At 42.8% G+C, this 72,089-nt stretch overlaps 1 protein-coding gene, 1 long non-coding RNA gene and 1 pseudogene across 18 annotated transcripts; 2 read left to right on the top strand and 1 right to left on the bottom strand.

Annotated features, from left to right (window-relative positions):
- The first annotated feature begins 19,905 nt into the window (after nt 1–19,905).
- Nucleotides 19,906–35,539, top strand: LOC118363872 (glycogenin-1-like; annotated as a pseudogene).
- Nucleotides 35,540–45,443: 9,904 nt separating this feature from the next.
- On the top strand, nt 45,444–66,122 carry LOC118363874 (serine/threonine-protein kinase PAK 2-like). Of its 3 annotated transcripts, none has more exons than XM_052499412.1 (15): nt 45,444–45,823; nt 50,728–50,923; nt 51,207–51,313; nt 53,370–53,511; nt 56,141–56,157; nt 56,415–56,534; nt 56,648–56,768; nt 61,633–61,696; nt 61,901–61,949; nt 62,076–62,188; nt 62,408–62,525; nt 62,638–62,737; nt 65,174–65,370; nt 65,482–65,619; nt 65,750–66,122. In XM_052499412.1, the coding sequence occupies exons 2-15, from the start codon at nt 50,746–50,748 to the stop codon at nt 65,834–65,836; spliced, it is 1,551 nt and encodes a 516-aa protein (XP_052355372.1). In that variant the 5' UTR covers nt 45,444–45,823; nt 50,728–50,745; the 3' UTR covers nt 65,837–66,122. The 3 variants fall into 3 exon arrangements, with proteins under 3 accessions (XP_052355372.1, XP_052355370.1, XP_052355371.1); XM_052499410.1 differs by having other exon boundaries at nt 51,204–51,313; nt 65,750–66,121; XM_052499411.1 differs by lacking the exon at nt 45,444–45,823 and adding an exon at nt 49,798–50,044 and having other exon boundaries at nt 51,204–51,313; nt 65,750–66,121.
- LOC127916717 (uncharacterized) lies at nt 66,017–67,360 on the bottom strand. Of its 15 annotated transcripts, XR_008095658.1 has the most exons (5): nt 67,086–67,353; nt 66,953–67,000; nt 66,723–66,869; nt 66,347–66,641; nt 66,017–66,155 (listed from the first exon to the last, which is right to left on the bottom strand). It is a non-coding gene; the product is annotated as an uncharacterized LOC127916717 (long non-coding RNA). The 15 variants fall into 15 exon arrangements; XR_008095667.1 differs by lacking the exon at nt 66,723–66,869 and having other exon boundaries at nt 66,347–66,373; nt 66,891–67,000; XR_008095666.1 differs by lacking the exons at nt 66,017–66,155; nt 66,723–66,869 and adding an exon at nt 66,174–66,263 and having other exon boundaries at nt 66,372–66,506; nt 66,889–67,000.
- Between the last annotated feature and the right edge of the window lie 4,729 nt (nt 67,361–72,089).

Here is a 72,089-nt window from a genome sequence, read left to right as displayed (position 1 = left end):
GTTTCGATCCATTAACCTCTGGGTTATGGGCTCAGCACGCTTCCACTGCGCCACTCTGCTCTCAGCCACTTAAGACAAGACTAGAACTCACAATCCATGGCTTAGGAGGCCAGTGTCTTAGGCCACTGGGGTACTGTGTAAATAGTATGACCAATACGAACTGTTGGAAGAGGTAAAAAAAATGTATAATGGAACTGAGACATGACCATGAAACGACACGTTTATTAAATTTTTTGTTTGCACTTAAAATCTAAAAAGAAACTTTTTAGCAGAGGATGATTTCGATCCATTGACCTCTGGGTTATGGGCCCAGCACGCTTCCGCTGCGCCACTCTGCTTCCTTCCAACCCAGATGGAACTTGAACCCACAATCCCTGGCATAGGAGGCCAGTGTCTTAGGCCACTGGGGTACTGTGTAAACTGTATGACCAATACGAACTGTTGGAAGAGGTCAAAAAAATGTATAATGGAACTGAGACATGCCCATGAAACGACACATTTTTTACAATTTTTTGTTTGCGTTTCATTTTTAAAAACAAACTGTTTAGCAGAGGATGGTTTCGATCGATCGACCTCTGGGTTATGGGCCCAGCACGCTTCCGCTGCGCCACTCTGCTCTCAGCCACTTAAGAAAAGACTAGAACTCACAATTCTTGGCTTAGGAGGCCAGTGTCTTAGGCCACTGGGGTACTGTGTAAACAGTATGACAAATACGAACTGTTGGAAGAAGTCAAAAAAATGTATAATGGAACTGAGACATGCCCATGAAACGACACATTTTTTTATTTTTTTGTTTGCACTTAAAATCTAAAAAGAAACTGTTTAGCAGAGGATGGTTTCGATCCATTGACCTCTGGGTTATGGGCTCAGCACGCTTCCACTGCGCCACTCTGCTCTCAGCCACTTAAGACAAGACTAGAACTCACAATCCATGGCTTAGGAGGCCAGTGACTTTGACGTCATCTCCCCCTCCCTTCCCAACAAGTTATGGATCTGGAAACACTTCCTACGCCTTCCACTAGACGTCCTCATTCAGTAGAAAGTGTAATGGAGCATTTGCTGTGAACTTTGACCTAATGGGAGGGAAAATAGTCGGTGTCGCAAGAGAATGCCATTTTGCTGTGGCGCATTTCTCTGTGAGTGCGACGGCTGTTCCAATCAGCCCCAGATGAAAAATGTTTTTTTTTATTTTTTTTTTATTTCACCTTTATTTAACCAGGTAGGCTCGTTGAGAACAAGTTCTCATTTGCAACTGCGACCTGGCCAAGATAAAGCATAGCAGTGTGAACAGACAACACAGAGTTACAAATGGAGTAAACAATTAACAAGTCAATAACACAGTAGGAAAAAAAGGGGAGTCTATATACAATGTGTGCAAAAGGCATGAGGAGGTAGGCGAATAATTACAATTTTGCAGATTAACACTGGAGTGATAAATGATCAGATGGTCATGTACAGGTAGAGATATTGGTGTGCAAAAGAGCAGAAAAGTAAATAAATAAAAACAGTGTGGGGATGAGGTAGGTGAAAATGGGTGGGCTATTTACCAATAGACTATGTACAGCTGCAGCGATCGGTTAGCTGCTCAGATAGCTGATGTTTGAAGTTGGTGAGGGAGATAAGTCTCCAACTTCAGCGATTTTTGCAATTCGTTCCAGTCACAGGCAGCAGAGTACTGGAATGAAAGGCGGCCGAATGAGGTGTTGGCTTTAGGGGTGATCAGTGAGATACACCTGCTGGAGCGCGTGCTACGGATGGGTGTTGCCATTGTGACCAGTGAACTGAGATAAGGCGGAGCTTTACCTAGCATGGACTTGTAGATGACCTGGAGCCAGTGGGTCTGGCGACGAATATGTAGCGAGGGCCAGCCGACTAGAGCATACAAGTTGCAGTGGTGGGTGGTAGAAGGTGCTTTAGTGACAAAACAGATGGCACTGTGATAAACTGCATCCAGTTTGCTGAGTAGAGTGTTGGAAGCAATTTTGTAGATGACATCGCCGAAGTCAAGAATCGGTAGGATAGTCAGTTTTACTAGGGTAAGCTTGGCGGCGTGAGTGAAGGAGGCTTTGTTGCGGAATAGAAAGCCGACTCTTGATTTGATTTTCGATTGGAGATGTTTGATATGAGTCTGGAAGGAGAGTTTGCAGTCTAGCCAGACACCTAGGTACTTATAGATGTCCACATATTCAAGGTCGGAACCATCCAGGGTGGTGATGCTAGTCGGGCATGCGGGTGCAGGCAGCGATCGGTTGAAAAGCATGCATTTGGTTTTACTAGCGTTTAAGAGCAGTTGGAGGCCACGGAAGGAGTGATGTATGGCATTGAAGCTCGTTTGAGGTTAGATAGCACAGTGTCCAATGACGGGCCGAAAGTATATAGAATGGTGTCGTCTGCGTAGAGGTGGATCAGGGAATCGCCCGCAGCAAGAGCAACATCATTGATATATACAGAGAAAAGAGTCGGCCCGAGAATTGAACCCTGTGGCACCCCCATAGAGACTGCCAGAGGACCGGACAGCATGCCCTCCGATTTGACACACTGAACTCTGTCTGCAAAGTAATTGGTGAACCAGGCAAGGCAGTCATCCGAAAAACCGAGGCTACTGAGTCTGCCGATAAGAATATGGTGTTTGACAGAGTCGAAAGCCTTGGCAAGGTGGATGAAGACGGCTGCACAGTACTGTCTTTTATCGATGGCGGTTATGATATCGTTTAGTACCTTGAGTGTGGCTGAGGTGCACCCGTGACCGGCTCGGAAACCAGATTGCACAGCGGAGAAGGTACGGTGGGATTCGAGATGGTCAGTGACCTGTTTGTTGACTTGGCTTTCGAAGACCTTAGATAGGCAAGGGCAGGATGGATATAGGTCAGTAACAGTTTGGGTCCAGGGTGTCTCCCCCTTTGAAGAGGGGGATGACTGCGGCAGCTTTCCAATCCTTGGGGATCTCAGACGATATGAAAGAGAGGTTGAACAGGCTGGTAATAGGGGTTGCGACAATGGCGGCGGATAGTTTCAGAAATAGTGGGTCCAGATTGTCAAGCCCAGCTGATTTATACGGGTCCAGGTTTTGCAGCTCTTTCAGAACATCTGCTATCTGGATTTGGGTAAAGGAGAACCTGGAGAGGCTTGGGCGAGGAGCTGCGGGGGGGGCGGAGCTGTTGGCCGAGGTTGGAGTAGCCAGGCGGAAGGCATGGCCAGCCGTTGAGAAATGCTTGTTGAAGTTTTCGATAATCATGGATTTATCGGTGGTGACCGTGTTACCTAGCCTCAGTGCAGTGGGCAGCTGGGAGGAGGTGCTCTTGTTCTCCATGGACTTCACAGTGTCCCATAACTTTTTGGAGTTGGAGCTACAGGATGCAAACTTCTGCCTGAAGAAGCTGGCCTTAGCTTTCCTGACTGACTGCGTGTATTGGTTCCTGACTTCCCTGAACAGTTGCATATCGCGGGGACTATTCAATGCTATTGCAGTCCGCCACAGGATGTTTTTGTGCTGGTCGAGGGCAGTCAGGTCTGGAGTGAACCAAGGGCTGTATCTGTTCTTAGTTCTGCATTTTTTGAACGGAGCATGCTTATCTAAAATGGTGAGGAAGTTACTTTTAAAGAATGACCAGGCATCCTCAACTGACGGGATGAGGTAATAATATATGCCATTTAGCAGACGCTTTTATCCAAAGCGACTTACAGTCATGTGTGCATACATTCTACGTATGGGTGGTCCCGAGGTCAATGTCCTTCCAGGATACCCGGGCCAGGTCGATTAGAAAGGCCTGCTCACAGAAGTGTTTTAGGGAGCGTTTGACAGTGATGAGGGGTGGTCGTTTGACTGCGGCTCCGTAGCGGATACAGGCAATGAGGCAGTGATCGCTGAGATCCTGGTTGAAGACAGCGGAGGTGTATTTGGAGGGCCAGTTGGTCAGGATGACGTCTATGAGGGTGCCCTTGCTTACAGAGTTAGGGTTGTACCTGGTGGGTTCCTTGATGATTTGTGTGAGATTGAGGGCATCTAGCTTAGATTGTAGGACTGCCGGGGTGTTAAGCATATCCCAGTTTAGGTCACCTAACAGAACAAACTCTGAAGCTAGATGGGGGCGATCAATTCACAAATGGTGTCCAGGGCACAGCTGGGAGCTGAGGGGGGTCGGTAGCAGGCGGCAACAGTGAGAGACTTATTTCTGGAGAGAGTAATTTTCAAAATTAGTAGTTCGAACTGTTTGGGTATGGACCTGGAAAGTATGACATTACTTTGCAGGCTATCTCTGCAGTAGACTGCAACTCCTCCCCCTTTGGCAGTTCTATCTTGACGGAAGATGTTATAGTTGGGTATGGAAATCTCTGAATTTTTGGTGGCCTTCCTGAGCCAGGATTCAGACACGGCAAGGACATCAGGGTTAGCAGAGTGTGCTAAAGCAGTGAGTAAAACAAACTTAGGGATCCGGTTGGAACTTTATTGGATATATATGATTATAACATCCTGAAGATTGATTCTGTACTTAGTTTGACCAGTTCTTTCGACCTGGAATATATCTTTTGGAAGTTTTCATGCAAGTTATCCTGGACCAGAAGTCAGTTTTTGGGCACGTGAGCTGAAAGTGATAGCAAATGCAGCTACTTGGACACTAGTATTGGACATTTTGGAACAAAACGATTTATTGTGGAACTTGGGCTCCTTGCACTACATTCTGATGAAAGATCATCAAAGGTAAGGGAATATTTATGTTGTAATTTTGTATTTCTGTTGACTCCAACATGGCGGAGAAATATTGTTACGTCTGAGCGCCGTCTCAGATTATTGCAATGTTAGGCTTTTTCCATAACATTTTTAAAAAATCTGACACAGCGGTTGCATTAAGAACCAGTGTATCTTTAATTATATGTAGAACATGTATCTTTAGTCAAAGTTTATGATGAGTATTTCTGTTATCTGGCGTAGCTTTCTATAATTCCTCCGGATATTTTGGAGGAATTTCTGAACATGACGTCAATGTAAACCGAGATTTGTGGATATAAAATGCATATTATCGAACAAAACATAAATGTACTGTGTAACATGTCATTTGACTGTCATCTGATGAATATTTTCAAGAGGTTAGTGATTGATTTTATTTCTAATCCTGCTTTTGTGATTTTATCTTTGGCTGGAAAAAATGGCTATGTTTTTTCTTTGGTTTGGTGGTTGTTGAAGGAATTCTAAATTCCTCTGTATTATTTCCCAATCAGAATTAAATACTCTGTCAATGCAATCGAAGGGGTTTTAAGACCCTAATATTTTATAAGAATGGACAGAGCCCCGGTCTTAAAAGTCAGGTAACAGCGTTTAATTCAAGAGAGTACTGGGTACATACACATTTTTCCACAGGTTATAAACAGAAAATGACGTCAGCGTTTTCTAAATCTCTTCATGATACGGGTAGAGAGGCCCTATAGTTCTCGAGCCTTCCATCCTCGCCTGATGCCAAGGTCAGTCAGTGTAAATCAGCATTATAGACAGTCTGGAGATAGTCCGTCCCTGCCATCTGGAGATAGTTCATTCATTTGTACAAAGGAACAGGCCGTCATTGTTACTAAACTCCTGACTATATTATATACAATTGGGAATGGAAGCAAGAGAGAAAATTCATTATGTACAGTACATAATAGCATTTGGACTAGTCAGTCCTGATTGAAATGTATACATAATTAGTCATCATTGATAAAAATTCCCTTAACAGTGGTGGTCTAACATAAATATATGTTGTGTTTTCGCTGTAAAACATTTTAATAATCTGACATGATGGGTAGATGAACAAGATGTTTATCTTTCATTTGAGGTATTGGACTTGTTAATGTGTGGAAGTTAAATATTTCAAAGGATTTTTTTGCATTCCCTGCGCCACCTTTTCAGCTGGAGGGGGGGTGGAGTTCCCTGAGGGGAACACCTCGCCTCAACAGGTTTTAATCACAGTGGGTTTCCTGCTCTCTTGTAAAACAATTTGGTCTGAGGGATTTTTTAAAATTATAATAAAGAATTTAAGATAAAAACAAAATACATAAACTTCATTAACTTTATGAAAACTTGTAATGTAATTATTGTTTTAATTACAGTGTACCAACTTCTGAGGGAACACACTCTTATGTTTAAAAACAGTAAACTTTGTTAACATATGATTCATGTTTTCAGTACAGTGTAACAGGTATTGTAAATAGCCATGTGTTCATGGGTGGGATAAAACCATGTCTCAAGAAACGTCAGAAAATGTTGTTTCTGGTGTCCTTTGACAGCTCTTTGGTCTTGGCCATAGTGGAGTTTGGAGTGTGACTGTTTGAGGTTGTGGACAGGTGTCTTTTATACTGATAACAAGTTCAAACAGGTGCCATTAATACAGGTAACGAGTGGAGGACAGAGGAGCCTCTTAAAGAAGAAGTTACAGGTCTGTGAGAGCCAGAAATCTTGCTTTTTTGTAGGTGACCAAATACTTATTTTCCACCATAATTTGCATAATTTGCAAATTAATTAATTAAAAATCCTACAATGTGATTTTCTGGATTTTTTTTTCTCATTTTGTCTGTCATAGTTGAAGTGTACCTATGATGAAAATTACAGGCCTCTCATATTTTTAAGTGGGAGAACTTGCACAATTGGTGGCTGACTAAATACTTTTTTGCCCCACTGTATGTTGTGGCAAACAGAATATAGCCCTATTTGGTCAAAGACCAAGTCCATATTATGACAAGAACAACTCCAATTAGCAAAGAGAAATGACAGTCCATCATTACTTTGAGACATGAAGGTCAGTCAATCTGGAACATTTCAAGAACTTTGAAAGTTTCATGAAGTGCAGTCGCAAAAACCATCAAGCTCAATGATGAAACTGGCTCTCATGAGGACCGCCACAGGATTGGTAGACCCAGAGTTACCTCTGCTGCAGAGGATAAGTTCATTAGTTACCAGCCTCAGAAATTACAGCCCAAATAAATGTTTCACAGAGTTCAAGTAACAGACACATCTCAACATCAACTATCCAGAGGAGTCAGGCCTTCATGGTCGAATAACTGCAACGAAACCACTACTAAAGGACACCAATAAGAAGGAGAGACTTGCTTGGGCCAAGAATCATGAGCAAGGGACATTAGACAGGTGGAAGTCTGTCCTTTGGTCTGACGAGTCCAAATTTGAGATGTTTGGTTCCAACCACTGTGTCTTTGTGTGACGCAGAGTAGGTGAATGGATTATCTCTACATGTGTGGTTCCCACCGTGAAGCATGGAGGAGGAGGTGTGATGATGTAGGTGTGCTTTGCTGGTGATACAGTCAGTGATTTATTTTAGAATTCAAGGCACACTTAACCAGCATGGCTACCATAGCATTCTGCAGCGATACGCCATCTCATCTGGTTTGCGCTTAGTGGGATTATCATTTGTTTTTCAACAGGACAATAACCCAACACACCTCCAGGCTGTGTGAAGGCTATTTGAACAGGAAGGAGAGTGATGGAGTGCTGCATCAGATGACCTGGCCTCCACAATCACCCGAACTCAACCCAATTGAGATGGTTTGGGATGAGTTGGAGTGCAGAGTCAAGGAAATACAGCCAACAAGTGCTCAGCATATGTGGGAACTCCTTCAAGACTGTTGGAAAAGCATTCAAGGTGAAGCTGATTCAGAGAATGCCAAGAGTGTGCAAAGATGTCATCAAGGAAAAGGGTGGCTAATTTGAAGAATCTCAAATATAATATATATATATATATATATATCTGTTTAACACTTTTTTGGTTACTACATGGTTCCATATGTGTTATTTCATAGTTTTGAGGTCTTCACCATTATACAATGTAGAAAATAGTAACAATAAAGAAAAACCCTTGAATGAGTAAGTGTGTCCAAACTTTTGACTGGTACTATACTGTATATACAGTACACTACCGTTCAAAAGTTTGGGGTCACTTAGAAAAATCCTTGTTTTGAAAGAAAAGCATTTTTTTTGTCCTTTAAAAGAACATCGAATTGATCATAAATACAGTGTAGACATTGTTAATGTTGTAAATTAATTTTGTAGCTGGAAACAATAGATTGTCAGACTGGGTGCGCAACTGGTCAACTGGAGTCAGGTGCAGGAGAGCAGAGATGAGTGAACAGGCACACTTTAATTGGCAGAAGCAAATTAGTCGGACTCAAGTGTCACAAAACTCCAGCCAAATGCAAAAGTAAAAAGCACACTAGTCACACAAATAATGTACAACAATACAATACTACGAGTTCAAACAATACCTGGAAAAAAACAGCCTGCCACTTCACACAATAAACGTAGCGAACAAGTACACACACAGACATGGGGGGATCAGAGGATAATATACACGTAGAATGATGAGGGGATGTAAACCAGGTGTGCGGGAAAACAAGACAAAACGAATGGAAAATCAAAGGTGGAGCAGCGATGGTTAGAAAACCGGTGACGTCGACCGCCGAGTGCCTCCCAAACAAGGAGAGGAGCCGACTTCGGCGGGAGTCGTGACACAGATTTTGAATGGTATATCTACATAGGCGTACAGAGGCCCATTATGAGCAACCATCACTCCTGTGTTCCAATAGCACGTTGTGTTATAATTTTAAAAGGCAAATTGATCATTAGAAAACCCTTTTGCATTTATGTTAGCGCAGCTGAAAACTGTTGTTCTGATGAAAGAGGAAATAACTGGCCTTTAGACTAGTTGAGTATCTAGAGAATCAGCATTTGTGGGTTTGATTACAGGCTCAAAATGGCCAGAAACAAAGTACTTTCTTCTGAAATTCTTCAGTCTTGTTCTGAAATATGAAAGCTATTCCATGTGAGAAATTGCCCAGAAACTGAAGATCTCGAACAACGCTGTGTACTACTCCCTTCACAGAACAGTGCAAACTGGCTCTAACCAGAATAGAAAGACGAGTGGGAGGCCCTGGTGGACAACTGAGCAAGAGGACAAGTACATTAGAGTGTCTAGTTTGAGAAACAGACGCCTCACAAGTTCTCAACCGGCAGCTTCATTAAATATTACCCGCAAAACACCAGTCTCAACGTCAACAGTGAAGAGGCAACTCCGGGATGCTGAGTTGCAAAGAAGTAGCCATATCTCAGACTGGCCAATAAAAAGAAAAGATTAAGATGGGCAAAAGAACACAGACACTGGACAGAGGAACTCTGCCTCGAAGGCCAGCATCCCAGAGTCGCCTCTTCACTATTAACTTTGAGACTGGTGTTTTGCGGGTACAATTTAATGAAGCTGCCAGTTGAGGACTTGTGAGAAAAGTCCCAAGTGGGCTAACGATATGACGGCTTAATAGACAAAGGAAAGGGGTGGGGCCAGGCCAAGAGTGGGAAACTCAGAGTGGCCCCACTGTAGTACAGTTCATAACTACACTTCATGGAAATGATAATACTTTGAACATGAACAGCCGCTCGTTAGAAAAGAAAAAGCAATTTGCATATTTACGATGCCTTTGTTGTCCCTCTCTTTCATCACCGGTCCGTCTGCTAGATAATAGCTCACCAGAGAGTCTCTGGTTGCGTTCCCCAGAAATCAAAGTCTTCCGTAGTTGTAGGTTGTTATAATGGATACGTCATAGTACCATTCGGAAATGGTCTTAGATCGGATGTGTTTACCAGACTAAAGTAATTAAACAGCTGCAGCCTGAATAATTGGTCTTTAGTTTGTAAATTTCTTCACCATTTCAGCGTGGTGATGAACCCCACGTCCTTTTGTAGAGTTGTAGTTGAAACCACTTCACACACCAGCATCATACAGTATGTTTTGGACAAAAGTCAATTTTGTCGGAAGTGGGTTTTATACTTTTAATAGAAAAGGGGGCGTTCCATGAAGCCGATGTAAATGTCTGTGCTCACGGGGTGTGGTCACTGACTAGTTAAAACTTTATGTGAAAACCCAAACTCTCATTCAGAAGGCTAACATCACATTTCATCTTTTCAAAAGTATTCCTATACTCAATCATTTATTTTTTTACAACATTCAGATGCAAACCCCATAATTGAGAAGTGTATACAAACAAAGAAACAGTCATGTGTGTCTCCAGTTCTTCATGAGGTCACCAAATGAAACAAACTTGACACGACTGTTCCTTAAGTGTCCACGGACCACTCCAACTGCTTGGAATACAGAAATACTGCTCAATTATTCAACCTTTTGATGTTACTCTACTGCAAAGTCTTTCTCCATGGTAACAAAGGGATTCTCAACCTTCATTTTGGCCGAGTGGGGTAAATAGTTTTAGGTATTCATGACTGTGGTGGGGGGAGAACGGGAGAGAGGGCTATGATCCTCACCCAAAAAGGGCAAGTCATGACATACCGTATATAACTTGCATATTTTCTCATCGGGTCACAGAGGAATTCTAGCACCAGTCTGAAAGTTCCCTCCAGATTGGTCTTCAATCTGTTACTCTGCAGTCTGGAAGCGACTGCTGGTGGGGGACCATCGATGGAGGATGCTGTTCTTCCTCTCCATCGTCTTGAGGTTTCTGTAATCAGAAAGGCTCTAAATACTTTGTCAAGAGAGATCAAATACATGAATTGATCTAACAATTCCACTGTTAAAAACTAACTGAGGAAGTACCTCGAGATCTGCACAAGCTGACAAACAGCTGTTCCATCTCCACTTTCCTGCTGTGTACTGAAAAAAATGAGGAGGGCACACAATTTACAACATTAATAATGCATGCCAAAAATAACAACTTTGTTTAGTAATTTCAAATGAATTACATACATTGCAATTGTATGTTGCTGGAGCATTGCAACATATTTCTCCTCCCAGCACAGAGCAGTTTTTTGCCTCTCAAGGATGACACTGACATTCCTGCCCCAATCCCTAATGGTGTCCAGTGTTGTTCCTAAACCATAACAACAGTGACAGATGTGACAACATTTCTAATCAATACTGAAATTCTATGATGAGATTATTGATACAATGGTTTACCTGGAAGAGACTGTGCCATTTCTTCCATTTCCCTTTCTGCCTCTGTTGCAACTTCCGTTGCTGGGGAAAGCCTCTGTAGCAGTCCACTAAAACAAAAAAACAGGTATTGTTGAGAACATCACTTAATGTGATCAATTAATACATTACATTTTTTACATTTAAGTCATTTAGCAGACGCTCTTATCCAGAGCGACTTACAAATTGGTGCATACACCTTGTGACATCCAGTGGAACAGCCACTTGCATCTAAATCTTTTTTGTGGGGGGGAGAAGGGGGGAGAAGGATTACTTACCCTTACTTACCCTATCCTAGGTATTCCTTGAAGAGGTGGGGTTTCAGGTGTCTCCGGAAGGTGGTGATTGACTCCGCTGTCCTGGCGTCGTGAGGGAGTTTGTTCCACCATTGGGGGCCAGAGCAGCGAACAGTTTTGACTGGGCTGAGCGGGAACTGTACTTCCTCAGTGGTAGGGAGGCGAGCAGGCCAGAGGTGGATGAACGCAGTGCCCTTGTTTGGGTGTAGGGCCTGATCAGAGCCTGGAGGTACTGAGGTGCCGTTCCCCTCACAGCTCCGTAGGCAAGCACCATGGTCTTGTAGCGGATGCGAGCTTCAACTGGAAGCCAGTGGAGAGAGCGGAGGAGCGGGGTGACGTGAGAGAACTTGGGAAGGTTGAACACCAGACGGGCTGCGGCGTTCTGGATGAGTTGTAGGGGTTTAATGGCACAGGCAGGGAGCCCAGCCAACAGCGAGTTGCAGTAATCAAGACGGGAGATGACAAGTGCCTGGATTAGGACCTGCGCCGCTTCCTGTGTGAGGCAGGGTCGTACTCTGCGGATGTTGTAGAGCATGAACCTACAGGAACGGGACACCGCCTTGATGTTAGTTGAGAACATCAGGGTGTTGTCCAGGATCACGCCAAGGTTCTTAGCGCTCTGGGAGGAGGACACAATGGAGTTGTCAACCGTGATGGCGAGATCATGGAATGGGCAGTCCTTCCCGGGAGGAAGAGGAGCTCCGTCTTGCTGAGGTTCAGCTTGAGGTGGTGATCCGTCATCCACACTGATATGTCTGCCAGACATGCAGAGATGCGATTCGCCACCTGGTCATCAGAAGGGGGAAAGGAGAAGATTAATTGTGTGTCGTCTGCATAGCAATGATAGGAGAGACCATGTGAGGTTATGACAGAGCCAAGTGACTTGGTGTATAGCGAGAATAAGAGAGGGCCTAGAACAGAGCCCTGGGGGACACCAGTGGTGAGAGCGCGTGGTGAGGAGACAGATTCTCGCCACGCCACCTGGTAGGAGCGACCTGTCAGGTAGGACGCAATCAATTAATAACAATTCCAAGTGTACTAATGTTGCCTCTGGCGTATCTTTTTCCCATGGTGGAGAAGTGCATCAGTTAGGAGGTCAGATCCCAATAAACAAATCAAATGAAAGACCATAAGTCTGTTAGTCTGTATGATTGTTTGACAAAAATAGAGAAAACAGAGATGTTTCTAATAGATCATTTGTGTTTGTAAAAGAGGGAGACATCACAATTGATATCTTGCTTTGATGTGTTATTTAGGGCTGATAAAAAAATACAATAAACCTTGGGACAGAGTGGGCACTGGGTTCCATCGGCACTTGCTGGGGCCAGACGGCGCATAGCATGTTGGAACTCCTCACAGGCCTCATTTGTCAGGGCGGTATACAAGTCTCCTTCCTGACACCTACGACAACATCCGGTGAAATTCCAGAGCGCGAAATTCAAAATACAAAAATCATACTATTAAACATTTATGAACATACAAGTGTCCTACATCATTTAAAATCTTAACTTCTTGTTAATCCAACCGCGTTGTCAGATTTCAAAAAGGCTTTACAGCGGAAGCTGCGATTATCTGAGGACAGCGGCCCACATCAAAATACTTTTTCAACCAGCACAGGCGTCACAAAATCACAAATAGCGATGAAATAAATCACATAACTTTGAAGATCTTCCTCTGTTTGCAATCCCAAGGGTCCCAGCTACACAATGAATGGTCGTTTTGTTCGATAAAGTCCTTCTTTATATCTAAAAAATTATGTTTAGTTGGCGCCAATGATCTCAGTAATCCACTCGTTCAACATGCATACAAACGAATCAAAAGAGTTACCGGTAAAGTTCGTCCAAACAAGTCAAACAATGTTTCTAATTAATCCTCAGGTACACTAATATCTAAATAAACGATAATATTTAAGACAGAGAATCGTATGTTCAATAAGGAAGATAAATAACAAAGAGCACGCACCTCATTCACGTGCCAACAAGACTACTTTTCTAATGAGAGACACCCTGGAAAAACTACAACTACTTGTTCATTTTTCAAGCAACAAGCTTGAAACTCTGTCTAAAGACTGTTCACATCTAGTGGAAGCCATAGGAACTACAATCTGGGTCCTTTCTATTTGTATAACCCATGGGCTAGCATTGAAATGGCCTGTAACCGTAAAAAAAAGATTCAGGATAGATTTCCATTGGGTTTTCCCCTGCTATAATAGTTATATTATACTCACAGACATTATGTTAACAGTTTTAGGAATTTCAGAGTGTTTTCTATCCTATGCTACCAATTAAATGCATATCCTAGCATCTGAGCCTGAGTAACAGGCAGTTTACTTTGGGCATGTCAATCATCTGGAAATTCAGAAAAAAGGACGCTATCCCTAAGAAGTTTTAATGTTAATGGATAAGCCATAATCAAGGTGTATACACTGAGTTAACCAAACATTCGGAAACACCATCCTAAGGTGATTCGGGGGCAATTGTGTCTGTAATGATGCCTCAAGCACTGAGATGCAGTGCCTTAGACCACTGAGCCACTCGGGAGCCCAGCATGACTAAATTTCCACCTAGAGAGAGGTCAACATAATGCTTACTCGTAGTCCTCAGGATTCAAACCTGAGTGGGAAGATGCCAATGGTTTCCTAGTCGATCTCCCTAACGACTTGGCCAAGACAACTATGACTAAAGATAGAGACTGGCTAGGAGTGAAGGTCCCGGCAGGCATAGCCTACTGCAAATGATAATGTAATAACTGACAGATAGTGTAGTAACTCATTATAATGCAATACCTTCATGAAATGTTCCCCTCGGTCATAAAAATGTGGTCAGATGAAGCAGATGCTAAACTTCAGGACTGTTTTGCTATCACAGACTGGAACATGTCCCGGGATTCTTCCGATGGCATCGAGGAATACACCACATCAATCACTGGCTTTATCAATAAGTGCATCAAGGACGTCGTTCCCAGAGAAACTGTACGTACATACCCCAACCAGAAGCCATGGATTACAGGCAACATTCACACTGAGCTAAAGGGTAGAGCTGCCGCTTTCAAGGTGTGAGACTCTAACCCGGAAGCTTACAAGAAGTCCTGCTATGCCCAGCAACGAACCGTCAAACAGGCAATGCGTCAATACAGGGCTAAGATTGAATCATACTACACCGGCTCTGACTCTCGTCTTATGTGGCAAGGCTTTCAAACTATTACAGACTACAAAGGGAAACACAACTGCGAGCTGCCCAGTGATACGAACCTACCAGACAAGCTAAATGCCTTCTATGCTCGCTTCGAGGCAAGCAACACTGAGGCATGCATGAGAGCATCAGCTGTTCTGGACGACTGTGTGATCACGCTCTCCGTAGCCGATGTGAGTAAGACCTTTAAACAGATCAACATACACAAGGCTTCGGGGCCAGACGGATTACCAGGACGTGTGCTTCGGACATGTGCTCACCAACTGGCAGGTGTCTTCAATTACATTTTCAACCTGTCCCTGATTGAGTCTGTAATACCAACATGTCTCAAGCAGACCACCATAGTCCTTGTGCCCAAGAACACAAAGGCAACCTGCCTAAATGACTACAGACCCGTAGCACTCACGTCCATAGCCATGAAGTGCTTTGAAAGGTTGGTAATGGCTCACATCAACACCATTATCCCAGAAACCCTAGACCTACTCCAATTTGCATGTCGCCCAAACTGATCCACAGATGATCCCATGTCTATTGCACTCCACACTGCCCTTTCCCACCTGGACAAAAGGAAGACTTATGTGAGAATGCTATTCAATGACTACAGCTCAGCGTTCAACACCATAGTACCCTCAAAGCTCATCACTAAGCTAAGGATCCTGGGACTAAACAACTCCCTCTGCAACTGGATCCTGGACTTCCTGATGGGCCGCCCCCAGGTGATGAGGGTAGGTAGCAACACATCTGCCACGCTGATCCTCAACACTGGAGCTCCACAGGGGGTGTGTGCTCAGTCCCCTCCTGTACTCCATGTTCACCCACGACTGCATGGACAGGCACGACTCCAACACCATCATTAAGTTTGCAGACGACACAACAGTGGTAGGCCTGAGCATAGACAACGATGAGACAGCCTATAGGGAGGAGGTCAGAGACCTGGCCGTGTGGTGCCAGAATAAAAACCTATGCCTCAACGTAACCAAGACTACGGAGATGATTGTGGACGACAGGAAAAGTACTTCACTGGGGCTAAGCTGCCTGCCATCCAGGACCTCTACACCAGGCAGTGTCAGAGGAAGGCCCTAAAAATTATCAAAGACCCCAGCCACCCCAGTCATAGACTGTTCTCTCTACTACCGCCTGGCAAGCGGTACCGGAGTGCCAAGTCTAGGACAAAAAGGCTTCTCAACAGTTTTTACCACCAAGTCATAAGACTCCTGAACAGGTAGTCAAATGGCTACCCGGACTATTTGCATTGTGTGCTCCCCCCAACCCAAAACCTATTTTTACGCTGATGCTACTCTCTGTTTATCATATACGCATAGTCAATTTAACTATACATTCATGTACATACTACCTTAATTGGGCCGACCAACCAGTGCTCCCGCACATTGGCTAACCGGGCTATCTGCATTGTGTCCCGCCACCCGCCAACCCCACTTCTACGCTTCTGCAACTCTTTGTTCATCATATATGCATAGTCACTTTAACCATATCTACATGTACATACTACCTCAATCAGCCTGACTAACCGGGGTCTGTATGTAGCCTCGCTACTTTAATAGCCCCGCTTTTTACTGTTGTTTAATTTCTTTACTTACCTATTGTTCACATAAAACATTTTTTGCACTAGTGGTTAGAGCCTGTAAGTAAGCATTTCACTGTAATACCTGTTGTATTCGGCGGACGTGACTAATCTTAATCTTTGATTTGATTCATTTGTTATTAAGTTCGGCTTTTTACTTATTTTCTTTGATCATGTAATAGATAATGTATAGATAAAGATAATGTAGTCAATTATTATAATGCAATAACGTTATTTCATTGTGTGAAGTTGTTATTTAAGCATCTTATTATTACTGCCGAGCAGCATGACAGGCGCTAAATAAGTGTCAGAAGTGGGCTTTGAACCCACGCCTCCAGGGGAGGCTTTGACCTGAACGCAGCACCTTAGACCGCTCTGCCATCCTGACTACAGGACATTAACTGGGTGTCGTGTCTTTGGCTATGCTGGATTAAGTGATATGACATGCTATTATATCAAATCCTTTCGCTGTAATTAATATTACCTGATTGAGCTAATCATGTAAATGTAATTAACTAGAGAATCGGGGCACCACGAAAAAATATTTATAGAGCTGTTATCTTCCGAATAAACTCTTAAAGACCTTGTAATATTTTACATCAATAGCAGTCAATACTGATCGTCACCTTAATTCAGTCTCAACCAAAAATGTACAACTTTCAGATATCTTCATGAACAAGTTGAATCAGCAATACAAAATTGGGTTTAATTATTTATTTACTAAAACCGAACTAATCACACATAATTACATATACACAGAATTAATCATACCTTGATTACAAATTACGTCATAAAGGAAAACATCCCTAGCGGGCGGAACAGATATGACAGCTGTTTACACAAAGAAAAGGGGGATTAGTTTGAGTGAAAGAGCGGGAAGACCGAAGAACAAAGGGAGAAGCGATGTCTCTATCGTAAATACAGTATCTTATGCATTCTAAATTACCGCCCATTCGGAAAAGGAAAATGCAATAAATATTTACTATGAGCTGCGCTTCGGTAGGTTGGTGGTAGATGGAAGGCCGTGTTGCCCAACCGAGTCCTTTGTCCTTTGAAGAATGTATCTGGTAGTAAATTGGATACGTTGTAGTAACGTCATTGTGTGGTAGACGGGATAGTCTGTCTGTTCTTTCCTAGCCCACATGTAGTGAATAACAGTTCAAAGTTCATACCATTCGCAACCAAAGCTCATGCTGAGGTTGGCTTAGTTCTGTAGTTGACATGTTAGTCCTTTTAACGCAGAGGCTGCAGACCTCACGTACTTGGAAAAAGAGGTTACATTTTCGTCGTTTTCGTTTATATAGTGGAGCGAGAAGGGTGTGTTTGAAAAGTTTTATAACCCATGTCTCTTCACAGGGGTGGGCCACTGATTGAGCAGAGCCCTAACCTTATGAAAACCCAAATCTCTCATTTGGAAGCTAAAATCACATTTCATCTCTTCACCAATAATTTTATATTCAAACATTTAAATTGAACAACAATTCCATGTGAATCCGATAACTACAATGTGCAGACGTTCCACTGTAGAGTTTATGTCATCCTATCATTGATGAGAATGTCTCAGATGACATCATATTCATTAAGTACCACCGCATATGTTCAATTGGTCGGATTACCAGAATACAGTTCATTTCCCCCCACCTTCTGATGTTCCCTGACTCTCTATGTTCACCAAAGGATTTTCAAATCTCATATCAGTAGGGTCGAGAGAGGAAAGGGGTGGGGGGAGAGGTATTTATGACTGTCATAAACCTACCCCAAGGCCAACGTCATGACATAGGTATCGGGTTAAAGAGTATGGGGTAAATGTAGAAATAGGCACAGCCTCCTAAAATCACCACAGAGACCAGTAAATGCACGATACTGACTTGCACTTTCAATAGTCATTTGTTTTTATCAATTAAAAACTCCAGTCATTGATTTAACCTCAATATGGCCTTCAATGGGAAAAGCGTAGTAAATCGTCATTGAATGAACGCTAAAGTGGCCTCAGAATAGGGCCATTCTGATATAAATGATATAATTCCTCAGATAAGACCGAAAAACTGTCCAGAAGTATCAGCAACCATCAGGGTAAGAGTGACAGGTCCACATGGGGGAAATCTTAACAAATGGCTTAATGGTTATTTTCAACGTAATCGTGTTTTTGTTTTTTTAGGGATAGATGAGATCAAGGGATCTCACCTATGACCTGTGGCTTGACTTTAGATACGGCGAGTTCGATTACCCTGCCAATACTCTTCCCGCCAATACAATCCGCTGACAACGACCGACGAGTTGTGCGTTCCGAGATGCTTTTTGTTATTTGCCTGTTTGCGGCCCACCTGTGAAATTGCGCGATTCTTGCAAATCTCTTTCAGCCTCTCATCAACTAGCTGTTTTTGCAGAATGTTAAAAATACGATAGTTATTCACTTCTCATATTGACTAAACTTCCACCTCCGGAGGGGTCGAAAAATGCATTTTCATTGTCTGCAGAATTCAAACCTGCGCAGGAAGATCCCAAAGAATTTCCAGCCCATCACCTTAACCACTCGGCCACGACAAACATGACAGAAGGCCCGGTAGGCATAGCAAATCATCATTTAATAACTGAAAGATAATGTAGTAACTCATTATAATGCAATAACATGAAATGTTCCCCTAATTCATTCGTTATTAAGTACAGCTTTTTTCTTAGACCTTTGTCCAGCTCCGGAAGGTTTGCATTTGAGAGGGCTTATTATTAATTGTTATTCCACTGTGTGAAGTTGTTATTTCGTCATCTTATTATTACTGCCAAGCAGCATGACTCCTGTGTGAGAGGTGCTAAACAACTGTCAGAAGTGGGATTTGAACACACACCTCCAGGGGAGACTGCGACCTGCACCTTATAATGCTCGGACATCCTAACTTCCTGATAACATGATGTGTTCCATCTGCTTCATTCATTTTTATGTCACCTTGTAATTGGACATATGCGTTTGAAAATATATAAATTACAGTGTATCGGGTAAAAGTAGAAATTGACATAGGCTAGGTTACTAATAATTTCCCCTCGCTCAGCCAGCACCAAAGAAAGATAAATATATAATATTTCCTCGTTTAGTTAGCCCAGGGTGCTGATACACCATCTCACCACTAGGAGTCGCTAAAGGAACATGGAAACTGGTCTTATAAACCATTTGCAAGCACTTAACATAAATATATATATATATTTTGTCTTTTTTTTTATTTCACCTTTATGTGTCCAGGTAGGCCAGTTTAGAACAAGTTCTCATTTGCAACTGCGACCTGGCCAAGATAAAGCAAAGCAGTGCGACAAAAACAACAACACATTGTTACACATGGAATAAACAAACGTACAGTCAGTAACACAATAGAAAAGTCTATGTAGAGTGTGTGCAAACGTAGTACGATTAGGGAGGTAAGGCAATAAATAGGCCATAGAGGCAAAATAATCACAATTGAGTATTAACACTGGAGTGATAGATGTGCAGATGATGATGTGCAAGTCGAGATACAGGGGAGCAAAAGAGCAAAAATGAATAAATAACATTATGGAGATGAGGTAGTTGGGTGTGCTATTTACAGATGGACTCTGTACAGGTAAAATGATCGGTAAACTGCTCTGACAGCTGATGCTTAAAGTTAGAGAGGGAGCAAAAAGTCTCCAGCTTCAGTGATTTTTGCAATTCGTTCCAGTCATTGGCATCAGAGAACTGGTTGATAAATAACACTGATTGATGTTGATATAGTCGTATTATGTACCGCTATTTTACCTTTCCGTTCTTGTGAACAAGTATGATCATTAGGCCTATCCTTAAGATCAAAGATCTATTTAAAAAACTGTAATAAAACTGAAATAATCACTAAGACTGGCAAACATTTAGATTCTAAATTGCGTGCGTGTGTTTGTGTGTGTATTGTGGCGGGTGTGTGCGCTGTCACGGATCACATGACGCAGAATATGGCCTCCTGACTTGACTCCTTCGTCTTGACAGTCGACAGCTGTGTCTTCTAGCTCTGTATCCACCGAAAAAAACGTTAATTAAACACCGAATCTAGCACTCCAGACCCTCCCGAGCTACGGCCACACCGAATAACGGACCATGGCGGGTAAGACAGCGTACAGTCGGTTAATAAGGACGACAGGAATTGTCTATAACCATTAAGCAGTGTTATATTACTTTAGTTTGTTTTATATGATTATGGTTTGATAATATATTAGGCTATGCTTTGGAGCTATAGCCGAATCACACGAAAATTCCAGTAACTTTGTGTTGCCATCTTTCAGCAACGCTGTTTATATATGGTTTGGTGCATGCGCATATTCCACGCAGTTACACAGTCTTCCTATTTATATGAAGATTCTCGTTTTATGCCGCGATGTAGTTAAAGTAACGTTATCCGCGTTGGCAACAAATATGATGACTTCAACTGAAAGTACACCGTATGCTTGTTGTGTTTACCGTCCTGCAGTGTCTGTGCCTACGTGCGGCTCGGCCATTGCTGAATTCCCTCTCTCCTCCATCCCGAGGTGTGCACTTGTTTACTCTCTGCGTAGGGATGTATCAAACACGCACTTTCGCTATATGCCCATGTAATTCTACAATATTTACCCGAGAGATAACACGGAGTGGTTTTTAATCCTTGAAAAATAAATCATCACTGGTTTTAAACACGACGCGTTTCTGTATGGTCAATCTCACAAGTGGAAACGGCTCGTGTAGAACTGCCTTTGACATTACCACCACAAGTTGACATATGACAGTTATAGTACAGTGTGTAAACTATAGGGCTATTCTATGGTAGGGACTGGTAGAGGGTCAGCTATAGGGCTATTCTATGGTAGGGACGGGTAGAGGGTCAGCTATAGAGCTATTCTATGGTAGGAACAGGTCTATGGTTACCTTAGCTGTTGTCCCTATAGGCCATTTGATATGAAGTACCGATATAAGCCATGTAGAGAGGGTTCAGGTGCCAGACGGAAGCTGCTCTCTCTTTCTGTTTCAGTGTTATTTACAAATAACTAGTCAGATACGTGTGTGTGATTAGACCAAGCATATGTGACGCTGGCCACAAATGACAACTATGCCAAAGGAGCGATGGTTCTGGGGAGGTCGCTACGCAACCATAACACAACCAAACAACTGGTGGTTCTGATTGGACCTCACGTAGCAGAGCCCTGCAGGTAACACATACACATGCTTGCACTCATATATATATATATATACACACACACCATGATCTATGTTCAGTGTTTGACACACCCATGGCCTTGTCTCTGTTAGTTTTGTATTGGTCAAGCCTGAGTACACCTGAGCAGGTAACACAACTCAAACCGTGTGTGTGTGTTGCAGGGCCATGCTGAGTAGCATCTATGACGAGGTGTGTGTGGTGGATATCTTGGACTCTGGGGACACGGCCCACCTGGCCCTGATGAAGAGACCAGACCTCGGAGTGACCTTCACCAAGCTGCACTGCTGGACACTCACACACTACACCAAGTGTGTGTTTATGGACGCAGACACACTGGTGAGCACACACACACTCGCACTCCTTACTCAGTACAAATTACAGCAAGTCTGTATTCGGGGCTAAATACTGTGCGTGTGTGTGTACGCAGGTGTTGTCCAACATTGATGAGCTGTTTGAGAGGGAGGAGTTATCTGCTGCGCCTGATCCTGGTTGGCCAGACTGTTTCAACTCAGGCGTGTTCGTCTTTAAACCGTCCAATGAAACATACCGCAGCCTTATGACACACTGCACTGAGAACGGCAGCTTTGACGGTGAGTTCTTTATTATTATTATTATTATTATTATTATTATTATTATTATTATTATTATCCCATTGAGATGTGAATGTGTTTTATCCATGTGAGTCCCATTGAGATGTGAATGTGTTTTATCCATGTGAGTCCCATTGAGATGTGAATGTGTTTTATCCATGTGAGTCCCATTGAGATGTGAATGTGTTTTATCCATGTGAGTCCCATTGAGATGTGAATGTGTTTTATCCATGTGAGTCCCATTGAGATGTGAATGTGTTTTATCCATGTGAGTCCCATTGAGATGTGAATGATTTATCCATGTGAGTCTCATTGAGATGTGAATGTGTTTTATTCATGTGAGTCCCATTGAGATGTGAATGTGTTTTATCCATGTGAGTCCCATTGAGATGTGAATGTGTTTTATCCATGTGAGTCCCATTGAGATGTGAATGTGATTTATCCATGTGAGTCTCATTGAGATGTGAATGTGTTTATCCACGTGAGTCTCATTGAGATGTGAATGTGATTTATCCACGTGAGTCTCATTGAGATGTGAATGTGATTTATCCATGTGAGTCCCATTGAGATGTGAATGTGTTTTATCCATGTGAGTCCCATTGAGATGTGAATGTGATTTATCCATGTGAGTCCCATTGAGATGTGAATGTGATTTATCCATGTGAGTCCCATTGAGATGTGAATGTGTTTTATCCATGTGAGTCCCATTGAGATGTGAATGTGATTTATCCATGTGAGTCCCATTGAGATGTGAATGTGTTTTATCCATGTGAGTCCCATTGAGATGTGAATGTGATTTATCCATGTGAGTCTCATTGAGATGTGAATGTGATTTATCCACGTGAGTCTCATTGAGATGTGAATGTCCATGTGAGTCCCATTGAGATGTGAATGTGATTTATCCACGTGAGTCCCATTGAGATGTGAATGTGATTTATCCATGTGAGTCCCATTGAGATGTGAATGTGATTTAGCCATGTGAGTCCCATTGAGATGTGAATGTGTTTTATCCATGTGAGTCCCATTGAGATGTGAATGTGTTTTATTCATGTGAGTCCCATTGAGATGTGAATGTGATTTATCCATGTGAGTCCCATTGAGATGTGAATGTGATTTATCCATGTGAGTCCCATTGAGATGTGAATGTGATTTATCCATGTGAGTCCCATTGAGATGTGAATGTGATTTATCCATGTGAGTCCCATTGAGATGTGAATGTGATTTATCCATGTGAGTCCCATTGAGATGTGAATGTGTTTTATCCATGTGAGTCCCATTGAGATGTGAATGTGTTTTATTCATGTGAGTCCCATTGAGATGTGAATGTGATTTATCCATGTGAGTCTCATTGAGATGTGAATGTGTTTTATCCATGTGAGTCCCATTGAGATGTGATTTATCCATGTGAGTCCCATTGAGATGTGATTTATCCATGTGAGTCCCATTGAGATGTGAATGTGTTTTATCCATGTGAGTCCCATTGAGATGTGATTTATCCATGTGAGTCCCATTGAGATGTGATTTATCCATGTGAGTCCCATTGAGATGTGAATGTTTTATCCATGTGAGTCCCATTGAGATGTGATTTATCCATGTGAGTCCCATTGAGATGTGAATGTGTTTTATCCATGTGAGTCCCATTGAGATGTGATTTATCCATGTGAGTCTCATTGAGATGTGAATGTGTTTTATCCATGTGAGTCCCATTGAGATGTGATTTATCCATGTGAGTCCCATTGAGATGTGATTTATCCATGTGAGTCCCATTGAGATGTGAATGTGTTTTATCCATGTGAGTCCCATTGAGATGTGAATGTGATTTATCCATGTGAGTCCCATTGCGGTGTGAATGTGATTTATCCATGTGAGTCTCATTGAGATGTGAATGTGTTTTATCCATGTGAGTCCCATTGAGATGTGAATGTGTTTTATCCATGTGAGTCCCATTGAGATGTGAATGTGATTTATCCATGTGAGTCCCATTGAGATGTGTGATTTTGCCATGTGAGTCCCATTGAGATGTGAATGTGTTTTATCCATGTGAGTCCCATTGAGATGTGAATGTGATTTATCCATGTGAGTCCCATTGAGATGTGAATGTGTTTTATCCATGTGAGTCCCATTGAGATGTGATTTATCCATGTGAGTCCCATTGAGATGTGATTTATCCATGTGAGTCCCATTGAGATGTGAATGTGATTTATCCACGTGAGTCCCATTGAGATGTGAATGTGATTTATCCACGTGAGTCTCATTGAGATGTGAATGTGTTTTATCCACGTGAGTCTCATTGAGATGTGAATGTGATTTATCCATGTGAGTCCCATTGAGATGTGAATGTGTTTTATCCATGTGAGTCCCATTGAGATGTGAATGTGATTTATCCACGTGAGTCCCATTGAGATGTGAATGTGATTTATCCACGTGAGTCTCATTGAGATGTGAATGTGTTTTATCCACGTGAGTCTCATTGAGATGTGAATGTGATTTATCCACGTGAGTCCCATTGAGATGTGAATGTGATTTATCCATGTGAGTCCCATTGAGATGTGAATGTGATTTATCCACGTGAGTCCCATTGAGATGTGAATGTGATTTATCCACGTGAGTCTCATTGAGATGTGAATGTGATTTATCCATGTGAGTCCCATTGAGATGTGAATGTGATTTATCCACGTGAGTCCCATTGAGATGTGAATGTGATTTATCCACGTGAGTCTCATTGAGATGTGAATGTGTTTTATCCATGTGAGTCCCATTGAGATGTGATTTATCCATGTGAGTCCCATTGAGATGTGATTTATCCATGTGAGTCCCATTGAGATGTGAATGTGATTTATCCATGTGAGTCCCATTGAGATGTGAATGTGTTTTATCCATGTGAGTCCCATTGAGATGTGAATGTGTTTTATCCATGTGAGTCCCATTGAGATGTGATTTATCCATGTGAGTCCCATTGAGATGTGATTTATCCATGTGAGTCCCATTGAGATGTGATTTATCCATGTGAGTCCCATTGAGATGTGATTTATCCATGTGAGTCCCATTGAGATGTGATTTATCCATGTGAGTCCCATTGAGATGTGATTTATCCATGTGAGTCCCATTGAGATGTGAATGTGATTTATCCATGTGAGTCCCATTGAGATGTGAATGTGATTTATCCATGTGAGTCTCATTGAGATGTGAATGTGATTTATCCATGTGAGTCCCATTGAGATGTGAATGTGATTTATCCATGTGAGTCCCATTGAGATGTGAATGTGATTTATCCATGTGAGTCCCATTGAGATGTGAATGTGTTTTATCCATGTGAGTCCCATTGAGATGTGATTTATCCATGTGAGTCCCATTGAGATGTGATTTATCCATGTGAGTCCCATTGAGATGTGATTTATCCATGTGAGTCCCATTGAGATGTGATTTATCCATGTGAGTCCCATTGAGATGTGATTTATCCATGTGAGTCCCATTGAGATGTGAATGTGATTTATCCATGTGAGTCCCATTGAGATGTGAATGTGTTTTATCCATGTGAGTCCCATTGAGATGTGATTTATCCATGTGAGTCCCATTGAGATGTGATTTATCCATGTGAGTCCCATTGAGATGTGAATGTGTTTTATCCATGTGAGTCCCATTGAGATGTGAATGTTTATCCAATGAGTCTCATTGAGATGTGAATGTGATTTATCCATGTGAGTCCCATTGAGATGTGAATGTGATTTATCCACGTGAGTCCCATTGAGATGTGAATGTGATTTATCCACGTGAGTCTCATTGAGATGTGAATGTGTTTTATCCACGTGAGTCTCATTGAGATGTGAATGTGATTTATCCACGTGAGTCTCATTGAGATGTGAATGTGATTTATCCACGTGAGTCCCATTGAGATGTGAATGTGATTTATCCATGTGAGTCCCATTGAGATGTGAATGTGATTTATCCACGTGAGTCCCATTGAGATGTGAATGTGATTTATCCACGTGAGTCTCATTGAGATGTGAATGTGATTTATCCATGTGAGTCCCATTGAGATGTGAATGTGATTTATCCACGTGAGTCCCATTGAGATGTGAATGTGATTTATCCACGTGAGTCTCATTGAGATGTGAATGTGTTTTATCCACGTGAGTCTCATTGAGATGTGAATGTGATTTATCCACGTGAGTCCCATTGAGATGTGAATGTGATTTATCCACGTGAGTCCCATTGAGGTGTGAATGTGTTTTATCCACGTGAGTCTCATTGAGATGTGAATGTGTTTTATCCATGTGAGTCCCATTGAGATGTGAATGTGTTTTATCCATGTGAGTCTCATTGAGATGTGAATGTGTTTTATCCATGTGAGTCTCATTGAGATGTGAATGTGATTTATCCATGTGAGTCCCATTGCGGTGTGAATGTGTTTTATCCATGTGAGTCCCATTGAGATGTGAATGTGTTTTATCCACATGAGTCCCATTGAGATGTGAATGTGATTTATCCACATGAGTCTCATTGAGATGTGAATGTATTTTATCCATGTGAGTCTCATTGAGATGTGAATGTGTTTTATCCATGTGAGTCCCATTGCGGTGTGAATGTGTTTTATCCATGTGAGTCCCATTGAGATGTGAATGTGATTTATCCACATGAGTCTCATTGAGATGTGAATGTGTTTTATCCATGTGAATCCCATTGAGATGTGAATGTGTTTTATCCATGTGAGTCTCATTGAGATGTGAATGTGTTTTATCCATGTGAGTCCCATTGAGATGTGAATGTGTTTTATCCATGTGAGTCCCATTGAGATGTGAATGTGTTTTATCCATGTGAGTCCCATTGAGATGTGAATGTGTTTTATCCATGTGAGTCCCATTGAGGTGTGAATGTGTTTTATCCACGTGAGTCTCATTGAGATGTGAATGTGTTTTATCCATGTGAGTCCCATTGAGATGTGAATGTGTTTTATCCATGTGAGTCTCATTGAGATGTGAATGTGTTTTATCCATGTGAGTCCCATTGAGATGTGAATGTGTTTTATCCATGTGAGTCTCATTGAGATGTGAATGTGTTTTATCCATGTGAGTCCCATTGAGATGTGAATGTGATTTATCCATGTGAGTCCCATTGAGATGTGAATGTGATTTATCCATGTGAGTCCCATTGAGGTGTGAATGTGTTTTATCCATGTGAGTCTCATTGAGGTGTGAATGTGTTTTATCCATGTGAGTCTCATTGAGATGTGAATGTGATTTATCCACGTGAGTCCCATTGCGGTGTGAATGTGTTTTTGAAAGGAACCCTGGCCAAGAGCAAGCAGCTGCAGTACAGAATGAAATACATGGTACAAAGAGTGTGTATCTGGGGTGGTGCAATAAATGCTTTATCTCCTATGGACTTTCCTTAAATTCTGCTGCCAACAAGATCCTATAGATCCTAAAATACCTGTCATGTTCTCGTCTAACCTCTTCCCCTCCCCACTCTCATTTTCCCTCTCTCACTCTCCCCTTCTCTCTCCCTCTTCCCCTTCTCTCTCCCCTTCTCCCTCCCTCTCTCACTCTCTCTAGGTGGGGACCAAGGAGTTCTGAACAGTTTCTTCAATACCTGGTCAACAGCAGACATTTCCAAACACCTGCCTTTTTATCTACAACCTCAGCAGCATCGCTATATACACCTATCTACCAGCCTTCAAACAGTAGGTACACACACACACACATTCCAGTGTTATCACAGAAGAAGTTATTTCATAAATCCCACTTTAGCTCCAAATCCCTGGCTTCCTACCCTCAAATGTGTGTGTGTGTGTGTGTGTGTGTGTGTGTGTGTGTGTGTGTGTGTGTGTGTGTGTGTCAGGGAGAGAGAGTGTCAGGGAGCGATCATGAGGAAGAAAAGTGAGTGAGAGAGAGCGAGCATGAGGGAGAAGAGTGCATGTTTTGGCATTAATAAGCCACGCAAGGTCAGTTGAAAGGGTGTGTGGTGTTGAGTTTCAAGAGAGGAGTGACTCAGGCCTGTCCTGAAATAACACACACTGGTACTGCCGGCAACCCCAAAATACAGTATAGCTTTGTCACATACATTACATAGACAAACACGCTCTCCTAGTTAAGCCTAATTTATTCTATAAGTACGCAATTCAAGAACGCACACCACACACTAAGACTTAGGATGTTTGAGAGAATGGCTTCCATTTTATGGGCTCTTAACCAACCGTGCTATTTTGTGTGTTTTTTCACTGTTTGTATTTTGAACATAATGTTGCTGCAACTGTCTCTTATGACCAAAAATAGCTTCTGGATATCAGAAAAGTGATTATGAATTAGACAAATACATTTAATATAATGAGTCGGAAGGATATACTCCAAACACCCGAACAGGCCCTCATCCCCATCATTCGCAGGAGAAAGAAACAGAGATTTCACGGAACGAGATCGGGGTGCCTTGTGACGATCAGGCGACGAGTGGCTAATCTGCCCTTGCCATTCGTACTGTTAGCCAACGTTCAATCGCTGGAAAATAAATGGGACAAACTGAAAGCACGTATACCCTATGAACGGGACATTAACTGTAATATCTAATGTTTCAGTGAGTCGTGGCTGAACGACGATATTAATAACATACAACATACACTCTATCGGCAGTATAGAACAGCAGCCTCTGGTAAGACAAGGGGCGGCGGCCACCTATGTATATTTGTAAACAACAGCTGGTGCACGATATCTAAGGAAGTATCAAGGTTTTGCTCGACTGAGGTAGAATATCTCATTATAAGCTGTAGACTACACTATCTACCTAGATAGTGTTCATCTGTATTTTTCGTAGCTGTCTACATACCACCACGGACCGATGCTGTCACTAAGACTGCACTCAATGAGCTGTATAAGGCCATAAGCACACAGGAAAATGCTCATCCAGAAGCGGCGCTCCTAGTGACCAGGGACCTTAATGCAGGAAACTTAAATCCTTTTTACCTCATTTCTACCAGCATCTTAAATGTGCAACCAGAGGGGAAAAAAACTGTAGACCACCTTTGCTCCACACACAGAGACGCGTACCAAGCTCTCCCTCACCCTCCATTTGGCAAATCTGACCATAATTCTAGCCCCCTGATTCCTGCTTACAAGCAAAAATGTATGCAGGAAGCACCAGTGACAAGCTCAATAAAAAAGTGGTCAGATGAAGCAGATGCTTAACTACAGGACTGTTTTGCTAGCACAGACTGGAATATGTTCCGGGATTCTTGAAGAGCACACCACATCAGTCACTGGCTTCATCAATAAGTGCGTCGATGACATCATCCCCACAGTGACTTCGCACATACCCCAACCAGAAGCCATGGATTAGAGGCAACATTCGTACTGAGATAAAGGGTAGAGCTGCCACTTTCAAGGAGCGAGAAGCTTATAAGAAATCCTGCTATGCCCCCCGACAGGCAAATTGTCAGTACAGGACTAGGATTGAATCGTACTACATCGGCTCCGACACTCGTCGGATGTGGCAGGGCTTGCAAATTATTACAGACTACAAAGGGAAGCACAGCCGATAGCTGCCCAGTGACACGAGCCTACCAGACAAGCTAAATAACTTCTATGCTCGCTTCGAGGCAAGGAACACCGAAAAATGCATTAGAGCATCAGCTGTTCCAGACAACTCTGTGATCACGCTCTCCGCAGCCGATGTGAGTAAGACCTTTAAACAGGTCAACATTCACAATGCCACGGCGTCAGACAGATTACCAGGACATGTACTCCGAGCATGTGCTGACCAACTGGCAAGTGTCTTCACTGACATTTTCAACCTCTCCCTGTCTGTAATACTAACATGTTTCAAGCAGACCACCTTAGTCCCTGTGCCAATGAACACTAAGGTAACCTGCCTAAATGACTACAGACCCGTAGCACTCACGTCTGTAGCCATGAAATTCTTTAAAAGGCTGGTCATGGCTCACATCAACGCCATTATCCCAGAAACCCTAGACTCATCCAATTTGCATACCGCCCCAACAGATCCACAGATGATGCACTCTATTGATCTCTATTGCACTCCACACTGCCCTTTCACACCTGGACAAAAGGAACACCTACGTGAGAATGCTATTTATTGACTTCAGCTCGCTCAGCGATCAAAACCATAGTGCCCTCAAAGCTCATCACTAAGACAAGGACCCTGGGACTAAACACCTCCCTCTGCAAATGGTTCCTGGACTTCCTGACAGGCCGCCCCCAGGTGAGAAGGGCAGGTAACAACACATCTACCATGCTGATCCTCAACACAGGAGCCCCTCAGGTGTGCGTGCTCAGTCCCCTCCTGTACTCCCTGTTCACTCATGACTGCACGACTACAACACCATCTTTAACACCATCTTGCCGATGACACAACAACGATCAACGATGAGAGCCTATAGGGTGGAGGTCAGAGACCTGGCCGTGTGGTGCCAGGACAACAACCTCTCCCTCAACGTGATCGAGACAAAGGAGATGATTGTGGACCACAGGAAAAGCAGCACCAAGCACGCTCCCATTCGCATAGACGGAGCTGTAGTGGAGCAGGTTGAGAGTTCCGAGTTCCTTGGCGTCCACATCACCAACAAACTAACATGGTCCAAGCACACCAAGACAGTTGTGAAGAGGGCATGACAAAACCTATTCCCCTCAAAAGGTTTTACAGCTGCACCATCCAGAGCATCCTGACGGGTTGCATCACTGCCTGGTATGGCAACTGCTCGGCATCTGACCGCAAGGCACTACAGAGGGTAGTACGTACGGCCCAGTACATCACCGGGACCAAGCTTCCTGCCATCCAGGACCTCTATACCAGGCAGTGTCAGAGGAAGGCCCTAAAAATTGTCAAAGACTCCAGCCACCCTAGTCATAGACTGTTCTCTCTGCTACCACACGGCAAGCTGTACCGGAGCGCCATGTCTAGGTCCAAGAGCTTTCTAAACAGCTTCTACCCCCAAGCCATAAAAATCCTGAAAGTCTAATCAAATGGCTACCCAGACTATTTGCATTGCCCCCCCCCCTCCTTCAATGTCTGTATATAGCCCCACTATTGTTACTTTACTGCTACTATTTAATTATTTATATCTCTTACTTTATTTAGTATTTTCTTAAAACTGCATCGTTGGTTAAGGGCTTGTAAGCAAGCATTTCACTGTAAGGTCTACTACGCCTGTTGTATTCCACGCATGTGACAAATAACATTTGATTTGATTTTGATTTACAACCTCTGGTGTGTGTGTGTGTGTGTGTGTGTGTGTGTTGAAGGTACGGTCATGAGGCTAAGGTGGTCCACTTCCTGGGGAAGGTGAAGCCATGGAGCTACTCCTATGACACCCGGACTGGGAAGGTCAAAGGTCATACCCTGACACCTGGCTCGGGTGACCTGCACCCTGACTTCCTGGTTCAGTGGTGGAACCTCTACTCCTCTGGGGTCCTACCTGCTCTCAGAGACTCATATGGAGATGCACTGTTCTGCTCCGGCTGCACTGAGGTACTGTGTGTGTGTGTCCTCATAGCGTGTGTACTTCTTAAGATCTCCAGTACTGACAATGGTTTCTGAATCTTGGAAGATGTATAACAAGACTTATAAGATATGTTCAGTGCCTCTGGAAAGAATTCACACAGCTTGACTTTTTCCACATTTTGTTGTGTTAAAACCTGAATTTAAAATGCATTAATTTGAGATTGTGTCACTGGTCTACACAAAATACCCCATAATGTCAAAGTGAAGAATGTTTTTAGAATTTCTTTAATAAATTAATTAAAGATGAAAAGCTGAAATGTATTGAGTCAAAGTATTCAACCCCTTTGTTATGGCAAGCCTAAACAAGTTCAAGAGTAACAATGTGCTTAACATGTCACGTAATAAGTTGCATTGACTCACTCTGTGTCTTAACATGATTTCTGAATGACAACCTCATCGCTGTACCCCACACATACATTATCTGTAAGGTCCCTCAGTCAAGCAGTGAATTTCAAACAGATTCAACAACAAAAAACAGGGAGGTTTTCCAATGCCACCCATACGTAGAATGTATGCACACATGACTGTAAGTCGCTTTGGATAAAAGCGTCTGCTAAATGGCATATATATATATATATATATAAGAAGGGCACCTGTCGGTAGATGGGTAAAAAAGGAGACATTGAATATTCCTTTGCGCGGGGTGAAGTTATTAATTACACTTTGGATGGTGTATCAATACACCCAGTCACTACAAAGATGCAGGCGTCCTTGTAATGGTTTTCTTCTGGTGAAAGAGAGGCAGACCAAAATGCAGCGTGGTGGTTATTCATGTTTTTAATAAAGACGACTATACATGAACAGACTATACAAAACAAGAAAAGTGAAAACCTAAACAGTCCTATCTGGTGCAAGCACAGAGACAGGAACAATCACCCACAAAACCCAACACAAAACAGTCTACCTAAATATGGTTCCCAATCAGAGACAATGACTAACACCTGCCTCTGATTGAGAACCATTTCAGGCCAAACATAGAAATAGACAAACCAGACACACAACATAGAATGCTCACGTCCTGACCAACACTAAAACAAGGAAAACACATACGAACGATGGACAGAACGTGACAGTCCTTCCTAACTCAGTTGCCTGTACAGAATAAAAAATATTCCAAAACGTGCATTCTGTTTGCAATAAGGCAATAAAATAAAACTGCAAAAAATGTGGCAAAGAAATGAACTTCGTCCTGAATACAAAGCGTTATGTTTGGGGAAAATCCAACACATCACTGAGTACCACTCTTCATATTTTCAAGCATGGTGGTGGCTGCATCATGTTATGGGTATGCTTGTCATCAGCAAAGACTAGGGTGTTTTTTTTGGATAAAAATAAACTCAATATATCTCAGCACAGGAAAAATCTTTAAGGAGAAACCTGTTTCAGCCTGCTTGGGATACAAATTCGCCTTTCAGCAGGACAATAACCTTAAACACAAGGTCAAAAATACATTGGAGTTGCTTACCAAGATGACATTGAATTTTCCTGAGTGGCCTAGTTCGACAGTTTTGATTTAAATTGGCTTGAAAATCAATGGCAAGACTTGGAAATGGCTGTCTAGCAATGATCAACAACCAACTTGACAGAGCTTAAAGAATAACACAAATAAAATAATGTACATTCAAGGTGTGCAAAGCTCTTAGAGACTTTTCCAGAAAGACTCACAGCTGTAATCACTGCCAAAGTTGATTCTAACACGTATTGACTCAGAGGAATATTTAAGTTGTTATACACCTATTTCATTTTGTCATTATGGGGTATGGTGTGTAGATGGGTGAGAGAAACAAATCTATTTAATCTATTTTAACTTTAGGATGTAACACAACCAAATGTGGAGTAAGGCGAGGGCTATGCATACTTTCTTAAGGCACTGTATGCGTTTTAAGGGGACTGTTGAAGGACAGTTTATGTATTTGAGTGCAGTTCACAGTGTAATCGTACAGTAGTTTAAGTACACTATTTGCTGGTTTCAGTCGCTGATGATGATGGTGTGTGTGTGTTGACCCTCTGTAGTGGCAAGTCATTGACATGATAACCTCTCTCCATGTCTCTCATGGATACTTTAAACAGGTGATCGAAGGGCATGTCTCAAATGGCACCATATGCCCTATGTAGTGCAATACTTTTGACACCCTAGTTCAACTCTAGAAACCCGGCCCGCTGTGCTTATTGGAGTTGCCACGGTAACAGGAAGAAGCTGATTGGCTTTTCACTCCCACTGACGCCGGCTCCTGCCCTTAGTTCTGTTTCTCTGTAGAGGAAGCTACTGATTGGTCAATGCTTTGGGTTGAGGGGAAATGCCTCATGGCTGTCACCGTCGCCTTTGTATTAGTGAGTATTTCTCCATGTCTCAGAATGCTCATCTTGTTTGCTTACCCTGTCTCTCCCTCCACCTCCTATAGGAGGAGGTCTGTGACCGTGTGGTTGAGATCATCCTCCCCCCGCCTCCCCCTAAGGTGCCCCAGGTGTCCAGTGAGGAGAGGAGGCAGCGATGGGAGGCGGGCCAGGCAGACTACATGGGAGCCGACTCCTTCGAAAGCATCCAGAGGAAACTAGACTGCTTCCTCAAGTAGAGGGCCAGAGGAGGGATGACTGATGGAAAGGGCATCTATTGGCAGGCCTGAGATGTGTCAGTCAGGGCGGGGATAAACAGGCATTCGACCAATCAGAAGAGAAAGCGGTAGAGCATGGCGTATTGAAAAACAGTCCCATCCTGGGCCCCTCTCTTGCTCTCTCTCTCACTCTCTCTGTTTTTCTCTCTCGGTATGTGTGTGTGTGTGCGCATGTGTGTGCGTGTGTTTGTGTGTTCGCGTGTGGCCTGGTCCTGCAGAAATAACCCCTGCAGAGACTGGTCCATTCAGTGTTTGAACACCAGTTTACTACACTATGCAGCCCCCATACCACCACCTCAGCGCAGAAGCCTTAGTCAGTAAGTAATGACTCAGTAATAACCTCACTGTGACTCTGCCTCACCAAGTCCCATCCAGACCCCATGACTCTAACAGCTCTAACCCAGTTACTCAGTCAAACCTGATAATGATAATGACGGGCAGTCGTGCTTTTACTCTTTAAATTATTCAGAGATATGTCGGTATGAAGTATTTCCCTCTATAAAATTGAATAACTGTTATTTTGTTAATTAAAGTTTGCATCCCAGTGGTTATTTCTGCTCTCCATATGCGTGTTGTGCATGGTTGTTTCTTTATATTAGGATTATTGTGAAGGAAGCCCGTTTCTAAAGTGGAAAACCAACCGTAGCACTTGTCATTTTGCCATGTCCTGTTGGTTGTCATCTCTTCCTGAGGGGTTTCATCACTTCCTGCGTAGTCTGACCAGTTGCCTTACCACTGTCAAAGACTCTTATTTCACAACTAGGCCTATTCTAGTTGTGGCCGTTCACTGTTTACAGAAAACACTTCTCTGCTGCTGCCAAACCCCCCTCCACCTCTACTCCATTCAACCCTCCTACAGACCTACCTCTACCCTCCTCCAGCTCCCCTCTACTCCATTCAACCCTCCTACAGACCTACCTCTACCCTCCTCCAGCTCCCCTCTACTCCATTCAACCCTCCTACAGACCTACCTCTATGCTCCACTCTACTCCATTCAACCCTCCTACATACCTACCTCTATGCTCCACTCTACTCCATTCAACCCTCCTACAGACCTACCTCTACGCTCCACTCTACTCCACCCTTCTCTAACCTCAACTTGACACCCCCCATCTCCAACTCAACTCACCCCTCCTACAGCCCCACCTTGCCAACCCCCCCCTTCACCACCCTCCAACATCAACACCCTGATGTCTCTTCCTCTCCCTGAAGTGTGTACCTTCATCCCACCTTGTGGATTTAAAAGGAATGGACTGGTGTGAGGAAAATCATGTCAGATATTATTTTGACATGGTGAAAACTCAAGTCCATGATTAATCCAATGCTTTCACATCCATGAAGGGGACTGAGTGAGCAGGACAAGTGCACACGGGGGCATAAGGCCAGTAGGGAATCCTAACACACACAGCCTAAAATGATATAGTAAGTAATGGGACGTAATAGTTTTGTGGTCCCTCTTAATACACCCACAAACGGCTGTATAGAGAAGTTTCCAAACGCTGTGAAACCTTGTGTGTTCTGAACACACCCCGGTAGTTCTCACTGTTTCTGTTCTGAACACACCCCCGGTAGTTCTCACTGTTTCTGTTCTCTGTAGACACCTAATAAAGGACTGGTGAAGAAGTCTCCATCTGTCTTTTATTCTAGCTATGTGGCTGCTACAAATGCAGCTTAGCTATTAGTACTACTGAACTGTGTGTGTGTGTGTCTGTGTGATTGTCTGGGTATGTGTGTGTGTGCTCAATGATGGTATTAAAATCAGAACAAAAGGTTCTGATTGTAGGTGCGCTCTGTTTCAGACCTGGGATAAATATAGTTTTTAACTGCTTTGTGGAAAGTAAAAATCTGTCCGGGGGCTACTTAGCTACTTTGGAGGTGACTACAACTATTGGAATACAGTTTCCAAAAACGGACCACTTCTTAAACCTAAATACAGACCTCAGAAAGTTACTATGTTTCTAAACTATTTGAGTACCTACTTTTGTTAAATTATTTGAATATGAAGCTGAGAAAGCAACTACTTTTTTTTACAAATATTTGAATACAGATCTCAGGAAGTGAGTACTTTTCTGAAACTATTGGACTGGCAGCCTTCAACTAATGGCAGGGCTGTATCTGGAACTGCATGTTGAAGATAGAAATAGAATGAATAGAGCACACACTCCTATATTATTCCAATCTATCTGACAGCATATTGGATCTCCACAATACATTTCTATCAAACATTTTGTAAATGTCCATTCTGAATGTCCATTGCCACAGGTATACATAATCAAGTGTAACCAATTATATTTTGTACAGATAAGTATAAATAAATTGTGACATTCAACTACTGTATTACTCTTTAAAAATGCCACTGAAAATATTGAAAGCTGCAATTAATTTTACGATAACTGCATGGGTGAAAGACGGGTAAACGGTATGTAAAAACAGTAACTAAACATTATTAAAGTGACCAGTGTTCCAATTTTCCCACACGTGATCTCTCCTTCTCACTATCACGCATTAGTTTCGCTTCCCCACCCGCCATTTTTAAAAAGACCCGACGGGGCTCATTGCCTGCTTGAATTATGCAGAAACGGGCAGCGTTTAGGTCATGTAATTGATTTTGTTGGAAAGGGGAGAAATTGTGCTTTACAATGGTGTTGACATACAGTTGATCTGGAAGTATTACGTTTTTGGTGCGCTAAAAAAAGGACAATTGTACAGACCAAAGCAATGTACAAGTTTACGTTATACTGTATTCTAGTCAAACGCCATCCTATTTAACTATTGCTGTACATATACTATTCTATCCACGTATTCTTCAGATATACTACATATTCTATCCATATACTGTGCATAATGTCTATACATCCCAACACACACACACAGTACCAGTAAAAGTTTGGACATACCTACTCATTCCAGGGTTTTTCTTTGAAGACATCAAAACTATGAAATAACTTATGGAATCGGCAAGCGGTACCGGAGTGCCAAGTCTAGGACCAAAAGGCTCCTTAACAGCTTCTACCCCCAAGCCATAAGACTGCTGAACAATTAATCAAATGGCCACCCAGATTATTTACACTGACCCCCTCCATTTGTTTTGTACACTGCTACTACAAGCTGTTTATTATCTATGTATAATCACTTCACCCATACCTAAATGTACAAATGACCTCTACCCCCGCACACTGACTCGGTACAGTTACCCCCTGTATATAGCCTCGTTATTTTGTGTTACTTTTTATTATTTTTTACTTTAGTTTATTTTGTAAATATTTTCTTAACCAACAGTGCAGTTCAATAAGAGTTAAGGGCTTGGAAGTAAGCATTTCACGGAAAGGTCTACACTTGTTCTATTCGGCGCATGTGACAAAGTTTGATTTGATATGGAAATATGTAGTAACCAAAAAAGTGTTTAACAAATCAAAATGTATTTTATATTTGAGATTCTGCCATTTTTGGTTCCTACATGATTCCATATGTGTTATTTCATAGTTTTGATGTCTTCACTATTCTACAATGTAGAAAATAGTACAAATAAAAACCTTTTGAATGAGTAGATATGGTCAAAAGTTTTAGGAAACTATGAAATAACACATATGGAATCATGTAGGAACCAAAAAAGTGTTAAACAAATCAACATTATATTCATTATAATCAATAATGTAACGGCGTTCTTCGTTTGTGGAAAGAGAGTCGGACCGAAATGCAGCGTAGTGGTTACTCATGACTTTAATAGAAAGAAGTGACACATGAAATAACGATACAAAATACAAAACAACAAACGGAACGTGAAACCTAATTACAGCCTGTCTGGTGAAACTACACAGAGACAGGAACAATCACCCACGAAATACAAAGCGAAACCAGGCTACCTAAATACGGTTCCCAATCAGAGACAACGAGAATCACCTTACTCTGATTGAGAACCGCCTCAGACAGCCAAGCCTATACAACACCCCTAATCAGCCGCGATCCCAAATACTACAAACCCCAATACGAACATACAATATAACATAAACCCATGTCACACCCTGGCCTGATCAAATAATTAAAGAAAACACAAAATACTAAGACCAAGGCGTGACAAATAAAATATATTTTGTTTTGAGATGAAAACTGTTGTGCTAATTAAAGAAGCAATACAACTGGCTGCCTTTGGACTAGTTGAGTATCTGGAGGCCATTTTGAGCCCATCATCGAACCCACAAATGCTGATGCTCCAGATACTCAACTAGTCTAAAGTTGTATTGCTTATTTAACCATCACAACAGTTTTCAGCTGTGCTAACATAATTGCAAAAGGGTTTTCTAATGATCAATTAGCCTTTTAAAATGATCAACTTGGATTCGCTAACACAACGTGCCATTGAACACAGGAGTGATGGTTGCTGATAATGGGCGTCTGTACGCCTATGTAGATATTCCATTAAAAATCTGCAGTTTCCAGCTACAATAGTCATTTACAACATTAACAATGTCTACACTGTACTTCTGATCAATTTGATGTTATTTTAATGGACAAAAAAATGAGTTTTATTTCAAAAACAAGGATATTTCTAAGTGACCCCAAACTTTAGAGCGGTAGTGTATATTAAGAACTATACAAATATTAGGATGAGCAATGTCAGAGTCCGATATATATATCTCTATATATACTCCGGACTCAGACACTGATAGTCCTAATATTTCTATATTATTTAATTAATTTAAAAAAAAATTGCTGGTGTGTCATATCGTCAATTGGCAACCCATTCCTTATGGGATTAATTGACACAATCAAACATTACAATAATTCACTGTGGTAATTAAATGATAATTCTTCTTCCGGTGTTCTCTGCATTGCACATCGCATAAAGAGTGAAAAAAATGCAAGGTAAAAATCAGTACATAATAGTAATCAACGTTATCCAAACAATAATTATATCCCTAGAGCAGGAAAATAATATACATGCATACATACACACTGTATATATACGCATGCATACATACATAACATATACAGAAAAAAAGAAACAGAAGCCTTTTGAACCCAGCACAAAGAGAAGATTCATATGGGAGACATAAACCTATACACAATCTATATACATACGTGCCATTTACCACAGAATCAGTTTAATTATAGGTAGGACTTTATATTTTATCCCAGGCTTATCTAAATATTCCGGAAACAGAAAAACACAATGGACAAAAAAAACATTTCAGTTTCTCCTCTTGGCTCAGCCACATCATTTTTAAATGTATTTTTATTTCACCTTTATTTAACCAGGTAGGCTAGTTGAGAACAAGTTATCAATTACAACTGCGACCTGGCCAAGATAAAGTAAAGCAGTGCAACAGAAACAACTCAGAGTTACACATGGAATAAACAAAATATACAGTCAATAACACAATAGAAAAAAGTATATATACAGTGAGTGCAAATGAGGTAAGATAAGGGAGGTAAGGCAATAAATAGACCGTAGTGGGGAAATAATTACAATTTAGCAAATAAACACTGGAGTGATAGATGTGCAGAAGATGAATGCGCAAGTAGAGATATTGGGGTGCAAAGGAGCAAAAATAAATAAATAACAGTATGGGGATGAGGTAGTTGGATGGGCTATTTACAGATGGGCTATGTACAGGTGCCTTGATCTGTGAGCTGCTCTGACCACTGGTGCTTAAAGTTAGCGAAGGAGATATGAGTCTCCAGTTTCAGTGATTTTTGCAATTCGTTCCAGTCATTGGCAGCAGAGAACTATAATGCTCTAACAAATTGGTTTGATAGTGTGTTTGGAAAATGTCAATCACTGTGTTGTGGGCAACTTTCACCTGTATGAGTGTCTTGGCTCTGTGTGGATGTTGTTTTGTCCCCTGTGTGAGAGGTTTGATTACCAGGACTCTGGAGAGGTCAATGACGCAACAGGTGGTGAGGTACGGACCGATTTCGCACTCCGGCCAGTGTGATGATGAATACGGGCCTCCGGGCCTAGAAGATGGCTCCATTTCTTTTAACTACGAGGAGCCCATGTTGGATGAGACTGTTTTTTTATGAAGATTGTAATAAAAATCCTAACAGGAAGCGTTATGATTGGATAGGCCTATAACAGCCGTTGATGAATATCGAATGTACATACATGTATTGGTTTGATTTATTCTTGGATACCATAAATATTTCTATATAGTGTATATATAGTATTTTTAGTCAATAAGGGTGGATGTGTTGATGGAATTTATATGAATGACTAGAATATTCCACCCTGAAGCCATATAATTGTATGAAATTGATTAGAATTATGTATAACCATAGTCTGTGCAATATGTTTATAATAGTATCTTAAAAACAGACCAGAACGTTCTGTCTGAGCAAGATTCAGTGCCGACCTTGACTGGGGCCATTGAGAGTACTTTCCAGAGTATGGAATCTTTGTCGGCTGGATAGCAGGAAATGTGTGTACGTATGTTAGTGTGAATGTGTGTGTGTATGTTCGTGTGAATGGGTGTGCGTGAGAAGCCGGTATAAAATTAATTGTCTTGTACAACAGAGCAGCACGCTCTCGTAAATAAACTTACTGACTATCGTAGCTGGGCCTCCGTCTGATTCATTTCAACCAGTTTCTTACAAATTCTGGGTTTCAGGCTGAGTAGTTAATTGAATTGGGTTTATGAACATTGAGAAGATAATTCTCGTGACAGTAGGATAGTCAGTTTTACGAGGGTATGTTTGGCAGCATGAGTGAAGGATGCTTTATTGCGAAATAGGAAGCCGATTCTAGATTTGATTTTGGATTGGAGATGCTTAATGTGAGTCTGGAAGGAGAGTTTACAGTCTAACCAGACACCTAGGTATTTGTAGATGTCCACAAATTCTAAGTCAGAACCGTCCAGAGTAGTGATACTGGACGGGCGGGCAAGTGCTGGTAGCGATCGGTTGAAGAGCATGCTTTTAGTTTTACTTGCATTTAAGAGCAGTTGGAGGCCACGGAAGGAGAGTTGTATGGCATTGAAGCTCGTCTGGAGGTTAGTTAACACAGTGTCCAAAGAAGGGCCAGAAGTATACAGAATGTTTTCGTCTGCGTAGAGGTGGATCAGAGAATCACCAGCAGCAAGAGCGACATCATTGATGTATACAGAGAAAAGAGTCAGCCCGAGAATTTAACCCTGTGGCACCCCCACAGACTGCCAGAGGTCCAGACAACAAGCCCTCCGATTTGACACACTGAACTCTGTCTGAGAAGTAGTTGGTGAACCAAGTGAGGCGGTCATTTGAGAAACCAAGGCTGTTGAGTCTGCCGATAAGAATGTGGTGATTGACAGAGTCGAAAGCCTTGGCCAGGTCTATGAATACAGCTGCACAGTATTGTTTCTTATCGATGGAGGTTATGATATCGTTTAGGACCTTGAACGTGGCTGAGGTGCACCCATGACCAGCTCGGAAATGAGATTGCATAGCGGAGAAGGTATGGTGGGATTCAAAATGGTCAGTGATCTGTTTGTTAACTTGGCTTTCAAAGATCTTAGAAAGACAGGGTAGGATAGATATAGGTCTGTAGCAGTTTGGGTCTAGAGTGTCACCCCCTTTGAAGAGTGGGATGACCGCTGCAGCTTTCCAATCTTTGGGGATCTCAGATGATACGAGAGGTTAAACAGGCTAGTAATAGGAGTTGCAACAATTTCGTCTGATAATTGTAGAAAGAGAGGGTCCAGATTGTCTAGTCCTGCCAATTTTAGGGATCCAGATTTTGCAGCTCTTTCAGAACATCAGCTATCTGGATTTGGGTGAAGGATACACGGGGAGGCTTTCGCAAGTAGATGTGAGGGGTGCAGGGCTGTTGACCTGGTGGAAAGCATGGCCAGCCGTAGAAAAATGCTTGCTGAAATTCTCATTTATCGTGGATTTATTGGTGGTGACAGTGTTTCCTAGCCTCAGCGCAGTGGGCAGCTGGGAGGAGGTGCTCTTATTCTCCATGTGACTTTACAGTGTCCCAGAACATTTTGGAGTTTGTGCTGCAGGATGCAAATTTCTGTTTGAAAAAGATAGCCTTTGCTTTCCTAACTGCCTGTGTATATTAGTTCCAAACTTCCTTGAAAAGTTGCCTATCGCGGGGGCTATTTGATTCTAATGCAGTACACCTCAGGATGTTTTTGTGCTGGTCAAGGGCCAGTCAGGTCTGGAGTGAACCACGGGCTATATATTTTCCTGGTTCTACATTTTTTGAATGGGACATGCTTATTTAAGATTGTGAGGAAAGCACTTTTAAAGAATAACCAGGCATCTTCTACTGACAGAATGTGGTAAATATCCTTCCAGGATACCCGAGCCAGGTCGATTAGGAAGGCCTGCTCGCTGAAGTGTTTTAGGGAGCGTTTGACAGTGATGAGGGGTGGTCGTTTGACCGCAGACCCATTACGGATATCTGGTGGTCTGTCTCCTCATGGCTCAGCCACATAATGCCAGGGTATATCTGGTGGTCTGTCTCCTCATGGCTCAGCCACATAATGCCAGGGTCTATCTGGTGGTCCGTCTCCTCATGGCTCAGCCACATAATGCCAGAGTATATATGGTGGTCTGTCTCCTCATGGCTCAGCCACATAATGCCAGAGTATATCTGGTGGTCCGTCTCCTCATGGCTCAGCCACATAATGCCAGAGTATATCTGGTGGTCTGTCTCCTCATGGCTCAGCCACATAATGCCAGAGTATATCTGGTGGTCTGTCTCCTCATGGCTCAGCCACATAATGCCAGAGTATATCTGGTGGTCTGTGTCCTCATGGCTCAGCCACATAATGCCAGAGTATATCTGTTGGTCTGTCTCCTCATGGCTCAGCCACATAATGCCAGAGTATATCTGGTGGTCTGTCTCCTCATGGCTCAGCCACATAATGCCAGGGTATATCTGGTGTGCTTTCTGGAATAAGAGAAAGCATATATCGTGGTAGAAAGAGCAATAGAGGATAAAATTAGTTTCATTCTCTATTTCTTCAAGATCACAGTAGTTACATCGTCTTTCCTCTTCCATTTCACTACAATACCGACCTGGTTCAATTTGCAGAGGCAATATCCCTGATCTTAGCTATATTTCTTATTTCAATTCTTTTACTTTTAGATGTGTGTGTTGTTGGTAAAATTATGATTAAATGACTGAACAAGTCATTTTAAATGGAACTGTAACTAAGTAAAACTTATACTCTGTTTTATTATATCTGATTAACAATATGAGTTCATAAGAAGGGATTGTGAGACACGGACAAGGAGTAATTAAAGTTAATGAACTCCATTCCAACTAGGAAGAAACAAATGGGTTGTGGACTGTGTAAACAAATAAGGTCGTTAGCCTATGGTTGACCCTACAGAAAGTTAGCTCTGAGTGCAGTCCTAAATGTTCTGTTAATTAGAACTGTCAGCTCAGTGGTTTTTGATAATGTTGAGGGGTCAAAAGTTACCTGGGAGTGTGTTAGTAAGTTAGAATGAACTTTTAACCACACTTTGTCCCGGTCGAGAGGAGGGGATTCTGTTAAAGCAATGAAATGACGTCATGATCTGTATATAAACTGTTGTTCGTGGTTAAGTGGCAGCGCGCTCCGAGAATAAATTCTGTTACCTATTATTGAAAGACTGGTCTGCATCTATTTTATGCAAACAAGAATCTTACAAATTCTCATAAAATAGATTAAGGGTTTTCAATTAATGAAAGCACATTGGCATTATTGAATTACATTAACAGTGTTTAGTTGTTTATTGTTAGATATTACTGCACTGATGGAGATAGGAAAACAAGCATTTAGCTCCATATGCAATAACGTCTGCTAAATACTGTATGTGCATGCAACCAATAACATTTTATTTGATTTATGATTATATACTTAGACTAATTCAAACTGTTGTAGTTTTGGCCTCTTCATCAAATATTTGGCAGCCGTCAATAAAACATGTTTTGCTTGCATATATTCAAATAGGCTACATTCAAATATTACTTGGTTTTTTTGAGAGGTAGGCCTAGTCAAAATACTTTCAAATATTATTTGATTTTCTGAGACCTGTATTTGAATATCAAAGAAAATATACTGAACAAAAATCTAAACTCATCAGTTTCAGAAATTTGACTGAGTTAGAGTTCATATAAGGAAATAGATCGATAGAAATAAATAAACGAGGCCCCAATCTATGGATTTCACATGACTTGGCAAGGGTGCAGCCATGGGTCGGCCTGCGAGGGCATAGACTCACTCACTTGGGAGCCAGGCCCACCCATTGGGGAGCCAGGCCCAGCCGATCAGAATGAGTTTTTCCACACAAAAGGGCTCTATTACTGTAACGGTTATCTTCCATTGAAGGAGAGGAGGACCAAAATGCTGCGTGGTTAGTGTTCAACATGTTTAATATAGACGATAAACCAGAACACTTACAAAATACAAAACAACAAATGTGAAAACCGAAAACAGTCCTATCTGGTGCATAGAAACAAAAACAGAAGACATTTTGGCAGCCATATTCTGTGGGTACTTTGTGGGTGGTTGTCTTCTGTCTTTGCGTGTTTACATGTGGTCTGCGGTTTTGAGGCCGGTTGGACATACTGCCAAATTCTCTAAAATGAAGATGGCTTATGGTAGAGAAATTAACATTCAATTCCCTGGTAACAGCTCTGGTGGACATTCCTGCAGTCAGCATTCCAATTGCAAGTTCCCTCAAAACTTGATACATCTGTGGTGTTGTGTGACAAAATTGCACATTTAGAGCGGCCTTTTTTCTTGTGCCCAGCACAAGGTGCACCTGTGTAATGTGCATATGCTGTTCGCTGCTCTGGCCCCCCAATGGTGGAACAAACTCCCTCACGACGCCAGGACAGCGGAGTCAATCACCACCTTCCGGAGACACCTGAAACCCCACCTCTTTAAGGAATACCTAGGATAGGATAAGTAATCCTTAGCACCCCCCCCCCCCTTTTAAGATTTAGATGCACTACTGTAAAGTGACTGTTCCACTGGATCTCATAAGGTGAATGCACCAATTTGTAAGTCGCTCTGGATAAGAGCGTCTGCTAAATGACTTAAATGTAAATGTAATATGCCACACCTGCCTGTTACATTTTACATTTATATTGTTGTTCAATATAGTTGGCTTTTAGTTGAAATTCTATATAAACTATATTAGACTACCTGGAGTATCTTAAACGTTTTAATTTTCTACTGAACTACAAAATACAACTATTTTCGACCCTACTCTGTTTAGCTTTATGAATGTTGGTGGCACTTTAGATATAAAGAAATGGTAGCAACAAACTTCAGTTTAACTCAAATGTTGTCTTTAGATTGGATATGTGTATTTCGATGCTCTAAAGCTCTTATAGGAAATTGCCAGAAAAATGCAAAGAACATTTTCTAAATCAATGTACAGACAGAGAAAGGCCACCAAACACACGGTTTAAAACCCCGCTCACCCGGCGCGCCGGCGTGGAAACTAAATCGAGTGTACCGTTCTGTCTGGGCTTGGTCTGTGGTTCGTTCCGTTTCCGCCCTGTCATCCTGGCTTTTCTCCGGTCCTCGGGCCCAATTTCAGAAGAAGACAGCTAAACAAGTGAAAACATAACATCTAAATCAATGTACAGACAGAGAAAAGCCACCAAACACACGGTTTAAAACCCCGCTCACCCGGCGCGGAAACTAAATCGAGCGTACCGTTCTGTCTGGGCTTGGTCTGTGGTTCGTTCCGTTTCCGCCCTGTCATCCTGGCTTTTCTCCGGTCCTCGGGGCCCAATTCCAGAAGAGGACAGCTAAACAAGTGAAAACTGTTTATTAGCTAAACTGACTACAGTCTATTAGCTCAAATCTTAAGTAAATCACAGCGCCAGATCGGTGTACCTCGGAGACAAAGAGAGGAGGAGGGGCGGGGTTTCAGGAGTTTTACATGAGACGAGATATTGCTTCCTAGTTAAGCTTACTGGTGAGTAAAAGGCGCACATTACAACATGGCTAGGCTATCCAGCTATCTGCTTAAACTAGCCGTACTACTGGACTTCTGTTAGATAGTTACTGATAATCACTAGTGAACGTAACATAATATTGCATTTCACATGGTTATAAACCTTTTATTACAGTGGATATAGTGCACCCATTCTCATAGGCCTAGCTGTGAAACGTATTTTTTATAGTGGACATACGCACCACCTATCATACCCTGTCTGTAACCCTATCATTAAGGCCTAGTGGACATATTACACCCAGCCTCCCATCCATATAGCTACTTTTATAGTGGAGATATCACACCCACCTATTATATAGCCTGGCAATAAACATATTATTAGATTATTATAGTGGAGATATCACATCCACCTATTATATAGCCTGGCTATAAACATATTATTATTATAGTGGAGATATCACACCCACCTATTATATAGCCTGGCTATAAACATATTATTAAAAACCTAGTAGAATATTGCAACCATTCACATACATCTGTTATTACAGTTGAAATACTGTACAAAGCCCAAGGCAACTGATTACCAGTCAGTAGATGGATGCATGGGGTTTTGGCAGCTACTAACTCAACTAACGTTGTTATCCAACTGTAGTTCTTCTTATTTGTATTATTTCAGTAAGCCTACAATACCACTGTCTGTGTGCATCACATGTAGCCTGCCACTCTCTGTGTGCATCACATGTAGCCTGCCACTCTGTGTGCATCACATGTAGCCTGCCACTCTCTGTGTGCATCACATGTAGCCTGCCACTCTGTGTGCATCACATGTAGCCTGCCAGTCTGTGTGCATCACATGTAGCCTGCCACTCTCTGTGTGCATCACATGTAGTCTGCCACTCTCTGTGTGCATCACATGTAGCCTGCCACTCTGTGTGCATCACATGTAGCCTGCCAGTCTGTGTGCATCACATGTAGCCTGCCAGTCTGTGTGCATCACATGTAGCCTGCCACTCTCTGTGTGCATCACATGTAGCCTGCCACTCTCTGTGTGCATCACATGTAGTCTGCCACTCTCTGTGTGCATCACATGTAGCCTGCCACTCTGTGTGCATCACATGTAGCCTGCCACTCTCTGTGTGCATCACATGTAGTCTGCCACTCTCTGTGTGCATCACATGTAGCCTGCCACTCTGTGTGCATCACATGTAGCCTGCCAGTCTGTGTGCATCACATGTAGCCTGCCACTCTCTGTGTGCATCACATGTAGCCTGCCACTCTCTGTGTGCATCACATGTAGCCTGCCACTCTCTGTGTGCATCACATGTAGCCTGCCAGTCTGTGTGCATCACATGTAGCCTGCCACTCTGTGTGCATCACATGTAGCCTGCCAGTCTGTGTGCATCACATGTAGCCTGCCACTCTGTGTGCATCACATGTAGCCTGCCACTCTGTGTGCATCACATGTAGCCTGCCAGTCTGTGTGCATCACATGTAGCCTGCCACTGTCTGTGTGCATCACATGTAGCCTGCCAGTCTGTGTGCATCACATGTAGCCTGCCACTGTCTGTGTGCATCACATGTAGCCTGCCAGTCTGTGTGCATCACATGTAGCCTGCCAGTCTGTGTGCATCACATGTAGCCTGCCAGTCTGTGTGCATCACATGTAGCCTGCCAGTCCGTGTGCATCACATGTAGCCTGCCAGTCTGTGTGCATCACATGTAGCCTGCCAGTCTGTGTGCATCACATGTGGCCTGCCAGTCTGTGTGCATCACATGTAGCCTGCCAGTCTGTGTGCATCACATGTAGCCTGCCACTCTGTGTGCATCACATGTAGCCTGCCAGTCTGTGTGCATCACATGTAGCCTGCCAGTCTGTGTGCATCACATGTAGCCTGCCACTCTGTGTGCATCACATGTAGCCTGCCAGTCTGTGTGCATCACATGTAGCCTGCCAGTCTGTGTGCATCACATGTAGCCTGCCACTCTGTGTGCATCACATGTAGCCTGCCAGTCTGTGTGCATCACATGTAGCCTGCCAGTCTGTGTGCATCACATGTAGCCTGCCAGTCTGTGTGCATCACATGTAGCCTGCCAGTCTGTGTGCATCACATGTAGCCTGCCAGTCTGTGTGCATCACATGTAGCCTGCCACTCTGTGTGTGCATCACATGTAGCCTGCCAGTCTGTGTGCATCACATGTAGCCTGCCACTCTGTGTGTGCATCACATGTAGCCTGCCAGTCTGTGTGCATCACATGTAGCCTGCCAGTCTGTGTGCATCACATGTAGCCTGCCACTCTCTGTGTGCATCACATGTAGCCTGCCACTCTCTGTGTGCATCACATGTAGCCGACCACTGTCTGTGTGCATCACATGTAGCCTGCCACTCTCTGTGTGCATCACATGTAGCCTGCCACTCTCTGTGTGCATCATATGTAGCCTGCCACTCTGTGCATCACATGTAGCCTGCCACTGTCTGTGCATCACATGTAGCCTGCCACTCTCTGTGTGCATCACATGTAGCCTGCCACTCTCTGTGTGCATCACATGTAGCCTGCCACTCTCTGTGTGCATCATATGTAGCCTGCCACTCTGTGCATCACATGTAGCCTGCCACTGTCTGTGCATCATATGTAGCCTGCCACTCTCTGTGTGCATCACATGTAGCCTGCCACTCTCTGTGTGCATCACATGTAGCCGACCACTGTCTGTGTGCATCACATGTAGCCTGCCACTCTCTGTGTGCATCACATGTAGCCTGCCACTCTCTGTGTGCATCACATGTAGCCTGCCACTCTCTGTGTACATCACATGTAGCCTGCCACTCTCTGTGTGCATCACATGTAGCCTGCCACTCTCTGTGTGCATCACATGTAGCCGACCACTGTCTGTGTGCATCACATGTAGCCGACCACTGTCTGTGTGCATCACATGTAGTCTACCACTGTCTGTGTGCATCACATGTAGCCGACCATTGTCTGTGTGCATCACATACAGCCGACCACTGTCTGTGTGCATCACATGTAGTCTACCACTCTCTGTGTGCATCACATGTAGCCTTCCACTGTCTGTGTGCATCACATATAGCCTGCCATTGTAAGTTGAATTCTGACATGTGTTCTGAGGTGTGATGTGTGCTGGAATGAATGAATACAGGATGAATGGATTGTCTACTCTGTGTAGCATGGCATGGAGGTGTCTGTGTGTGTGTCCTGTGCAGTCAGCTATTTCCTTTTATAGACGTTGAACACTAAAGGCTGTTTCACTCTACTTCCTGTAAACAACGTTGACTATGTTTGCTTCCTGCTTCTGTCTGATTAGTCAGTTTGGCCCTTGTGACCCTCAGGGCCTCTAGGAGTTCCAGGATGAGGAAGTGGGTTTCCCCTAGAAACAAAGAGGAGAGAGCAGAATGTAATGGAGAGAGCAGAATGTAACGGAGAGAGTAGAATGTAACGGAGAGAGCAGAATGTAACGGAGAGAGCAGAATGTAATGGAGAGAGTAGACCTACAATGTATAAACAGAGGGTGGGTTCAGATTCCCTCTCCTATCCTGGAAGTCTTGTTCAAAGTGTGCTTTTGTTCACTCCCCCTTATGGATATAAAAACATTAGATTGGCTGGGACGAAGCAATATGGTGATAATTCCCTGCAGCCTATCAGATGGCATGATGTTGATATTCATTTGTTTCTGTGGCCTAAGGGAAGTGCCTCTGCCTCTGATTTACCCAATCCCAGGCCTGGAGCTATGGAATTCCTAGGGAACGAGTCCCAGCCTGGATAGCACCCATTATTATCCTGACACAGACACACACACACACAAACACACACTGCCTTACACGTTACTAGGCTAGGCTGTGCAGGGCTGGAGCAGGGCGTAACCATGGAGATGAGCAAGAACTGCTGGGCATGATAGAACTGGCTGTGTCTGAGACCGCTGTGGAATGAGACTGCCTGTTATAACATGTCCTGGAGAGAGAGGAATAGAGAGAGGGGGGAAAGAGAAAGAAAGAGACCAAGATAGACAGGGACAAGGACTGAGAGAGACAGGGACTGAGAGAGACAGGGACTGAGAGAGACGGGGACTGAGAGAGACAGGGACTGAGAGAGACAGGGACTGAGAGAGACAGGGTCCGAGAGAGACAGGGACCGAGAGAGTAATAAGTTACACACACGGATATTACAAGCTAAAGTAAAGCTGTTGTTGACCTACTCTTCTGAAAAGCACAGGGGAGGAGGACAGAAAGGGTAAGTAGGAGGGAGAGGGGTGAGGAAACGGAGAGAGGCTGGGGACAGCTAATGTAGTTGTTGATGTCTGATCGGGGATACAAAGCTGTAGACAGAGAGACAGAGGGAGGAGGAGGCTAGCGTGTCTTTCCGACAGTGTGGAATGTTGACTGTGTCCTTTTAGTGGAGGGGAGAGAAAAACATTGGAAATCGGAAGGCAGTTGTCCTGGACGGACGGAAACACACACACAGCAGGGTCAGAGACAGGACGTGATGAAAGCTCTGTGAGCTAGATGTAGGCTATTTCCTGTTGATGGGGATGATGTCACTGTGCCTTATACCTTTTGAAGGGGAACTCTGTCGCGTTTTTCTCTGAGAGAGGAAGAGGTTGTGGTGTGCAGGTGAAAAGGTGTCAGACGGGAGCTTTTACCTTATTTGGAGCCGAAAACATCCTTCTGCTCTGCAATGCATTACACACACACACACACACACACACACACACACACACACACACACACACACACAGCAGGAAACCACACATAACATGTACCTTCCTCATCCACTCTTTGTTCCCTCTTACACGCAGACACACACACGGGGACGCACACGCCAAACACACACCTTCTCACTTTGTGTCGGTGTGTCAAGGCATGATAGAGGTCTCTCTTTTTCTCTGACAGCGGTGTGTCTCTCTCCCTCTCCAGGTGTGTGTGTGTGTGTAGATGTGTGACAGCGGTGTGTGTGAAGACAAGCCCCCCGCTCCCCCTGTCAGAATGAACAGCCAAGGAGGCGGAGCCAAGGACTCCGTGTCGGGCAACTACAACTCTCGGTCCCTCCCCTCTGTTCCTGAGGAGAAACAGAAACGAAATAAAATCATCTCCATGTTCGCCTCCGAGAAAGGTACACACACACACACACACAAACACACACACACTTGCTTATGGCTGTCGACCGATGCCGATGATGATGCCACACAGACACAAGCACAAACACACACACACACTCACATACACAGAACCACACAGACGTCTAAAGCTGTGTTAAGGAGTGTGTATATTAATTATAGAGTGTGTGTCTGTGTGTGTGTGTGTGTGTGTGTGTGTGTGTGTGTGTGTGTGTGTGTGTGTGTGTGTGTGTGTGTGTGTGTGTGTGTGTGTGTGTGTGTGTGTGTGTGTGTCAGGAGGCAGGAAGAAGGATCGTGATAAGGACAACAGACCAGAGATCTCCTCTCCGTCAGACTTTGAACACACCATCCATGTGGGCTTCGACGCCGTCACAGGAGAGTTCACAGTGAGTCTGTCTTTGTTTCTCTAAGTGTGTGTGTTTAACTATTCATCTGTGGGTGTGTGTGTCTGTGGCGTTTATGTGTGTGTATGTGTGTTTGAGTAATAATCTGTGTGTGTGTGTAGGGTATGTGTGTTTGAGTAATAATCTCTGTGTGTGTGTGTGTGTAGGGTATGTGTGTTTGAGTAATAATTTGTGTGTGTGTGTAGGGTATGTGTGTTTGAGTAATAATCTGTGTGTGTGTGTGTGTGTGTGTAGGGTATGTGTGTTTGAGTAATAATCTCTGTGTGTGTGTGTGTAGGGTATGTGTGTTTGAGTAATAATCTGTGTGTGTGTGTGTGTGTGTGTGTGTGTGTGTGTGTAGGGTATGTGTGTTTGAGTAATAATATATGTGTGTGTGTGTGTGTAGGGTATGTGTGTTTGAGTAATAATCTGTGTGTGTGTGTGTGTGTGTGTGTGTAGGGTATGTGTGTTTGAGTAATAATCTGTGTGTGTGTGTGTGTGTAGGGTATGTGTGTTTGAGTAATAATCTGTGTGTGTGTGTGAAGGGTATGTGTGTTTGAGTAATAATCTGTGTGTGTGTGTGTAGAGTATGTGTGTTTGAGTAATAATCTGTGTGTGTGTGTGTGGGTATGTGTGTTTGAGTAATAATCAGTGTGTGTGTGTGTGTGTGTGTGTGTAGGGTATGTGTGTTTGAGTAACTATCTGTGTGTGTGTGTGTGTGTGTGTGTGTGTGTGTGTGTGTGTGTGTGTGTGTGTGTGTGTGTGTGTGTGTGTGTGTGTGTGTGTGTGTGTGTGTGTGTGTGTGTGTGTGTGTGTGTGTGTGTGTGTGTGTAGGGTATGTGTGTTTGAGTAATAATCAGTGTGTGTGTGTAGGGTATGTGTGTTTGAGTAATAATCTGTGTGTGTGTAGGGTATGTGTGTTTGAGTAATAATCTGTGTGTGTGTGTGTGTGTGTAGGGTATGTGTGTTTGAGTAATAATATATGTGTGTGTGTGTGTGTAGGGTATGTGTGTTTGAGTAATAGTGTGTGTGTGTGTAGGGTATGTGTGTTTGAGTAATAATATATGTGTGTGTGTGTGTGTAGGGTATGTGTGTTTGAGTAATAATCCGTGTGTGTGTGTGTAGGGTATGTATGTTTGAGTAATAATCTGTGTGTGTGTGTGTGTGTGTGTGTGTGTATGGTATGTGTGTTTGAGTAATAATCTGTGTGTGTGTGTGTAGGGTATGTGTGTTTGAGTAATAATCAGTGTGTGTGTGTGTGTGTGTGTGTGTGTAGGGTATGTGTGTTTGAGTAATTGTGTGTGTGTGTGTGTGTGTGTGTGTGTGTGTGTGTGTGTGTGTGTGTGTGTGTGTGTGTGTGTGTGTGTGTGTGTGTGTGTGTGTGTGTGTGTGTGTGTGTGTGTGTGTGTGTGTGTGTGTGTGTGTGTGTGTGTGTGTGTGTGTAGGGTATGTGTGTTTGAGTAATAATCTGTGTGTGTGTGTGTAGAGTATGTGTGTTTGAGTAATAATCTGTGTGTGTGTGTGTGTGTAGGGTATGTGTGTTTGAGTAATAATCAGTGTGTGTGTGTGTAGGGTGTGTGTGTTTGAGTAATTATGTGTGTGTGTGTGTGTGTGTGTGTGTGTGTGTGTGTGTGTGTGTGTGTGTGTGTGTGTGTGTGTGTGTGTGTGTGTGTGTGTGTGTGTGTGTGTGTGTGTAGGGTGTGGGTATGTGTGTTTGAGTAATAATCTGTGTGTGTGTGTGTAGAGTATGTGTGTTTGAGTAATAATCTGTGTGTGTGTGTGTGTAGGGTATGTGTGTTTGAGTAATAATCAGTGTGTGTGTGTGTAGGGTATGTGTGTTTGAGTAATTATGTGTGTGTGTGTGTGTGTGTGTGTGTGTGTGTGTGTGTGTGTGTGTGTGTGTGTGTGTGTGTGTGTGTGTGTGTGTGTGTGTGTGTGTGTGTGTAGGGTATGTGTGTTTGAGTAATAATCAGTGTGTGTGTGTAGGGTATGTGTGTTTGAGTAATAATCTGTGTGTGTGTTTGAGTAATAATCTGCGTGTGTGTCTGTGTGTGTGTAGGGTATGCCGGAGCAGTGGTCCAACCTGCTCCAGACGTCTAACATCAGTAAATCGGAGCAGAAGCAGAATCCTCAGGCTGTTCTGGACATTCTCAAGTTCTATGACTCCTCCACCGCAAAACAGAAATACCTCTCCTTCTCAGGTTGGTCCTCTCTCCCTCACTCACGCACGCACACACAACCTCTCCCTCAATGTTAGCAAGACAAAGGAGCTGATCGTGGACTACAGGAAAAGGAGGGCAGAGCACGCCCCCATTCTCATCGACGGGTCTGTAATGGAGCAGGTTGAGAGCTTCAAGTTCCTTGGTGTCCACATCACCAACAAACTAACATGGTCCAAGCACACCAAGACAGTCGTGAAGCGGGCACGACAAAACCTATTCCCCTTCAGGAGACTGAAAAGATTTGGCATGGGTCGTCAGATCCTCAAAAGGTTTTACAGCTGCACCATCGAGAGCATGCATCACTGTCTGGTATGGCAACTGCTCGGCATCCGACCGCAAGGCACTACAGAGGGTAGTACGTACGGCCCAGTTCATCACCGGGGCCAAGCTTTCTGCCATCCAGGACCTCTATACCAGGCGGTGTCAGAGGAAGGCCCTAAAAATTGTCAAAGACTCCAGCCACCCTAGTCATAGACTGTTCTCTCTGCTACCACACGGCAAGCTGTACCGGAACGCCATGTCTAGGTCCAAGAGGTTTCTAAACAGCTTCTACCCCCAAGCCATAAAACATTAATCAAATGGCCACCTGGACTATTTGCATTGACCACCTTTTTTACACTGCTGCTACCACTGTTTATTATCTATGTATAGTTACTTTACCCCTACCTACATGTACATATTACCTCAATTACCTCAACTAACCTGTTTATTATCTATGTATAGTCACTTCACCCCTACCTACATGTACATATTACCTCAATTACCTCAACTAACCTGTTTATTATCTATGTATAGTCACTTCACCCCTACCTACATGTACATATTACCTCAAATACCTCAACTAACCTGTTTATTATCTATGTATAGTCACTTCACCCCTACCTACATGTACATATTACCTCAAATACCTCAACTAACCTGTTTATTATCTATGTATAGTCACTTCACCCCTACCTACATGTACATATTACCTCAAATACCTCAACTAACCTGTTTATTATCTATGTATAGTCACTTCACCCCTACCTACATGTACATATTACCTCAAATACCTCAACTAACCTGTTTATTATCTATGTATAGTCACTTCACCCCTACCTACATGTACATATTACCTCAATTACCTCAACTAACCTGTTTATTATCTATGTATAGTCACTTCACCCCTACCTACATGTACATATTACCTCAAATACCTCAACTAACCTGTTTATTATCTATGTATAGTCACTTCACCCCTACCTACATGTACATATTACCTCAAATACCTCAACTAACCTGTTTATTATCTATGTATAGTCACTTCACCCCTACCTACATGTACATATTACCTCAAATACCTCAACTAACCTGTTTATTATCTATGTATAGTCACTTCACCCCTACCTACATGTACATATTACCTCAAATACCTCAACTAACCTGTTTATTATCTATGTATAGTCACTTCACCCCTACCTACATGTACATATTACCTCAATTACCTCAACTAACCTGTTTATTATCTATGTATAGTCACTTCACCCCTACCTACATGTACATATTACCTCATTTACCTCAACTAACCTGTACCCCTGTACATTGACTCGGTACCTGCACCCCCTGTAGAAAGCCTCGCTACTGTTATTTTATTGTGTAACTTTTTCTTTCTTTCCTTTATTTAAAAAAATATTTTCTGAACTTCTTGTCTTAAAACTCTGCATTGTTGGTTAAGCGTTTGTACGTCCGCATTTCACAGTTAGCGACATGTTGTATTCGGCGCATGTGATAAATACCATTTGATTTGATTTGTCTTGCAACCCAAATGGCACCCTTTTCCCTGATAGTGCACTGCTTTCATCCAGTACTGCACTGTGAAGGGAATAGGATGCCATTTGGGAAGTACCCTGGGTCTCTTCTATCATGTGAATGAATTAGTCTTAAAGCTCTCAGATGTCTATAGATGTGTCATTAAAACTCTCCTCTCTCTCCCTCTATCTCTCCCCTCTCTCTCTCCTCTCTCTCACCCCTCTCTCTCTCTCTCCCCTCTCTCTCTCTCCCCTCTCTCTCTCTCTCTCTCTCTCCCCCTCTCTCTCTCTCTCTCTCTCTCTCTCCCTCTCTCTCTCTCTCTCTCTCTCTCTCTCTCTCTCTCTCTCTCTCTCTCTCTCTCTCTCTCTCTCTCTCTCTCTCTCTCTCTCTCTCTCTCTCCTCTCTCTCTCTCTCTCTCTCTCTCTCCCCTCTCTCTCTCTCTCTCTCTCTCTCTCCTCTCTCTCTCTCTCCCCCTCTCTCTCTCTCTCTCTCTCTCTCTCTCTCTCTCTCTCCCCCTCTCTCTCTCTCTCTCTCTCTCTCCTTCTCTCTCCCTCTCTCTCTCTCTCTCTCTCTCTCTCTCTCTCTCTCTCTCTCTCTCCCTCTCTCTCTCTCTCCCTCTCTCTCTCTCCCTCTCTCTCTCTCTCTCTCTCCCCTCTCTCTCTCTCTCTCTCTCCCCTCTCTCTCTCTCTCTCTCTCTCTCTCTCTCTCTCTCTCTCTCTCCCTCTCTCTCTCTCTCTCTCTCTCTCTCTCTCTCTCTCTCTCTCTCTCTCTCTCTCTCTCTCTCTCTCTCCCCCTCTCTCTCTCTGTCCTCTTCCTTCAGAAAAAGATGCACAGTCGGTGAGTACTAAACTACCACAAGAACATTCCAAAGTACAAACTACTAAGGGCTTCTTCATTGCAACACAGTGTGTGTGTGTGTGTGTGTGTGTGTGTGTGTGTGTGTGTGTGTGTGTGTGTGTGTGTGTGTGTGTGTGTGTGTGTGTGTGTGTGTGTGTGTGTGTGTGTGTGTGTGTGTGTGTGTGTGTGTGTGTGTGTGTGTGTGTGTGTGTGTGTGTGTGTGTGTGTGTGTGTGTGTGTGTGTGTGTGTGCTCCAGCCTGGAAAGCAGGGTGCCACGTCCTCGCCATCCGGCGGTAAAGACGGTGAAGATGATGACGATGATGGAGACGAAGCTCCGCCCCCTATTGTGGCACCACGGCCTGAGCACACCAAATCAGTAAGTTACCCCGTACACACACACACATTGCCTGGAAAAGTGTTCAAGAACGCTACTCTTCTGCAATGAAAAAAAAAACCTAGAACTTAACAGTGTGTCTGTGTGTGTGGTAGGTGTACACCAAGTCTGTCATCGACCCACTTCCTCCGCTGCCAGAGCCTGACTCCGCCTCCAACAGGAACAAGAAGAAACAGCAGGGCAAGATGACTGATGAGGAAATCATGGAGAAACTACGTAAGGAAACACACACACACACCTGGAACACACACACACACCTGGAACACACACACACACCTGGAACATACCCCCCTGGAACACACACACATAAACCTGGAACACACATACAGTATTCTTACACAAATAGAATGTATTGTGCATATATCACACACATCACATTACACACAGACATACAGTATATCACACACATCACATTACACACAAACATAAAGTATACCACACACATCACATTACACACAGACATACAGTATATCACACACATCACATGACATACAGCATACCACACACATCACATGACACACAGACATACAGTATATCACACACATCACATGACACACAGACATACAGTATACCACACACATCACATTACACACAGACATACAGTATATCACACACATCACATGACACACAGACATACAGTATACCACACACATCACATGACACACAGACATACAGTATATCACACACATCACATGACACACAGACATACAGTATACCACACACATCACATTACACACAGACATACAGTATATCACACACATCACATGACACACAGACATACAGTATACCACACACATCACATTACACACAGACATACAGTATATCACACACATCACATTACACACAGACATACAGCATATCACACACATCACATGACATACAGTATATCACACACATCACATTACACACAGACATACAGCATATCACACACATCACATGACATACAGTATATCACACACATCACATTACACACAGACATACAGCATATCACACACATCACATGACATACAGCATATCACATTACACACAGACATACAGCATATCACACACATCACATGACATACAGTATATCACACACATCACATGACATACAGTATATCACACACATCACATGACATACAGGATATCACACACATAACATTACACACAGACATACAGCATATCACACACATCACATGACATACAGTATATCACACACATCACATTACACACAGACATACAGCATATCACACACATCACATTACACACAGACATACAGCATATCACACACATCACATTACATACAGTATATCACACACATCACATGACATACAGTATATCACACACATCACATTACACACAGACATACAGCATATTACACACATCACATGACATACAGTATATCACACACATCACATGACATACAGTATATCACACACATCACATTACATACAGCATATCACACACATCACATGACACACAGACATACAGTATATCACACACATCACATGACATACAGTATATCACACACATCACATTACACACAGACATACAGCATATCACACACATCACATGACATACAGCATATCACACACATCACATGACATACAGCATATCACACACATCACATGACATACATTATATCACACACATCACATTACACACAGACATACAGCATATCACACACATCACATGACATACAGTATATCACACACATCACATTACACACAGACATACAGACATCACATGACATATACAGTATATCACACATCACATGACACACAGACATACAGTATACCACACACATCACATTACACACAGACATACAGTATATCACACATCACATTACACATCACAAATCACACACATACACACAGACATACAGTATCACACACATCACATGACATACAGTATATCACATTACACACAGACATACAGCAAATCACACACATCACATGACATACAGCATATCACATTACACACAGACATACAGCAAATCACACACATCACATGACATACAGCATATCACATTACACACAGACATACAGCATATCACACACATCACATGACATACAGTATATCACACACATCACATGACATACAGCATATCACACACATCACATTACACACAGACATGCAGCATATCACACACATCACATGACATACAGTATATAACACACACATCACATGACATACAGACATACAGCATATCACACACATCACATTACATACAGCATATCACACACATCACATTACATACAGCATATCACACACATCACATGACACACAGACATACAGTATATCACACACATCACATGACATACAGTATATCACACACATCACATTACACACAGACATACAGCATATCACACACATCACATGACATACAGTATATCACACACATCACATTACACACAGACATACAGCATATCACACACATCACATGACATACAGTATATCACACACATCACATTACACACAGACATACAGCATATCGCACACATCACATGACACACAGACATACAGTATATCACACACATCACATGACACACAGACATACAGTATATCACACACATCACATTACACACAGACATACAGCAAATCACACACATCACATGACATACAGCATATCACATTACACACAGACATACAGCATATCACACACATCACATGACATACAGTATATCACATTACACACAGACATACAGCAAATCACACACATCACATGACATACAGCATATCACATTACACACAGACATACAGCAAATCACACACATCACATGACATACAGCATATCACATTACACACAGACATACAGCATATCACACACATCACATGACATACAGTATATCACACACATCACATGACATACAGCATATCACACACATCACATTACACATAGACATGCAGCATATCACACACATCACATGACATACAGTATATCACACACATCACATTACACACAGATATACAGCATATTACACACATCACATGACATACAGTATATCACACACATCACATGACATACAGTATATCACACACATCACATTACATACAGCATATCACACACATCACATGACACACAGACATACAGTATATCACACACATCACATGACATACAGTATATCACACACATCACATTACACACAGACATACAGCATATCACACACATCACATGACATACAGCATATCACACACATCACATGACACACAGACATACAGCATATCACACACATCACATGACACACAGACATACAGTATATCACACACATCACATGACATACAGTATATCACACACATCACATTACACACAGACATACAGCATATCACACACATCACATGACATACAGCATATCACACACATCACATGACATACAGCATATCACACACATCACATGACATACATTATATCACACACATCACATTACACACAGACATACAGCATATCACACACATCACATGACATACAGTATATCACACACATCACATTACACACAGACATACAGCATATCGCACACATCACATGACACACAGACATACAGTATATCACACACATCACATGACACACAGACATACAGTATATCACACACATCACATTACACACAGACATACAGCAAATCACACACATCACATGACATACAGCATATCACATTACACACAGACATACAGCATATCACACACATCACATGACATACAGTATATCACATTACACACAGACATACAGCATATTACACACATCACATGACATACAGCATATCACACACATCACATGACACACAGACATACAGTATATCACACACATCACATGACATACAGTATATCACACACATCACATTACACACAGACATACAGCATATTACACACATCACATGACATACAGTATATCACACACATCACATTACACACAGACATACAGCATATCGCACACATCACATGACACACAGACATACAGTATATCACACACATCACATGACACACAGACATACAGTATACCACACACATCACATTACACACAGACATGGTCCTTCTGTAGCTCAGTTGGTAGAGCATGGCGCTTGTAACGCCAGGGTAGTGGGTTCGATCCCCGGGACCACCCATACGTAGAATGTATGCACACATGACTGTAAGTCGCTTTGGATAAAAGCGCCTGCTAAATGGCATATATTATTTTTTATATATTACATACAGTATATCACACACATCACATTACACACAGACATACAGCAAATCACACACATCACATGACATACAGCATATCACATTACACACAGACATACAGCATATCACACACATCACATGACATACAGTATATCACATTACACACAGACATACAGCAAATCACACACATCACATGACATACAGCATATCACATTACACACAGACATACAGCAAATCACACACATCACATGACATACAGCATATCACATTACACACAGACATACAGCATATCACACACATCACATGACATACAGTATATCACACACATCACATGACATACAGCATATCACACACATCACATTACACACAGACATGCAGCATATCACACACATCACATGACATACAGTATATAACACACACATCACATGACATACAGACATACAGCATATCACACACATCACATTACATACAGCATATCACACACATCACATGACACACAGACATACAGCATATCACACACATCACATGACACAGACATACAGTATATCACACACATCACATTACACACAGACATACAGCATATCACACACATCACATGACATACAGTAAATCACACACATCACATTACACACAGACATATAGCATATCACACACATCACATGACATACAGTATATCACACACATCACATTACACACAGACATACAGCATATCACACACATCACATGACATACAGCATATCACACACATCACATGACACACAGACATATAGCATATCACACACATCACATGACATACAGTATATCACACACATCACATTACACACAGACATACAGTATATCACACACATCACATTACACACAGACATACAGCATATCACACACATCACATGACATACGGTATATCACACACATTATGTCACCAGTCTGGTTCTATGTCTTTCAGGAACCATCGTCAGTATTGGAGATCCCAAGAAGAAGTACACACGCTATGAGAAGATCGGCCAGGGGTGAGACACACACACACACATACACACACACACACACACACACACACACACACACACACACACACACACACACACACACACACACACACACACACACACTGCAGAGGTGAGTCCATTTACATGTTCACCTTTTTGTGCCCTTATCCAAATTACAAGTTACAAATTGGACTCTACTCTCTCTCTATCTCTCGTTCTCTCTCTCAGAGCGTCTGGTACTGTCTACACAGCCATCGATGTTGCCACTGGTGCAGAGGTATTGTCCCTTCCTGTGTCAACACCAACACACACACACATTCAGGCTGACATACAGTACAAACTAAGAATGCAATTCACACAACAGACTTGACACAGATTTAGAACTTGTGTGTGTGTGTTACAGGTAGCTATCAAACAGATCAACCTCCAGAAACAGCCGAAGAAGGAGCTGATCATCAACGAGATCCTGGTGATGAAGGAGTTACAACAACCTAACATCGTCAACTACGTAGACAGGTAACACACACACACACACACACACACACCTCAGAAGTACGCCTGTGTCAGTACTCTGTGTGTTGGAGTCAGTTATTTACGTTGTTTCTGTTCCTGTGTGTGTGTGTGTGTGTGTGTGTGTGTGTGTGTGTGTGTGTGTGTGTGTGTGTGTGTGTGTGTGTGTGTGTGTGTGTGTGTGTGTGTGTGTGTGTGTGTGTGTGTGTGTGTGTGTGTGTGTAGTTTCCTGGTAGGTGAGGAGTTGTTTGTGGTGATGGAGTATCTGGCTGGAGGTTCGCTCACGGACGTTGTCACGGAAACATGCATGGACGAGGCTCAGATCGCTGCCGTGTGCAGAGAGGTACACACACACACACATACTGCTGCTGTCTGCCGAAAGGTATACTCACACACACTCAGTCACAGAGCACAGGGAGGTGTGTGTGACGGTGTGTCCTGTGTGTGTCCTGTAGTGTCTGCAGGCTCTGGAGTTTCTCCATGCCAACCAGGTGATCCACAGAGACATCAAGAGTGACAACGTGCTGCTGGGCATGGACGGATCTGTCAAGCTCAGTAAGAACACACACACACACACACTGTCACGTATACTCCCTCTCCGGCACTCTAGGTCACCAGGCTGCTCATTATTACGGACACCTGTCACCATTGTTACGCACACCAGCGCCTCATCAGACTCACCTGGACTCCATCACTTCCCTGATTACCTTCCCTATATACAGTTGAAGTCGGAAGTTTACATACACTTAGGTTGGGGTCATTAAAACTAGTTTTTCAACCACTCCACAAATTTCTTGTTAACAAACTATAGTTTTGACAAGTCGGTTCGGACATCTACTTTGTGCATGACACAAGTCATTTTTCTAACAATTGTTTACAGACTGATTATTTAACTTATAATTCACTGTATTACAATTCCAGTGGGTCAGACGTGTACATACACAAAGTTGACTGTGCCTTTAAACAGTTTGGAAAATTCCAGAATATTATGTCATGTCTTTAGAAGCTTCTGATAGGCTAATTGACATCATTTGAGTCAATTGGAGGTGTACCTGTGGATGTATTTCAAGGACTACCTTCAAACTCAGTGCCTCTTTGCTTGACATCATGGGAAAATCAAAGAAATCAGCCAAGACCTCAGAAAAAATATTGTAGACCTTCACAAGTCTGGTTCATCCTTGAGAACAATTTCCAAACGCATGAGGGTACCACATTCATCTGTACAAACAATAGTACGCAAGTATAAACACCATGGGACCACGCAGCCGTCATACCGCTCAGGAAGGAGACACGTTCTGTCTCCTAGAGATGAACGTACTTTGGTGTGAAAAGTGCAAATCAATCCCAGAACAGCAGCAAAGGACCTTGTGAAGATGTTGGAGGAAACAGGTACAAAAGTATCTATATCCACAGTAAAACGAGTCCGACATCGACATAACCTGAAAGGCCGCTCAGCAAGGAAGAAGCCACTGCTCCAAAACCGCCATAAAAAAAGCCAGAGTACAGTTTGCAACTGCACATGGGGACAAAGATCGTACTTTTTGGAGAAATATCCTCTGGTCTCATGAAAGGAAAATATAACTATTTGGCCATAATGACCCTTGTTATGTTTGGAGGAAAAGGGGGGAGGATTGCAAGCCGAAGAACACCATCCCAACCGTGAAGCACGGGGGTGGCAGCATCATGTTGTGGGGGTGCTTTGCTGCAGGAGGGACTGGTGCACTTCACAAAATAGATGGCATCATGAGGGAGAAAAATTAGGTGGATATATTGAAGCAGCATCTCAAGACATCAGTCAGGAAGTTAAAGCTTGGTCGCAAATGGGTCTTCCAAATGGACAATGACCCCAAGCACACTTCCAAAGTTGTTGCAAAATGACTTAAGGGCAACAAAGTCAAGGTATTGGAGTGACCATCACAAAGCCCTGACCTCAATCCCATAGACCAATTGTAGGCAGAACTGAAAAAGTGTGTGCGAGCAAGGAGGCCTACAAACCTGACTCAGTTACACCAGCACTGTCAGGAGGAATAGGACAAAATTCCCCCAACTTATTGTGGGAAGCTTGTGGAAGGCTACCTGAAACGTTTGACCCAAGTTAAACAATTTAAAGGCAATGCTACCAAATACTAATTGAGTGTATGTAAACATCTGACCCACTGGGAATGTGATGAAAGAAATTAAATCTGAAATAAATCATTCTCTCTCCTATTATTCTGACATTTCACATTCTTAAAATAAGGTGGTGATCCTAACTGACCTAAAACAGGGAATTTTTACTAGGATTAAATGTCAGGAATGGTGAAAAACTGAGTTTAAATATGTTTGACTAAGGTGTATGTAAACTTCCTACTTCAACTGTATATCACTCCTTTTGGGTCCTTCCTCAGGCGTTATTGACTCTGTTCTGGTTTCATGTCTGTGAGCGTTTTCTGTTTCTTGTATTGTATTACATTCTATTTTTTCATTAAATGATTCACTCCCTGTACTTGCTTCCCAACTCCCAGTGTACACGTTACACACACACTTTCTGTCTGCCTCCTCTCTCCCTTCATCTCTCCCCCTCTCCTTTCCTCTGTAGCTGGTTCTGGGTTCTGTTCCTAGATAATATGCCTTGCCAATCCTAAGTGTCCTATTGTTTTGTGTCCTATCATTGTATTGGCTTGACAATCACACTAACTTACCTGTTTTCTCTCCTCTGTCTAGCTGAATGTGACTAGGTGAATGTTTCATATTAACTTGACAATCACACTAACTTACCTGTTTTCTCTCCTCTGTCTAGCTGAATGTGACTAGGTGAATGTTTCATATTAACTTGACAATCACACTAACTTACCTGTTTTCTCTCCTCTGTCTAGCTGAATGTGACTAGGTGAATGTTTCATATTAACTTGACAGTCACACTAACGTGGATCTTACTGCATTGTCCCCTGTCATTATACTGCTGGGTTGACCGTCCCTCTAACATGTCTGTTCTCTCCCCTCCCTCTCCAGCTGACTTTGGGTTCTGTGCCCAGATCACTCCAGAGCAGAGTAAAAGAAGCACCATGGTGGGGACTCCCTACTGGATGGCTCCTGAGGTGGTGACCAGGAAGGCCTACGGACCCAAGGTGGACATCTGGTCCCTGGGCATCATGGCTATAGAGATGGTGGAGGGAGAACCCCCTTACCTCAACGAGAACCCACTCAGGGTGAGGTTGGATGTGTGTGTGTGTGGGGGGGGGGGTTCCATGCGTGTGTGTGTGTCCAGGCATTGCACTTGGTGGCCAGTAATGTTCAGTGTGTGTCTGTGTCTCCTACAGGCCCTCTACCTGATAGCCACCAATGGGACTCCAGAGCTCCAGTCTCCAGAGAAGTTATCTCCAGTGTTCAGGTCCTTCCTGTCCCGCTGTCTGGAGATGGATGTAGAGAAGAGAGGAGGGGGGAAAGAACTACTGCAGGTACACACACACACACACACACACACACACACACACACACACACACGCACAAACAAACACACACATACACACACACACACCATGATGAGAAGAGTTTGTTTTATTGGTTGATCTTTTGTCTTCCCTGTAGCATCCATTCCTAAAGCTGGCCAAGCCTCTCTCCAGCCTCACCCCTCTCATCCTGGCAGCCAAGGAGGCCATGAAGAGTAACCGCTAACCCTGGTTAGCCACAGATACACTGGATTCCTATGTCTCTATGTAAGCCTGAGTGCTAACTACTAGCCTTACCAGCTAACTTCCAGCCCTACTGTGCCAACTCGTCAGTGCCTCTCTGTAACTGACAGCATCTCCTCCTTGATGCTAGCACCCTGGCTCGTACACCTACAAGTCACACAAGTCGGCTTCCTGCTCTGTTTGATTCCCCTTCCCCTCTGTCCTTCACCCCTCACTCCATATCACACACCAGTCTTCCTATGTCTTTTACCCCCTCCCTGTCTGTCCCTCACACCCCCCCCTGTCTGTCCCTCACACCCCCCCTCCCTGTCTGTCCCTCACCCCCTCCTCATCTGTCCCTCACCCCTCACTCCATATTACACACCAGTCTTCCTATGTCTCTTACCCCCTCCCTGTCTGTCCCTCACCCCCTCCCTGTCTGTCCCTCACCCCCTCCTCATCTGTCCCTCACCCCTCACTCCATTTTACACACCAGTCTTCCTATGTCTCTTACCCCCCTCCCTGTCTGTCCCTCACACCCCTCCTCATCTGTCCCTCACACCCCCTCCTCATCTGTCCCTCACCCCCACTCCTCATCTGTCCCTCACCCCTCACTCCATATTACACACCAGTCTTCCTATGTCTCTTACCCCCTCCCTGTCTGTCCCTCACCCCTCACTCCATATCACACACCAGTCTTCCTATGTCTCTTACCCCCTCCCTGTCTGTCCCTCACCCCCACTCCTCATCTGTCCCTCACCCCTCACTCCATATTACACACCAGTCTTCCTATGTCTCTTACCCCCTCCCTGTCTGTCCCTCACCCCCACTCCTCATCTGTCCCTCACCCCTCACTCCATATTACACACCAGTCTTCCTATGTCTCTTACCCCCTCCCTGTCTGTCCCTCACACCCCCCCCTCCCTGTCTGTCCCTCACACCCCCTCCTCATCTGTCCCTCACCCCTCACTCCATATTACACACCAGTCTTCCTATGTCTCTTACCCCCCCCCTCCCTGTCTGTCCCTCACACCCCCCTCCCTGTCTGTCCCTCACACCCTCCTCATCTGTCCCTCACCCCTCACTCCATATTACACACCAGTCTTCCTATGTCTCTTACCCCCTCCCTGTCTGTCCCTCACCCCCACTCCTCATCTGTCCCTCACCCCTCACTCCATATTACACACCAGTCTTCCTATGTCTCTACCCCCTCCCTGTCTGTCCCTCACACCCCCTCCCTGTCTGTCCCTCACACCCTCCTCATCTGTCCCTCACCCCTCACTCCATATTACACACCAGTCTTCCTATGTCTCTTACCCCCTCCCTGTCTGTCCCTCACCCCCACTCCTCATCTGTCCCTCACCCCTCACTCCATATTACACACCAGTCTTCCTATGTCTCTTACCCCCTCCCTGTCTGTCCCTCACCCCCACTCCTCATCTGTCCCTCACCCCTCACTCCATATTACACACCAGTCTTCCTATGTCTCTTACCCCCTCCCTGTCTGTCCCTCACCCCCACTCCTCATCTGTCCCTCACACCCCCTCCTCATCTGTCCCTCACCCCTCACTCCATATCACACACCAGTCTTCCTATGTCTCTTACCCCCCCCCCTCCCTGTCTGTCCCTCACCCGCCCTCCATTTTCCTCACCCTCTTTTTCATTCAGATGTTGTGAGGTTTTCTTGTTCTGTTTGTCTCTTCCTGCTACCTGTTCTTTCTCTCTCTTTACTCTGGCTAAGAAACTTAAAGGTGCAATCTGTAACTTTTTTTTTGTCCCACAAACAAATGGTTCATTTCAAGCCTACAGTATCAGTGTTGCAGTACACCTTCAAATAAAACTACAGATTGCACCTTAAAAATAATTGCTGTATGGAACTATCTCGGTATTCAATTCAAATATTTTGGCAGCAAAACCAAATAAAACATTTCAAAGTCGTTTTGTATATTATGTACTATGGCAAACGTTGAGGGGTAAAAAATCTGGATATTTAGACAACTGTTTTTTAATGTGTATGAATACTTTTCATTTGGTGTTTTGTGACTAACATTCTGATAGAAACCTTCCATAACGGTGTGCCTTAATGAACACAACAGGCTCTATGGGGTGAATCCTAACTTTCACTTCATTAAGTTGAATTGTCACTTAGTCTCCCATTGACATCAACGCATAACTACGTGACAACGTGACTTAAGTGGAAGTTAGGATTTGCTCCTATGATTGGCCAATCAAAAAGCATTCCACCGTGCTAGACTAGTTCCATTCCATTTCACAGACATTCCAGTCAGAGAGGTTGATTGGTTGAGTCTGATGATGTTGATGATTTTAATAAGTATCCCCTTCTGTTGTTCATTTTTAATTAATGAAACCAAAGGTTTTTTTTACAGGAAGCCATGTATTTTCAAACAGTCTATGTAAATGATTAAAGATAGACTTGAACTAATGCTTGTGTGCGTGTGTCTGTGTAGAACATTATAGGTGAAGTACTGTGTCTGTGTAGAACATTATAGGTGAAGTACTGTGTCTGTGTAGAACATTATAGGGTGAAGTACTGTGTCTGTGTAGAACATTATAGGTGAAGTACTGTGTCTGTGTAGAACATTATAGGTGAAGTACTGTGCCTGTGTAGAACATTATAGGTGAAGTACTGTGTCTGTGTAGAACATTATAGGGTGAAGTACTGTGTCTGTGTAGAACATTATAGGTGAAGTACTGTGTCTGTGTAGAACATTATAGGGTGAGGTACTGTGTCTGTGTAGAACATTATAGGTGAAGTACTGTGTCTGTGTAGAACATTATAGGTGAAGTACTGTGTCTGTGTAGAACATTATAGGTGAAGTACTGTGTCTGTAGAACATTATAGGTGAAGTACTGTGTCTGTGTAGAACATTATAGGTGAAGTACTGTGTCTGTGTAGAACATTATAGGTGAAGTACTGTGTCTGTGTAGAACATTATAGGTGAAGTACTGTGTCTGTGTAGAACATTATAGGTGAAGTACTGTGTCTGTGTAGAACATTATAGGTGAAGTACTGTGTCTGTGTAGAACATTATAGGTGAAGTACTGTGTCTGTGTAGAACATTATAGGTGAAGTACTGTGTCTGTGTAGAACATTATAGGTGAAGTACTGTGTCTGTGTAGAACATTATAGGTGAAGTACTGTGTCTGTGTAGAACATTATAGGTGAAGTACTGTGTCTGTGTAGAACATTATAGGTGAAGTACTGTGTCTGTGTAGAACATTATAGGTGAACATTATAGGTGAAGTACTGTGTCTGTGTAGAACATTATAGGTGAAGTACTGTGTCTGTGTAGAACATTATAGGTGAAGTACTGTGTCTGTGTAGAACATTATAGGTGAAGTACTGTGTCTGTGTAGAACATTATAGGTGAAGTACTGTGTCTGTGTAGAACATTATAGGTGAAGTACTGTGTCTGTGTCTGTGTAGAACATTATAGGTGAAGTACTGTGTCTGTGTAGAACATTATAGGTGAAGTACTGTGTCTGTGTAGAACATTATAGGTGAAGTACTGTGTCTGTGTAGAACATTATAGGTGAAGTACTGTGTCTGTGTAGAACATTATAGGTGAAGTACTGTGTCTGTGTAGAACATTATAGGTGAAGTACTGTGTCTGTGTAGAACATTATAGGTGAAATACTGTGTCTGTGTAGAACATTATAGGTGAAGTACTGTGTCTGTGTAGAACATTATAGGGTGAAGTACTGTGTCTGTGTAGAACATTATAGGGTGAAGTACTGTGTCTGTGTAGAACATTATAGGTGAAGTACTGTGTCTGTGTAGAACATTATAGGTGAAGTACTGTGTCTGTGTAGAACATTATAGGTGAAGTACTGTGTCTGTGTAGAACATTATAGGTGAAGTACTGTGTCTGTGTAGAACATTATAGGTGAAGTACTGTGTCTGTGTAGAACATTATAGGTGAAGTACTGTGTCTGTGTAGAACATTATAGGTGAAGTACTGTGTCTGTGTAGAACATTATAGGTGAAGTACTGTGTCTGTGTAGAACATTATAGGTGAAATACTGTGTCTGTGTAGAACATTATAGGTGAAGTACTGTGTCTGTGTAGAACATTATAGGGTGAAGTACTGTGTCTGTGTAGAACATTATAGGGTGAAGTACTGTGTCTGTGTAGAACATTATAGGTGAAGTACTGTGTCTGTGTAGAACATTATAGGTGAAGTACTGTGTCTGTGTAGAACATTATAGGTGAAGTACTGTGTCTGTGTAGAACATTATAGGTGAAGTACTGTGTCTGTGTAGAACATTATAGGTGAAGTACTGTGTCTGTGTAGAACATTATAGGTGAAGTACTGTGTCTGTGTAGAACATTATAGGTGAAGTACTGTGTCTGTGTAGAACATTATAGGTGAAGTACTGTGTCTGTGTAGAACATTATAGGTGAAGTACTGTGTCTGTGTAGAACATTATAGGGTGAAGTACTGTGTCTGTGTAGAACATTATAGGTGAAGTACTGTGTCTGTGTAGAACATTATAGGTGAAGTACTGTGTCTGTGTAGAACATTATAGGTGAAGTACTGTGTCTGTGTAGAACATTATAGGTGAAGTACTGTGTCTGTGTAGAACATTATAGGTGAAGTACTGTGTCTGTGTAGAACATTATAGGTGAAGTACTGTGTCTGTGTAGAACATTATAGGTGAAGTACTGTGTCTGTGTAGAACATTATAGGTGAAGTACTGTGTCTGTGTAGAACATTATAGGGTGAAGTACTGTGTCTGTGTAGAACATTATAGGGTGAAGTACTGTGTCTGTGTAGAACATTATAGGTGAAGTACTGTGTCTGTGTAGAACATTATAGGTGAAGTACTGTGTCTGTGTAGAACATTATAGGGTGAAGTACTGTGTCTGTGTAGAACATTATAGGTGAAGTACTGTGTCTGTGTAGAACATTATAGGTGAAGTACTGTGTCTGTGTAGAACATTATAGGGTGAAGTACTGTGTCTGTGTAGAACATTATAGGTGAAGTACTGTGTCTGTGTAGAACATTATAGGGTGAAGTACTGTGTCTGTGTAGAACATTATAGGGTGAAGTACTGTGTCTGTGTAGGTGAACATTATAGGTGAAGTACTGTGTCTGTGTCTGTGTAGAACATTATAGGTGAAGTACTGTGCCTGTGTAGAACATTATAGGTGAAGTACTGTGTCTGTGTAGAACATTATAGGGTGAAGTACTGTGTCTGTGTAGAACATTATAGGTGAAGTACTGTGTCTGTGTAGAACATTATAGGGTGAAGTACTGTGTCTGTGTAGAACATTATAGGTGAAGTACTGTGTCTGTGTAGAACATTATAGGTGAAGTACTGTGTCTGTGTAGAACATTATAGGGTGAAGTACTGTGTCTGTGTAGAACATTATAGGTGAAGTACTGTGTCTGTGTAGAACATTATAGGTGAAGTACTGTGTCTGTGTAGAACATTATAGGTGAAGTACTGTGTCTGTGTAGAACATTATAGGTGAAGTACTGTGTCTGTGTAGAACATTATAGGTGAAGTACTGTGTCTGTGTAGAACATTATAGGGTGAAGTACTGTGTCTGTGTAGAACATTATAGGTGAAGTACTGTGTCTGTGTAGAACATTATAGGTGAAGTACTGTGTCTGTGTTAGAACATTACTGTGTCTGTGTAGGGTGAAGTACTGTGTCTGTGTAGAACATTATAGGTGAAGTACTGTGTCTGTGTAGAACATTATAGGTGAAGTACTGTGCCTGTGTAGAACATTATAGGTGAAGTACTGTGTCTGTGTAGAACATTATAGGGTGAAGTACTGTGTCTGTGTAGAACATTATAGGTGAAGTACTGTGTCTGTGTAGAACATTATAGGTGAAGTACTGTGTCTGTGTAGAACATTATAGGTGAAGTACTGTGTCTGTGTAGAACATTATAGGGTGAAGTACTGTGTCTGTGTAGAACATTATAGGGTGAAGTACTGTGTCTGTGTAGAACATTATAGGTGAAGTACTGTGTCTGTGTAGAACATTATAGGTGAAGTACTGTGTCTGTGTAGAACATTATAGGGTGAAGTACTGTGTCTGTGTAGAACATTATAGGGTGAAGTACTGTGTCTGTGTAGAACATTATAGGTGAAGTACTGTGTCTGTGTAGAACATTATAGGGTGAAGTACTGTGTCTGTGTAGAACATTATAGGGTGAAGTACTCTGGCTGTACCAGTGGAGGGCATTCTGCGTTCACTGCTTTCCACTGTAGATTTTCAC

Source organism: Oncorhynchus keta, chromosome 37, assembly GCF_023373465.1.
Source record: "Oncorhynchus keta strain PuntledgeMale-10-30-2019 chromosome 37, Oket_V2, whole genome shotgun sequence".
In the NCBI taxonomy this organism is placed as follows: domain Eukaryota; kingdom Metazoa; phylum Chordata; class Actinopteri; order Salmoniformes; family Salmonidae; genus Oncorhynchus; species Oncorhynchus keta.
This window is presented reverse-complemented; position numbering and strand designations above follow the sequence as displayed.

Excerpts from the sequence above, each read along its gene's own strand:
- LOC118363874 (XM_052499410.1), top strand. The coding sequence starts at position 50,746 with ATGTGTGACAGCGGTGTGTGTGAAGACAAGCCCCCCGCTCCCCCTGTC. Across the intron at positions 62,526-62,637 it reads TCGCTGCCGTGTGCAGAGAG|TGTCTGCAGGCTCTGGAGTT; the intron begins GTACACACACAC and ends TGTGTCCTGTAG. Across the intron at positions 62,738-65,173 it reads GGACGGATCTGTCAAGCTCA|CTGACTTTGGGTTCTGTGCC; the intron begins GTAAGAACACAC and ends CTCCCTCTCCAG.